A 72089-nucleotide genomic window follows, 5' to 3' on the forward strand; every position below is an offset into this window, starting at 1 on the left:
AATGAGTCCATCGACTATTGGACAGGAAACGTTGCGCACACGTCGATAACAATGATCCTTTAAAATGCTGTTTGTGAAGACATTTTACATGTCTAACTTGAAAAATTTAGTTTGCCGACGCCTGCGCTCCATGTTTTCCGGCTTTAAATTTTGTTGAAATCCGGCTGAATTCTCTTACCTTCACCTATTTTGAATGTTAAAATCAACGCTATAGAAAAAAACTTTGACAGAAACAGGTCTATTTAACTTTCTCGCATGTCTTATAGTCAACTTCAAACTTTTATCTTATTACATTGAACTTTACAATCAAGGCAAAATATGGCCCTTACCGAATTTACTCTTTTATGAACTTTTTTGTCGATTTCATGTGCTTCCTATACAAATGTTAACCTTTTTTGAAAGAATTCAATCAGTGATATTTCAGAAAATGAAAGAGAATTTTTTTTATGTTTTTTTTTGTTTTCGATTTTCAATTCTAATTCAACGTGCTCAAGTTTGACTACAGTAACTTTTTCCCCCCAATTTACACTCATTCAATATATATATCTTCATTGAAGTATATTTTCCTGTTCATGTGACGTATACAATTTTCCGTGTGTGACGTCAGACACGCGAATCAATGAATGTGTGTTTGTAGATAAATGTTTGTGTGTTCTTTGAAATTGTTCCTATTAAAATTGTTACAGGAGGATGACTGCTGTATCCATATTTTGACTATTTTATTTATTATGTCTGTTTAGTTCACGAATTATTGTAAATATAACGGAATTTGATGAGACTGTCAACAAAGTGAGTGGTATAGCGCTATAGGCACCAGGTTTAATCCACAGTTTTCTACATTTGAAAATTTCTGTACAAGTCAGGAATATGACAGTTCTTGTCCATTCGTTTTTTATGTGTTTTGTCAGTTGATTTTGCTATGTGATTATGGAATTTCCGATTAGATTTTCCTTTAAATTCAGTATTTTTGTGATTTTAATTTTTACATTTAAAAGTAAATCAATGATGTTTTTTAAAACATTACTTTTAATTAGTTGGGTGTTCCATATTATGATTCATTTTAATGAACAGTCTAGTTAGTAATACTACTAAAAGGTTTAATATAAAGTTGAAATTAAGATCGGGTGTTGTTATCTTCCGGGTCCTGTTCATCGGTATGAAGGATTTAGTGATGGCTGTTTTTTTAGTTCTTCCGAGAGTTTGCTTCAGTAATATAAGTAAGTAGATATTATTTAATCATATTAGTAAGACATCTTATATATTTATTCTTAATTTGAATGGTTTAATTGACATTACTTCACGATACAACTACATTCAAATGTCCAATGTGCTTAATTACGCGTTATAGTGATCAGAGTTTGTATGTACGCAAATATATCTGCCATCATTGAAAGTTAAATGACTGAATTAGCTCTCAAAGTTGAATAGCAAATTCTAACTCGAAGCCCTACTGAAAAATAAGTTGGCTTCGGCGTAATGACATTGTAGGTAGCCGTTAAATAAAAGAATGAAGTCATAACCATTCAAACTATCCTGGTATTACGTGGACTGGAATGACGAAGAAGAATCTAATATTTTGAAATCCCTCTGGGGCCGTTGCTAGTTTTGTTTTGAAATATATATTTTCTATCCTCATATCTTTCTCAAGTCTCCTTTATAAATAAAACTGTACAAAAATATACAATAAAACTAACGTAATTATAACAATAGAATAATAAGGAAATAAAACGTCGTCTTAGCAGTTTTCAACTTTTCCCTTCCTTTATTGCTTTATTGGTCGAGCACACAATCATAAAGACTATCTCAATGCTATAATGATAAAGCCATACAAGTGCTTCAGTAACAAATGGAATCTAAATCTAACTTGAAATAAGCATATTTCTTCAATTGCAGAATACATGTATTAATATGGAACGCGTAACATCCTTATCCAAAGAAACCACAATAACATGATAACAATGTCGCTTTCATAACGTTAACACACTATAACATGATATGAATATATCATCATTACACGAATACATCATTACACGATTGATACGGTGCTTTTTGTCCGCTATTTGCTTTTTGTCCGATAATTTTGCTTTTTTATCCAACACGTTTGGTTTTTGTCCGTTGCTTTTTGTCCGTTTCGCTTTTTGTCCGATAATTTTGCTTTTTGTACGACACTTTTGCTCTCTGTCCGTTTGTTGTCCGTTTTGCCTTTTTAGCTCACCTGGACCAGAGGGTGAAGTGAGCTTTTCTTTTCACTTGGCATCCGTCGTCGTCACTAATTTCCAGAAAATCTGAAATTCTTGGTAAAATTTAAGCAAATATGGCCACAATCATCCTTAGGGTATCTAGTTTCAAAACGTATCCGGTAACCCCGCCCAATAATCAAGATGGCCACCAGGTCTAAAAATAGAACATTGTAGTGAAATGTAGATTTTTACTTATATATCTGAAACTCAAGCATTTAGAGTTTGGAATAAAAATGTTTATCATGTCAAGATCTATCTGTCCGAGATTTTTCAGTTACACGTGTTTTGTGGTTGCTGACCCTGATATTTAAATTCTAAGATAGAGTAGCATTTTGTTAGTTTAAACTAACAAAGGCCAGAGTCTCCTGACTTGGGACAGGCGCTAAAATGCGGCGGGGTTAAACATGTTTATGAGATCTCAACCCTCCCACTATATCTCTAGCCAATGCAGAAAAGTGAATGCATAACAATACCCACATTTAATATTCAATTCAAGAGAGGTCCGAGTCTTATGTCAGAAGATGAAACCAAAGAAAATAAACAAAATGACAATAATACATAAAAAACAACAGACTACAAGCAGTTAACTGACATGGCAGCAGTTAAATAACTTGTTTTAACGACTTAACTTACTAGACAAGTTTAAACCACTTGACTAACTTGTTTACTTAAAAACTACTTATTTTACAATGTAAATACACAACTTTTATGTGATATTTGATAATAATATAATGATTTAATTTGTTAATATAAGATAAGAAAGTATGGATTTCTGTCGAAAACATTTATAATTGTCGAATTTAAAGTTTGGTCTTGGCTAACAGAAGAAATTTCATGATAAAAACTGAAAAAGCATGCGGAAAAACGCACAAGCACATAAAGATGTTCATTCAGGACAATAACTTATATAAATTTTTTTATTAGAAATATATATGAACTACTACCAATGAAGGTTGTAAAATACTATAGGTGATAGATATTTAATGATTTACGTTATCTTCTCTTTATCTTTTTTTGTCGTTAAGACTTAAATTGCACAAAAATAATGGAATTACCCTTTAACGAAAACATCTCTTGAAAAGCTATTCGTTGCATGATGGTTAAATGCTATTTATTTCTGAAATCTATTTTATTTTCGCTGTTCTGAGTATTCAAGATGTTGAATGAAGCTAAAATATTTCTAAAATAATTGAAAAAAAAATACTGGTCTGTATAAAATTTACGCAAAAGTAAACGAAAGTGAGCCGCTGGAATGCAGTCCTGGTCTCAGATAAGCACTTTTAAAAAATGACAGCTTACATGAAATGAGTTCCAATAAAAGCGCGAGTCCAACAGTTGCTTTTTCAAAAACAAAATCTTATTTCAAAATGAAAATTCGTAAAAAAGAATAATGAATATGATCATTTAAAATTCAAACAATAGATCGATATCAAACAAAAGTGTTTTGTTTTCATTTTTCGGCTACAATGGATATATGAAACATCCAATGTCGAATTATCAAAATTGAGTTCTAAATAAGAATGTTTATGTCATGTTGTGCAACTAAATCTCTACAGCACATGGTAGATGTAGTGACAACACTAGATGTTTAAAAGGATCCCGCGAAAAGTCTGTCTGTGTGACCATCGCTGACGGCTTTTGGTACACATACGATATTTTGTTGGTTAAAAGATATTTTTTACGCCGACCAGCCATTTAAACATCACCAAGGAAAGGTTGCCATGCTTTTTGTTAATTTCAATGAAACTAATATAGTCTAAGACCCAAAGAATTTACCATGAAAACCAAATGGATACTCGTGTCAATTTGAAACCCACGCGAAATCAATATCTGAGATGTTTAATACAAATAATGCATCGATCCTCCGAGGCGTTTGTTGCTTTATATGTCCCTTGACATGGCCTATCAATAAAACATCCCTTTTCAGGAATTTGAGGATTATTTGGTCTACTGTAGAGGGTAAATATACAGTCTACAAGCAATTGCATCCTTGGAAAAGCATCCTGTAAAGAGGGACGAAAGATCCCAGAGGGACTGTCAAACTCATAAATCGACATAAACTGACAACGCCAAAAAATAAAAAGGACAAACAGACAAACACTAGTTCACATAACACAACATAGAAAACTAAAGAATAAACAACATGAACCGCATAAAAAACTAGGGGTGGTCTCAGTTGCTCCAGAAGGGTATGCAGATCCTGCTCCACATTTGGCACCCGTCGTGTTTACTTATGAGATAAGAAAATCCGGTAAACAGTCAAATTCGGTAGGTCACATTTATGTAAGGGAAGAATATTGCAGTTACGATGCAAGGAACATATCCGATAGCATTTAAATTTGTAAACGGTTATTCCATAACGGTCAACTAACTCGTGATGGCGTCCGTAAAATTTACGAACAGATGATTTCAACATCACCATTTGGAGCTTTTGAGTTAATAGCTTCCTTGTGAGCAACAACCCTCTATCAAGAAATTCATGATAGGAAACGCAAACACGGGAATATTGTAGTAATTGGGAGATATATACACCGTATGCAGGTGCTGATGGAGTGTTACTACCTAGAAATGGAGCGTTCACAATTGGAAAGCTGAGATCATCTCTTTTGTCGTAAAGTTTTGTTTTCAATCGACCCTCATTGTCAATTTCTAGATGTAAGTTAAGATTTGAGGCCGACTTTACTGTATCTGTTGTATCATTTTCTCTAGTTCAATGGGATAGATGCGTTCGACATAGTCACCAAATTTTGAATATTTGGTGAAAGAACATCATACATATAGCGGAAAGTAGAGTTCAAGGATATTGCTATCACTTCTTAAATTACGTCACAAATTGTATATTTATTGTAAAATGTTCGAGCATTTTTCGCAAGCTACAGGTTGTGACAAAATGACACAATTTGAAGACCGCGATGAAGTACGTCCATTATCCATCTTCCATTATTCAAACTTCAATAATGAATAATGATATTGTTCATTATTCACTATTTCACTATTCAAAGTTGAAATACCTGTACCAAGTCAGGAATATGGCAGTTGTTATCCATTCGTTTGATGTGTCTTGACTTTTGATTTTGCCTTTTGATTTTGGACTTTCCTTTTTGAATTTTCCTCGGAGTTCAGTATTTTTGTGTTTTTACTTTTTAAGTGATGAATAATGAAATAGCTTATATTTCAGTATTCAAGTTGCAAGTGAATAATGAAATAGAATAACATTTTATTTACTGTGACACTATAATATCTCGTATTTCTGAATTCGTAATTTTGGTGTTATCAAATAAATATTCAAATTGATATCAGACAAAAAAATCAAAACAGTCTGAACTTTTTAACTTCGTTTATTTATCTAGTTTCGAAGGAAAATTTTAAACTAGAGGGTTTCCCTAACAATTTTTAACATAAATTTCTTGGTTTAATGTATGAACAACCTGAATACCATACATATATTAAAAATGAAATATTTTACATAGTCTTTTAAAATTTTCACTGAACCTTTGCTATTCCTCATTCCTTGATTATCGATTTAATATGCCAATTGTTCAGCAGTTATCGGCATTTCTGCATCCAATTTTGCTATAAATTGAATAAATATAAATTAGACCTTAGGTTTTCTTGTTTTAACCAATCCAAGAATACGAAATACATTACATTTAAAGGCCAATAACTTTAATAAGTAGTCGCCTTCATATTGTCTTTATTGTAGACTTAAGATATAAGGTAAAAAAAAACGCCCTCCCCCCAAGAAAAATGATAAAAATCATCATCAATTGTTATTATCTGTAATAAAGAGTCGATTAACGTTTTTGATCATGTTGTCTCATTTGTAGAGCTGATCTTGCTGATTACCATTTAGTTTTCTGTATCAATTATAATTTTCAAGATAGTAGGCAAAGTTTGCCATTTTAGGGCAATTAATCCATATTAAAATTGGAAATGGGTCCATGGGACACAGATAATTCCCCCGCGTGCATATAACTTTAGAAAGAGACATACCTTGATAACGACAAAAGTGACACTACCCGCAGTTGTACTTCATATAACTTCTATTGTAATAAGCATTGTGTATGAGTTTTATCAAATTTGCTTGAGGTCGTTAGTTTTCTCGTTTGAATTGTTTTACATTGTCATTCCGAGGCCTTTTATAGCTGACTATGCGGTTTTGGCTCATTGTTAAAGGTGACCTTTTGTTGTTATTTCTGTGTTATTCAGTCTCATGTGGAGAGTTGTCTCATTGGCAATCATACCACATCTTCTGTTTTATATTAAGTTAAGAAACACAAACGATAAAACCAGTATTTCCCCCCATTTATATAGGGCATAAGAGGAAAAGTGAGGCCACCAAAATTCATACTTGACCTGTGTTTTGTGGTATACTCATTGCATATAAGCTTAATACCATTTTTTAGGGCAAACTACGATTAAAGAGATATAAAAAGTTCAGCAGTTTTTCCTTTTCCAAACTCTAGAGCAGTAAAAGTGACGCCATCAAAATTCAAACTTGATCTGCAAAATATATGGTAATATAAGCATTATGCTTAATAACACTAACGGTACCATTTTTTTCTGCACCAGATGCGCATTTCGACATGTCTCTTCAGTGATGCTCGTGGCCAAAACTATTTGTAATCCAAAGCTTATATATAAATGAGGAAAAGCTATAATCCAAAATGTTCAAAAAGTATAGCAAAATCCGTGAAAGAAATCAGAGCTTTGCTTAAGGGAGATACATTCCTTAATTTAAGTTTCATAACCTTGCGTTGGGGCGAACTAAAAATAGAGAATGGAAATATCTGACAGTTTTGACAATTGGTAGAGATCAACATCCGGCTTTTTGTCAGATTTTCTCTCTTTTTAATGGTTTTCAAAATGATAGACAAAACTTTAAATTTACCCCATATATAAAAAAGAAGATGTGGTATGATTGCCAATGAGACAACTATCCACAAAAGACCAAAATGACACAAACATTAACAACTATAGGTCACCGTACGGCCTTCAACAATGAGCAAAGCCCATACCGCATAGTCAGACATAAAAGGCCCCGATAAGACAATGTAAAACAATTCAAACGAGAAAACTAACGGCCTTATTTATGTAAAAAAGGTTTTAACGAAAAACAAATATGTAACACAGAAACAAACGACAACCACTGAATTACAGGCTCCTGACTTGGGACAGGCACATACATCAATAATGTGGCGGGGTTAAACATGTTAGCGGGATCCCAACCCTCCCCTAACCTGGGACAGTGGTATAATAGTACAACATAAGAAACGAACTATAAAAATCAGTTGAAAAGGCTTAACTCATCAGATAGACAAAAAATAAAAGTGGACGTGGCCGGGTACCTTTACATCCCGACACAAAAAGAACAGATCTGAGAGTACTCGCAGTTATCTGACAGCTAGTTCAAAGCCACTAACAACTAATAAAAAAATCATGCCTCTAAGACTAAACACTCAATCCGTACACATCCAGGTGTCAGACCACCAATTAAAAATCCCTATCTGTTCAACCCAATTTTGCAATTTTCACAGTTTTCTAAATATTTTACCTTAAGTTTAACTTCAAGGAAACCTGGTATATCCTGAATTGTACATGTATCACCTTCCTACATGCCAATTTTCAACCAATGTTTAAAGTCTTGTAACAAATTTCTGATTTTGAAAAGACAGGTACTTCCAAAATAACTCCCGGTTTTCTGGAAATCTTAAATTAGTGTACTATGTAGCGCATTAATCCTGAATTTTTAATGCCAACTCATAGACAAGTGAATTTTTACTCAAAATGGTCTAAATATATTTCCCTTCCACCAAAAGTTTCATTTCTGCAAATTTTTTGGTTAGTTTAAGTTAACAATGACATCAAAAGCACTATTTTGTGTCAACGTAGGACTACTTTTACATACGTTCTAAATTGGAGGGAGTAATTGGTGGGAGTAATTGGTGGTCTGACACCTCCAACATACAATGGATTTAGTGTAAAGACGTCACAAACAGCCAGAGAAAAACATGACCTTGTGCAATGCCAAGTTACAGGATTAGGTCTCAAAGTTGAGTTTCAATTTACCGTGAAACATAATCAGGCATGACTAATTAGATACGCTGTCTTAAAATGAGGTGGTCTAAAATCGGATCTCGAAAAATCACCCAGCGTAATAGTTCTTTTGGTGTTTTTAAATATCTCCGGTCATTAACCAAACGGTATTTTAGAGGAAAATACTAACGTGGACCGAACCAGAAAATGTTGGCTGCAATAGGAGTTTATTTACCAAAAAATCCATATTTCATTTACTTTAATATAGTGACCGTTATTGGTTATAAATACATTAAAGACGTTTTGTTTTTGGCATTCGTCTACTGGGAAGTAAAAAGAGAGAAAGAGGGCATATACACTGTAGGTTAACTTAATACTTCGGGCATAGTTCGACTTTATTCTATTATGGAATACGTTTTACCTGTAGCGACCTCTCTGCCTTATTGAAAAAAGTGCCACTTTAGAATTGTAATAATTTGCGTCTCGTCGTGAATATGCATGACATATTTGCCACTGGACATAAAGGGAGAAATGAAATAATCATCTTCATTTGGTGATGTATAATCATTTATCTTCAGTTGTTTCAATCAGTTTCCAATTTGAATGTATTTTATATCAACTTACCGATTTGAATTTTTACGCTTAAAAATTAAGATTTCTTCCATCAATTTTCTCTTATTTAACATCACATCAAGGGTTACATTGTATCCTTTCCAGCAAAATTAAGAGGAGAGGGGACAATAATTCTTCATTGAGTTGCAATCACTCATATATTAAGCATAGAATAACGGCATTCTGGTTTCGCTGACAACACTAACTGTTTCAAATTTATCTATATATTATTAGAATGGTATAATAATTATCATAAAAGCAAAATTGGATAACAAATGTTGACAACTATTCATATAAGGATTAAACTTATTTCGGGCGTTTCATTTATATTTTTTACATATATATTATCTTGCTGCTCCGTTTTGTTATCAAGTTTTTCATCTGCAATTGTCATAACAAAAGTCGCCAAAATGTTCTTAAATCAACCATGTGACCTATTTGAAAATATTTAGCTGACATTTCTTGTGTTTACATATTTCACTAGAGTTATTTAAATGGTTTAGTGTATAGAAATATAGATAGCGTGAAATTCCCACAACAACAGACATCAGATATACATATCTTTTTGTTATAGGACAAAACTGCGTTTTTATGAATCTGATAAGCCAAACAGTTGTACATTTCTGGTCAAAACCGGTTCCACCTATACATTTTTGTACTAGCATTGAAGATTCAGAGAAGGAGGTGTGTGTTAAATTTTACAGACGACGGATGACAAGTGATTGAAATGAACGAAACAGAACGAAAGAGAAAAAAACAATATAGAAAAAACTGACTCCCAACTAGAACAAATTTTCAAGAAGAAAAGAATTGTATATAAACAAACAGAGACAGAAAGATTGTACTATTTTTACCGACCTGCGTCGTATATTTGACCATAAGGTTTGTGTAATCATTTCTTGTAACTGGTGTGCTGTTGATTACAACAAGGAACAAAGAGTAAAAACACAAGAAACAAGACTTAGTATGCAATCTAATATACATTTTTTTAAATTTATTGCCGGTTCACTAATACCACTCCCACATGTTCATTCGTCCAGTATTTCTCCATTCCCAGTGACGCTTTATTCAAGAGATATTCGAATTGTGCAATAGTATGTTTGGAACTTATCCCACCATCTTCGTTGAGGTATAATCTTTCTCCTTTTAGAATTTTCCTGGTTAAATCTAATTTTCCTATAATATATAATTGGTAAAATGAACTCAATAAGGCCGTTAGTTTTCTTGTTTGAATTGTTTTACATTGTCATTTCGGGGACTTTTATAGCTGACTATGCGGTATGGGCTTTACTCATTACCGCACGGTGACCTATAGTTGTTAATTTCTGTGTCATGTTGGTCTCTTGTGGAGAGTTGTCTCATTGACCATCATGCCACATCTTCTTTTTTTTGTTTATCTCAACATAAATATTTAAATGAGTGAGGGAAATTTAAGTTGCCCTTGTTCCCCAAACTGTAACATGATAGTAAAATTTAGCTTCTCTTTGAAAATATATTTTAAACAATTGTTACAAATATAAAAAAATGTATATAGTATACGGCTGTTATTAGATGAATAATTATTATTATTTCATGTTTTTAAATTCAATGAACTAGAACTATTTCAAAATATCTTCCTATTTTATAAAACATTAAAAGATTTCGCACAGGAAACAAAATTGCCTCAATATTATAGACCTATGTATCTATGTAAAAAAACTGGATCTGCAAAACTTCGCATTAACAAAACAAAATGAGCTCAATTATAAGATGTTAAAATTATTTGGCATACATTTCTTGTTGGCTTGTTAAACAATTGTTATTCAGATTCTGGAGTAAATAAAAAGAAAACAGTGTAGTCATTGGTATTGTTTGCCTTATACAGTTTCTATTAGCAACTTTTATTAACACGTTACTGTACAATTCAACTTAAAATCTTTAAATCAAGGAAAAACATCTCTCCGTTGTTGCATCGATTTGAAAATAAAAACGTATTCCCTTCAAAAGCGTGGTCTTTTTTTGAGCACAGTATATAAGATTAAAACAGGTTTGTATGAGGTTCTTGTTTTATATTTCATCATGTCTGGGTGATATTTGTTTGGACGGACGATATTGTCTCATTGGTAAGCATACCACATATCCTTCCATTGCAATCATACAAAACACAATTATCAATAACGGTAATATTCTTTTATTTACAGTTCAATATAGACACATATCCAAGCTTTCAAACAAGGACAAGAGAATGTTATGCCATGCTGAAAACGATTGAATAAAGAAACTTGTACAGCCTTGCACACACAATTGCGTCGTATTTATTTAATACAAACCTATGTTAACTTCACAATTCTCGATAGCCTCTATCCAAACATTCACATAGCTACAATTATCTGACGCTGAATTCGCCACCAATTCGTTCTTAATTTTGAACTTTGATACGTCAATATTACCATTCATTTCCTTGTTCAAACGATGAATGGAATTTAGATAAAACTTTTCGCTGTATCCTGCAGAAAAAAGTTTTATCAATTGATCGATGATACATAAAAGACAAATATTAAAGTACGTCTCAAATAAAACAATAATATAAATACAGTATGGCATTACATGATGTCATAGACAATCGTATATTCCAGTGTGTCCTTACATGATGTCATAGACAATCGTATATTCCAGTATGTCCTTACATGATGTCATAGACAATCGTATATTCCAGTATGTCCTTACATGATGTCATAGACAATCGTATATTCCAGTTTGTCCTTAAATGATGTCATAGACAATCGTATATTCCAGTGTGTCCTAACATGATGTCAAAGACAATCGTATATTCCAGTATGTCCTTACATGATGTCATAGACAACCGTATATTCCAGTGTGTCCTAACATGGTGTCATAGACAATCGTATATTCCAGTTTGTCCTTACATGATGTCATAGACAACCGTATATTCCAGTGTGTCCTAACATGATGTCATAGACAATCGTATATTCCAGTATGTCCTTATATGATGTCATTGACAATCGTATATTCCAGTTTGTCCTTACATGATGTCATAGACAATCGTATATTCCAGTTTGTCCTTACATGATGTCATAGACAACCGTATATTCCAGTGTGTCCTAACATGATGTCATAGACAATCGTATATTCCAGTTTGTCCTTACATGATGTCATAGACAACCGTATATTCCAGTGTGTCCTAACATGGTGTCATAGACAATCGTATATTCCAGTTTGTCCTTACATGATGTCATAGACAACCGTATATTCCAGTGTGTCCTAACATGATGTCATAGACAATCGTATATTCCAGTATGTCCTTATATGATGTCATTGACAATCGTATATTCCAGTTTGTCCTTACATGATGTCATAGACAATCGTATATTCCAGTTTGTCCTTACATGATGTCATAGACAATCGTATATTCCAGTTTGTCCTTACATGATGTCATAGACAACCGTATATTCCAGTGTGTCCTAACATGGTGTCATAGACAATCGTATATTCCAGTTTGTCCTTACATGATGTCATAGACAACCGTATATTCCAGTGTGTCCTAACATGGTGTCATAGACAATCGTATATTCCAGTATGTCTTTACATGATGTCATAGACAACCGTATATTCCAGTTTGTCCTTACATGATGTCATAGACAATCGTATATTCCAGTTTGTCCTTACATGATGTCATAGACAATCGTATATTCCAGTATGTCATTACATGATGTCATAGACAACCGTATATTCCAGTGTGTCCTAACATGGTGTTATTATAAACTACTAGTAGTCTAGGGAGTGATACCAGTAAAACATGAAGATATTTAACGAACTATTATGATATGAAAATGCTACTATATTTTTTTTACAAAGTTTGAACAACAAACTGTACCTTTCTCGTTTTTTTTAATTAGATTAGACAATTGGTTTTCCCGCTTGAATGGTTTTAAACTAGTAATTTTGGGACCCTTTATAGCTTGTTCGGTGTGGGCCTAGGCTCCGTGTTGAAGGCCATACATTTACCTATAATGGTTTACTTTTATAAACTGTTATTTGGATTTTCTCATTGGCACTCATACTAAATCTTCTTATATCTATCGATATGAAAAATATAACATTCAAAATGTTTTGTAGAAAATAAAACTTAGAGATTTTGACTTTTTTTTTGTATTTAATCATAATTGATTTTTTTTATTTTTATACGCCCGTCAAAATTTTGATGGGACGTATTATGGTATACAAATGTCCGTCCGTCCGTCTGTCTGTCTGTCTGTCCGTCCGTCTGTCTGTCCGGCGTAAACATTTCGCACCGTAACTTGAGAATGACTTCTCTTAATTTCATGAAACTCAATATAGTTGTTTCTTATGATGGTCAAATGATCTGTATACTTTTTGGTGAAAATTAGATTTAAACTTTTTGATTTACGGCACTTTGTAACTATAAAACAGGGGTGTGTTTTTTTCACATTTCGCACTTTATCTCAAAAACGATTCTTGATTATGGCTTAAAACTTTAAACTCTTCTTAGTTATATTAATCTTAATATCTGTATATACTTTTTGGTTATGATTCAAAATTTTATTTTAGTGATATTTAGTTTTTTGTAATAAAAAACAGGGTGGTAGGGTTTCCCGCCGTGTCTCAAAAACTATATATGTTTTATGTATGTTTCAAAAACTATATAGATGTCAAAAACTATATATGGTTATTGCTTAAAACTTTCTCAGAAACTATTTTTGATTATTGCATATAACTTCCACATAAGACGTCGGGCGTATCATGCGCTCATGGCGTAGCTGTTTATTTGTGTTTTAACGCCCCTTTTAACAACGCATTTAGGCTATTGTGTGGCGGCCAGTTTTTATTGATGGAGGTACACTAGAGTCGAGAGCACCCGCTCAAGCGGGGTTCGAACTCACAACCTCAGTGTTGACTGGCTAGTGATTACAGTAGTTACTTAATGAGATGGGTGTATAGTACCAAACGTATGAGAACTAATATTTACCATCAGGATCTAGGTACGATAACTCTATAATATCTTTACGAGATGCATCTGTCACATCAAATGTTATCACTAATTTGTCATCCACTGCAACAAGATGTCAAGTAATAATAAAAATAATGCATAACACCATGAGTAGTGCAATTGAATTAAAATAAAGAAATATGTGTGTTATAGGTAAATAATTTGATTTTGGATGTAACACGTCTTCTGATTAGTTAAAAGTGTGTTGTCTATCCGCTCATAGACATAACTATGTCATGTGATCATGACGTCAACAACGTTATTTTTTTAAATTTACTCCTTACACAAATAGAATTTAGAAAAAAATAAGAGAAATGACTGTACTATTTTTTGGCTATTCGAAATAACCTTAAAATGTGGAGCGCACTTTTAATTACCCCGTACTCGGGTTATTAAGTGTGCACCACATATTTGATATAACTATTTAAGGAATGACTGGATTTTTTTCTGTCTATTTGAAATAATATAAAAAAAAATGTGGTGGACTCTGAATAACTCGAGTAGTGGGTTATTTTAAAGTGTGCACCACATTTTTGATGTTATTTCAAATAGACAGAAAAATTATTACAATAATTTCTTATGATTTAAATATAAAATTTCAATTTTAAACCGGAGATAAGCATGGAAAACCATTGATGACGTCAAGTTCAAATGACAAAATTGTGTCTATGAGCTGATAAATATAACAATGTCAGCCAATCAGAGGACGCGTTTCATTCAAAATTAAATTATTTCCTCATAAATAAAACGAATATTACAGCCATAATAAAGAATCCTTAATATTTACATGTAGAACCAATAAGTACATATACGGGGGTTATTGTTGTGTTGTGTAGAGCGAGAAGAAACGACATCGACGTCCTATCTGGCTCTCTGTACAATAAAATTTCAGGCATCTTTGGTGTTGTTATCTTAAATTATAATTATGTGTTTAGTGTGATATTTAATATGCGTGCTGTAATTCACAAGTTTGATCCCCATCATGACTTGATGTAAGAACAAAGCCTGGCAACATATTAAATAAGTGTATTAAAACCTTCTGAAGACCAAATGTTTAGCAGGTTTTAGCCCAGTGTTCGAAAATAAAAATTCAAATCTATATCAACGTGTATATGTAATAAAATTACAGCACCGGATATATAAAGTACTTTAAAGCATGGCTTTACAAATTCAACGCTTGTTTTTAAATCAACAGCGCTAGACTTTACATATCCAGCGCTAGATTATACATATCCAGCGCTTGACTTAATAAACTAGGAATCTGTACATTTATGAGAACAACATGGCTCTGTACATTTCAGTATGAGAATCTTTGACAGACATTGTGACAGTCCATTGGTCGATGAGATGAGATGTATTGAGATGTATCAACACGCATGCGCCTGCCACTAAGTCCGATTATTCTATCATGTTATATCGTAATTTTTAATAAGTAGAGAATTGGTGTTCATAGTAAGTTATGAGTTTATTTTGATTTATGTATTCACAATGATGATGCGTTTGACAGAGTGTACGATAAATTGTCTCATGAATTATCACGTTGTGATTGGTTAAACGCCGTCACGTGGTGACCCCCTATGAGACCGTATGGGGTTAGTAAGTTTCATATGGGGTTCGTGACGCGATAATGGCGACGTCATCTATTAATGTTGTTGTGTTTCATTGTTTATTTTTCAACAAAACGCCGCAGAAAAAGTCCAGCGTCCGATAAATTCGTTATACAGTTAACTACTGACCCCCTACGGATCCATAGAGGGTGAATACAATTCATAGGGGACTCGGCCTCCGGCCTCACCCCCTATGGATTTTACTAACCCTCTATAGACCCGTATGGGGTCAGTAGCGAACCATATAACTTATAATTTGCATGTCTTTTGTTTGATTTAGTCGCTATTTTGGGGTCTCATTCAATTACAGTTTATCTCAAACGCGATTTTATTCAAAATATGTGATGTTACATGATTGTATATGCTGGACGGACAGGCGAATGGAAGTAAAGATGGGCAGAGGAAAGGAAAGACTGACGAATGGTGCAGTTCAGCAATACAATTCTTCTTCGCCTTAAGTATAATGTACCTTGCATAGTGTTTCGTATTTCCAGTAGAACATCTAACTGCTTTTCATACGATAAACTCTGCAAACTTCCAAACCATACAATTATTTTTTTATCTGTCATAGTTCTGTGAATGAAAATAATGGGGCAGAATATACTAATTACTAAATGCATTTGGAAGCTTATTTAAGCTAACGTATACATGTACAAGAATCGCAAGATGTTTTTTTGTTAAACATAAATCAGAAGTTATAACTCAATTTAAAAAATTATGATTATAAACTTTAGAATTATTTTAAGACATTTTTTTTTCATAACAAAGAGAAACAAGAAATATTTTTCAATCGATGTATTTCTTTTTTTTTATAATTTTAAAACCAAACCAAGCGATTATGAATACCTTATCATAATTGGATAAAAGTTATTTGGTCAAACCACACGAGACAGCTTGAATACATATCCATTCGTGATTCTATATTGCCTGCATTGTCTCTGTATAAGAAACAATAAATCAGAGAAATTCGGAAAGAGAGCTTTTATATGAGATCACGAGAGCCAAGCCACGGTCGCCATTTGAGAACCTATCTAATAAAAAAATCTCTTAATAGAAAAGGCCAAACGTTATTCAATAAAAACTTTGGTCGTTTTCGTTTTCGTAGATTTTCCAGTGAAACAAATAAAAAAACACGGATACAACATTTTAAGTCAATTAAAACCTTAGTCCATAGAGCATACAAAACCAAAGAATGTAAGACCGAATTTTCTTTATTATTGTCAATGCTATTCATACTAGATAATTTTATAAATATACTAACTTTACTTTTCTAAGTGCTACCATGTATTCCTCCCCGATTGGTCGAATATCTAATTTATTTCCATATATTGTTTTCACGTTTGCAGCGGTTTTGCTAAGAAAATCTATGAAATAGTGAATCATAATGTTCAATGTTTAAAAATAATCTTAGCCAGGCAAACACTACATTGCATACAAGAACATTAGAAAAAGTAGTACAGTGTGCAGTGACACAGCAAATCCTAAAAGTCGTCGTTTATACTTATTTCTGTTGCTAATACATTTGTACGTATCATGGGAAGAAATGTGATAACATTGTTTTTTATGTTATATTGTTTAATAACTATATTATATAATTATAAATCATACAAGTTTTCTTTCGAGCTGTAGACTAAACCACATTCAAAATGATTTTAATCTTTAATTGTCATACTTTGAATCTTTGGATCTCCTTACCCTTCCAGAGCACCTGAGATTACCCCAAGTTTTTGGTGGGGTTTATGTTGCTTAGTCTTTATTTTTCTATGTTGTGTTTTGAGTACTATTGTTTGTCTGTTTGTCTCTTTCTATTTTAGCCATTGCGTTATCTAGTCGCCTAAAATGCAGTATACATATGTTAATGATCAAATATTTCAACAACAAAAGGAGATAGACAAGTTCGAAAAACACATTTGGTTCGTAAGGAAGAAAAACAATGCGTTCATACCAACCTTTAGAAATATCTACTGGAACATAAGTAAGAGATTCGTGCGTCTCTAAAAATTTATCTAAGATCAACATTGTCTTGGTGGCATTTCCACTACCAAGGTCAACAACCATTCTCAAATCTTTCAAATATTCTGTTAATTCCTTTAAAATACAACTACATGAAAAAAAGAAAACAACATGCCTCAGAATTGATAATGTTTTCTTTTCTCTGACTCTTTACTAAAGAGTCTTTAGTCCTTAACATCTACCAATTGGAAAGTTTTTTTTCAATTTGAAATGGCGCAATTGTATTATATTGACTTGCCAATAAAAGAAAAGGATTTTTTTTTTTTTATTTAAAACATAATCCGTTGGATGCAAATGTTGTTCAGTCCCAAGCTTTGCATGTGAAGACGACACTGTTAGGAAAGGATGGCAATCTACAAAATTTAATTAAAACACTCTTTTGTCAATGTGCCTAGAATTGACCGAATTAAGTCCATTTTACATTTATGTTGGCCTGTAACATCATTATCCGCGGTGGTTAGAGAATGTTGGGCAGTCATCACCCTGTTAAACTCTGACGCTTTGGTTGCTGTCTGCAATTATTGTTTTTCGTTCGTTTATTGTTTTAATGGAATCAGGTTTAGGATCAAAGTTTGGTTAGTTCTAAAGTTTCTAGTTCCAAACCTTAAGAGGATAACTATATGATTTTGTGTTTGCTTACTGTTGAAGGCCGTGCAATGTCATATTTTGTTCACATCTTTGTAATTTCGTCTTTAACAACTTTTTGTCAACATAGATAATTGTCTCGTTAGAGTTATACTACATCTTTCTTTTTATAAAACACCAAACTCTTTTACTGAATAGGATAGTTTTAATAACTAAGAATGTTGATTTAGGATTCAATATCAGCTCGAGAGCTAAATCGACCGTTGAATCATACCGAGTCGTTATTCGAGGTCTAGCATTGGTCGAGAAATGTTTGCCGGACCGATAAGAAAAGGACAGGTATTTATAGATTATTACATGGCATTTTTCATATGGCCCTGGTATCAGCCCTAGACTCCCGTATCAAGCCAGAGGGCTTTAGCCCGAGGGCTTGATATGGGTCGTGGGCTGATACCAGGGACCATACGAAAAATGACATGTAATAATCTATTTATCGCATATTTTTAAGCAAGAGTAAACAAATAGCTTACACCAATTTATGTTTGATATTTCATCAAAAATCAAAAAGATATTTAACGAAAATAAAATAAAAAACGTATCACTGTGAGTTAAAAAAAAAACGTTTTGTGAAAAGTTTCAGAAATAATTAACAATAAATATATTAATTCTAAGACTTGCAAATTTTAAACGACTTTCCTACTTTTTTCTTCTACAGCAGATTCGTAACTTTCTAAATTTCTTTTCATCATGTTCATTGTGTTCAACTTGTTTACAAATAGTCTTTGATTGACAGTTTACCGGAAGTTAAACTCGAGGGCTTGATATGGATTTCGAGGGCTGATAACCAACCTTGACTTCCGGCTATTATTGGTCATGCAAAAACGTATATATCAGTACAAAATATGTGATAATATAATTTATATCATATATACTGCCTAGGTGCGAACGCATCAAGGCTGATAAGCCCATATCAGCCCGGTCACATGACGTTACACAGAGCGGATACGGGTTATTGACACTTGAATTAACGACTAAGTCTAGTCTACTTTCGCTGGTTACACATATTCAAAGACTATCATAGTAATGCTTCTGACATCGGACTCGGACTTTTCTTGAACTGAATTTTAATGTGCATATTCTTATACGTTTACTTTTCTACATTGGCTAGCGGTATAGGGTAGGGTTGAGATTTCATAAACATGTTTAACCCCGCCTAACCGCAATTTTGCGCTTTTCCAAAGTCAGGAGTCTCTGGCCTTTGTTAGTTTTGTATGATTTTTATTTTTAGTTTCTGGTGTAAAATTTGGAGTTTAGTATGACGCCTAATATCAGTGTACACATATATATATATTTTTTAAAAGGGACCAGCTGGAGGACGCGGCCTACGAGTGCGGGAGTTTCTCGCTACATTGAAGACCCATTGGTGGCCTTCGCCTGTTGCTTGCTCTATGGTCGGGTTGTCGTCGCTTTGACACGTTTCCCATTTACTTTCTAAATTTTACTTTTACTTAAAATATATGATAAGATATGATAATCTACAATACAATACAGTACGTAGTCGTTTTATCTTTATGTTATATTGCATTTATTATTCTTTTCTGTCAAAACGACAAGTTATCTTAATTTATGAGTACGTACTGTTAAAATATCACCCAGAATTTTCCTTTCAAAACGATGAAAGTAGTAATATTTGCACTGCTCCATACAAATATCATTTAATCGGGATCCCTCTTCGTCATAACGGTACCATGCTGGAATATACATTGGATTTGCTGAAAGTCCGTTAAGTAATTCTGTCTTTAAATTGTCCATGATTGAACTATAACTACTTGAACAATATTTGGAAAATTAAAAGAAGATAAAGCTTGTGTACATATAAATCATAAATCCACCAAACGTCTTTGGACGTTATAATAATAGTAAATGTCTGGGTAAGTTCGCGGTGCTCTGTGATACGGTTCACTGGACAGCGTTGTTAATATATTTGGTGTCAGCTCAACTTGTTGTTAAACTAATAATATGATTAATACCAAAGAATCGTTAAAAGTAGATATCAAGATTAGTAAATAAAAGGATTAAATCCTGTAGCAATATAGTAAAGTGGTCGGAGCCGATGAAATTGAAGGATTTGATGTGTTTAATTGTGAAAAATAAATGACAATCAGGTTCTTAGTGAGGGATTGTTCCATTTTTCAACCCTACATGTACTTACAAACCAAAACAAAAAGTTTCTTTATATGATACAGGTGCGCATTTATTAGCATGAGAAGATTAAGTTTTATTATTGAAATTGGTTACAAACTAAACACCACCCTAATACATGTACTTCTTCGGTTCTATATGTTAAAACAAGTACACGAGGGTCCGTGTAACACTTATCAATTCAAAGTTTTAAAAAGTTTTGAAATTTTAGATTTTTGGAATTTTGATCAAAGATTTAAAATATCAAAATTTCAAATTGTGTACAAGTTTTGAAATTTTGAAATTTAACCAAATTATAAAAATATTAAAATTCTAAATATCGTATTTAAATTTGATAGTTTAGGAATTTGATCAAATTTTTAAAATACTAAACCTTACGTGCAATTTTGATTATTTCACTTTTTTAAAAGTTTGATTTTTTAAATTTTTGATTAAAATATCAAAAATAGAAAAGGGGCGAAAAGAGGGGTACCTGCAAAAAGCGAAACCAAATAAAAGCGGAACGAAACGAAACAATATGAATTAAAAACATACTGATACTATAAAGTGTATGTATGAAATAAAACCACAGACAGACAGTTGTAAGCGGTGAAAAGTTGGATGACAAAATAAACATTTCTCAAAAGAAGAGAATTCATTTCAAAACCAGACGTACGGCTCTGATATCGGCCATTTTACTTGCTTGTTTTTCTAGCACCAATATTTTAGGAGAAACAGGAGTAATAGTAAAAACTGAACAACTCGCAGTAGGTCAAATAGTATGGTTAGGTTGAGCATATAAACAAGGAAAGATGTGGTATGATTGCCAATGAGACAATTATCAAAAAAAAAGACCAAAATGACACAAAACATTAACAACTATAGGTCGCCGTACGGCCTTCAACAATGAACGAAGCCCATACCGCATAGTCAGCTATAAAAGGCCCCGATAAGACAATGTGAAACAATTCAAACGAGAAAACTAACGGTGTACATGTGTATATATATTTTCTACTGAACTCTATGCAAAAAAAATGCTCAATACACGGTGATTTATCTCTTTTGATTTGTAAGTTGTTGGCCATAATTATTCAGCTTTCAGCGTTCACTAAGAAGGTCGATCCAGAAAAGCGCTTTGGTCGTAACTTTCATTTTTATCGGTTGTATGACGATCATAATTATATTGACTTGTATCAATGATTTTAGTTAATATTTTTTTTGGTACGGTAGGAATACTGAATGCATGGTGTCCCAATTAGGGTTGTGCTAGTCTACCATGTGGGAGGTTTTTGATATATATATATACATCTTATTTACGCAGAAATTAAGAGTACTTAGATCAAATATAAGTAGATTGGAGCCAAAATACTGTTACAAGGTATCTACATAAACTCATCATAGATGGATACCAGGATATAAATGTTGCCGGTTTTTGTGCCAGACGCGCGTTTCGTCTACAAAAGACTTATCGGTGACACTCGAATCAAATAAGTTTAAAAGGCAGTTGAAATCATTTATATCATATATATAAACGTATACCATAAACCATAAACATTATTTTCAGCATTCATTGTTATGTAATAGTGGCCCCTGTACTACATAAAGCGCTTATCTACCATTTGTAGGTGTCGGCATTTTAAAAATTGAAATTTCTTTTCAAAAGTTTATACCAGCGATAAATGGTAATCTTTTGGGGAATCCAATATATAGATAGTCACCTTTTTTTACTTTGATACTTCCACGAGGGGCTTCGATAATGGTACATTATAATATTCTGATTCCCAATTTGATGAAATAAAATATTCTGTGCAAGCAGAGGACAAAAGAAAAAATCTGAATCCAAAACAAACACATCCCACTTTTAAAGTTAAATGATTGCTCCATTATAGACAAAGTTTTGGCTGGTTATCATATAATATACGTAGCTCGATTATGGGTCCTAAATCAACCACTTTTTTTAATAGTAAATTAAAGGAAAGGGTTTTTTTTGTATTAAGGAATAATATTTTCCGTACTTGCATTTTGTTATTTGAGTATTTTTAAGTTATCGTACGACAATTGACTTTAAGCAAACTAAAAGAACACAGGCAGGTACATCCAGTCAGAATGGGGCGTGTAAAGAGAAGCCACACCCTCATCTGCATGATGGATTTTTCCATTTTTGGCAATACACCGATGTTGCTCTCAAAAACCAGTACAATGTAAAACTCTAAATTTTAAGTAAAGAATTCACCTACGGAATGCTGAAACTGAAATTTGAAAAATAAGAACAGAAACAATTGAAGGGGTGTTTGGTCAAAGTGAAGTTAAAACATATCAAAATCCATCTATAAGGGCTACTTTGTCATAGGGAGTTGAAACCTACGTTTTTTCGTAATTTGTATGTGAACCACCCATTTTGAATTATCAATTTTTTGTTGCCAGTGACAAATATTTCATGAATGTTCCGGAACAAATTAGCTATAGATGCAACAGGGAGAGAGTGTGCATAATGAAGACATATAAAACCTTTCAATTAGTTTAATTGAGGTCTGGAGCTGGCGTATGGCAGTAACTGTTATCCTTATATATAGTAGTCCTTTACTAAATTATTATCATTGTCATTCTGATTAGTTTCTTTTGTTTCCATTCTGACATAGGAGATGTATTTCATTTTCAAGTGTGTTTTACTGATCGTATACTGTGTGTTTTTCATTCTTTATTGGCTAGAGCTATAGGGGAGGGTTGTGATCTCACAAAACATGTTTAATCCCGCTGCATTTGTGCGCCTGTCCCAATTCAGGAGCCTCTGTCCTTTTAAGTCTTGTATGATTTTAAGTTCATTGTTATATTTCGGAGCTTAGTGTGACGTCTTAAATCGCTGAACCAGTTCACTTTTTTGTCTAGTGGCCAGCTGAAGCACGCCTAGCACAACGCTATGCATTAAGTATTCTTTCCGTATCATTTCTTGGAACTGAAATAAATCATTAAAGGCAATATATTATCGTCATGCAATCGATAAAAAAGAAAAGTTTAAAGTTGCATGCGACCGAAGTGCTTTTTCTTGATCTACCTTCACCAGGAACGGCAAAAAAGCGAATAATACTATTTGGTTTACTGATTCTTCGAAATGTTGGGCACTGGGAACACCAAATAGCTCTAAATTATTTATCTCAAATGCTACCCTTATATAAGAGATTTAAATCAACTTATTTGATTCCTGTTTAGATAGGTTTAATTATTATTATTTTGATAAATGCACAACCTTAAAATTTCAGGATAGTGTTATCCCGTGTCATGTCTTAAATGTTTCATAAAAAAAGACAGAACATGGCTTCTTCTTTTCATTATTTATTTTGTAATCAAAATTATTTGATATATTTCATACTATTTATTTATAACTAAGACTGATTATTATCAGAGCCGTGTTTACATCAATGTTTACAGGTACCTCTCTTGTCGCCCCTTTTCTATTTTTGATATTTGAATAAAAAATTTAGAAAATCAAACTTTTAAAAGTGAAATAATCAAAATTGCACGTTAGGTTTAGTATTTTAAAAGTTTGATCAAATTCCTAAACTATCAAATTCATAAACGATATTTAGAATTTTATTTATTTTAATAATTTGGTTAAAATTTCAAAATTTCAAAACTTGTACACAATTTGAATTTTTGATATTTTAAAACTTTGATCAAAATTTCAAAAATCAAAAATATCAAAACTTTTTAAAATTTTGAATTGATAAGTGTTACACGGACCCACGAGGCTTTACTAACACATATCATAATAGTTGAATTTACTGTTGCAGTAAAAATTGGTACGTTAAATTTGAATACATATAATTTCAAAAGTACTTAAAATGGAAAATGCTTTAATCCAAAAAGAATGAAAGAATGAAAATGCCCTTCTTAATATAACTTAATTTTAGAGCTTATGCTTTTACGAAATTTCAGATTACTGGCTCCGCGGTTGGTAACAATAGTATTTACATGTAGGGGGTTACGTCAACCTTTGAATTGTTTGCTTAGCGTATTACTAGTAAACAGAATTTAAATTTAAAGGCATTTTCTTTTGTCATTTTATTTTAATCAATTCCCTTACTTAACGAAACCGTATGTAATGTAAGTAATTAAAATTCAATATATTAACTTTGGACAATTTGTAATGGTATCTGAATTTATATCTATTGATACTAGTATTGAACTGTCAATAAGGTAAAGTAAACAAAAAGATACGTCTTCACTGATACATGGTTTACACCAATACTCACAGATAGGAAATGCCTATCATGTCATCGTATTTGATGTGTTACAAATGTGTTTTGGGATATCTTATGATAGCCCTGTACATTGCAAAGGACTATCTTGAACAGGACCGTATCGTGCACACGTATATCAAGTTTGATTCAATTTTGATAATTGGTTCTTGAAATAAAGATGAAAATGTTGTTCCCATATTGTTTTAATGCTCAGAAAGTAACAAGGCTAAGGGTGTTGTAATGATATAGCGATTTCGTTATTTCGACATAACATGTCGCTATGGGTATATAACGACATATAATATGATATGGAAATTACGACATCGCTATGTCGTAAGAACAACATATCATATAATATGTCGAAATTACGACATGGCGATGTCGTTATAACGACATTTTATGTCGAAATTACGACAAAGCCACGTCGTAATTACGACATAATTTCTTCTTTTTTAATCGCCTTTATCGGCTTCCGTAATATACACATTAAACTGGATTGACTTAAAGTTTATGATGTTTCTCCACGTTTCATTCCTTTAATCAAGAACAAACTTTTAAAGTCACATGAGCACTACAACGTTTGAAAACAGATTCCCCCATTTTGTCACATTCATAGGAGATGTTCAAATTCCATACATACAATAGCGTCAAGGTACGTTGGAGCTACTCTTAAATATGGATAATGTATCTCTTTGCAAATATCCATTCTTTATGTAACTTAATGAATGGATGGATAAGTTTGAAAAAAGTAAAAGTCGCTGTCGTTTGAAATTCTTTCTTGCCACTTTAATTGTTCTGTCTTGTGAAAGTATTGTGACACTATATTGTTTTAGACAGTTGTTGAATGAAATTTAAAGTATATATCGACAGGAAATCCTGATTCATTTTTTTTCTTATACAACTTTTTTTCTTAAGCTATTTTATTTCTCTAGTGACAATGTGGGGACATGGGGCATGTGAGCGCGCTCACTCAGATTCTTTAATTTTATTACTCCACAAAAATATTTACACATAATTTGGGGTTTGGCCAAAGGAGTATGTTTTTGGTCTTTTTTTTAGTAAAATGATAGCCTGGGATCCTGGCTGACTGCTCGACAGAAGAGGTAGGCGAAATACAACCTGGTTTGTCAATAGGATATTAGGATTATATTGTTACGAATTAATTGCAAATGATTTTTTATTTTATATTTGACATGCAAGTTTGAAAAAAATAGCTTTATTGATTAAAATCGTAAATCATTTCAGTTAATTAACGATTGGCAACATGTGAGATTTAGTAAGGTTGCCGGGCTATAAGGAGGTGTGGCACCAGGTGGGGTTCATATCGGGAGAACGGGGCATTCAGCAGCTGTTGAGATAAAGGGACTCGTGAATATTTTAGTCTTTTTGATTGTACATTTTTATTAGGAAATCTGGTAGCGGCAATTTTTAAGCTTCTTGACCAGAAACATTCAGAGGACATAATATTAATACATCAAATTGAGAATGGAAATGGGGAATGTGTCAAAGAGACAACAACCCGACCATAGAACCGACGGCAACAGCAGAATAGAATATATATGTCAGCCCTTTCCTGTAAAAATAAAATAGTCCGATAATAGCATTTTATGATTAATAGAAATCGTTTATTACAAGTACCTGGGTTTTCCAGTAATGATGTAGCCTTTTAAAGCCGACTATATGGTATTAGGTTTTGTCATTGATGAAGGCCGTAGGTTGTCTATAGATGCTTGCATCGACTTTAAGTTTGTTCTTCGCGTTGGTGGATAGTTGTCTCATTGGCAATCATACGGTTTATTAACACATCTCCTTATTATATATACCTGAATAATCCAGTCGTTACAGTGATATGCAGTGAAGTTTAGCATTTGATAGTTCATTAATAACATTCTGGCGTATCATAAACAAACAACTTGTAACGTCTCATTTCATTGGCCGAAAGATTTAAATACAACAGCAATGTAGTCATGATCAGTTTGCACGTGAATTGACACAGGTGACTGACGTATTGTATATTTTACAACACGGGGGAACTAGCGGTAGATTTAGATAAATAAGAAATACACAGGTTGTACTTTCAATGTTCTATTGTTGAATTAAATTATCTCAATAAAGTTACATAAATCAAAGTTACATATGGAAGTCCATAAAACAATAACAACGGCACAGTCCGCTTGAAAGTCCTTAAAAGTAGCAATACGAGTTCCGTATTCTAACGTTCGGTAATCCTCACTGACCATAATTTCTGAATGTTTCTTTTTATAACAAATGTTGAGTTACTCTAATATAGAATGACACTAATTAATACAAATTTGACAAATTTGGTCTATTCACGAGAACTTGTTAAGCTTAATCCGTTATCTCAAAATGACATTAAGTTCTATTTTACTAATTGTACTTTAAGAAGATTACGACATATGGATTTGTGAAAGTTTGTAACAACATAAAAAAGTATTAAAAATTATGAAATAAAATCACAGAAATTTACACCATGACAACTCTCCTCCGCTCCAGCTAGACTCTGACCCAGAGTCTCAAGGATATAGAACTGACACTATTTTGTAATTTCCAAAGCCTCTTCTGTTAGGACGGTTTCCTCTCGATCGATGGTTTTGACCTCTTGAGTACCTCATATTGTTCGGCGCAGTATTGTTGTTGCCATTACTTGAAGATTGTTTCAACATAGATATTTCAATTTGTGTTTCTTCTAATTTCAATTTAACGTTTTCCCACAACGAGCGATAGTGCATTATGTCTTCACTTTTCTTTTCACAGATCTTTATCCATTCCTGTACAGTTTGCTTTTCCTGTTGAAGTTCTTGATAAAGTCCGCGGTTTGCACTTTCCACTGATGTTTGAACGGAAAACAAAGTTATTTCGGCAAAACGTCTTTGTTTTTCTAATTCCTCATATTGTTCTCCTTGAGCTTTGATAAAATTCTCCAGCTGTTCACATTCTTCGTCGTGCATTTCTTCTTTGACTTCTAAGGATAAAGCCAAATCGCTAATTCTTGTATTTTTGTTGACAACCTCTTTTTCCTGCGCGACTATTTCGTTCCTGAGTTTTTGGATGTTAATCTTTAAACTGTTCATTTCCATTTTAACCGGATGATTGGTTTTAGTCACAGTTATTTGAAAATCTTCATCGTCTAAAGTTGAGAATGGAAAATCATTGTTCATTTTCTTTGCGAGAAACACACGAAGTCTGATTGAGTCCCTTTCTTTCCTTTTCGTTGACTTTGGTACCTTGCTGGGTGATGTACAGTTTACTTTAAAATGTCCAAATTGTCCACACCTAAAGCACTTGAAGTTCACATGGCGATCAAAAGTCGAATTTGTTTGAGGCCGTTGAAAGTTACTTTGGTGATAAGAGACTCCTTTAAATTCCTTTTGTCGATTCACACCGTCTTCTTGTCTTGGGTGGTTTCTGTCGTAAACGATTGGAATTCCGTAAATGTTCATATTGTATATAATACACGGGATTTTGCAACACAAACTGTTGATTGATGTTATAGAATCAGCAGAATGCCCGGGTCCTCCACCAATTGACGTATTGTATATTTTACAACACGGGGGAACTAGCGGTAGATTTAGATAAATAAGAAATACACAGGTTGTACTTTCAATGTTCTATTGTTGAATTAAATTATCTCAATAAAGTTACATAAATCAAAGTTACATATGGAAGTCCATAAAACAATAACAACGGCACAGTCCGCTTGAAAGTCCTTAAAAGTAGCAATACGAGTTCCGTATTCTAACGTTCGGTAATCCTCACTGACCATAATTTCTGAATGTTTCTTTTTATAACAAATGTTGAGTTACTCTAATATAGAATGACACTAATTAATACAAATTTGACAAATTTGGTCTATTCACGAGAACTTGTTAAGCTTAATCCGTTATCTCAAAATGACATTAAGTTCTATTTTACTAATTGTACTTTAAGAAGATTACGACATATGGATTTGTGAAAGTTTGTAACAACATAAAAAAGTATTAAAAATTATGAAATAAAATCACAGAAATTTACACCATGACATGACCGACAATGGAATTTACTATATGTTAATACGAACGTAAAAACAATGATTTGTATAGTTTACAAACCCTTTGGCCAAAAGATTTAAATAAATGTTTTGTTAACTTCAAATAGTGGGGTCGAAATAGTCTACTGATATACTAAGTTCTTTATGCATGCAGCAACTCAATTATCTTGTACCCGGCATGATGAGAAATATAAGGATAACATAAAATACATGTGCCGCTTTTATACGGATGAATAAATGAACCACTTTTAATTTCTTTCATACCTACGATAGGTTATTATCCTTACAATGTCGTAGTCACTTATAAAGTATTTCATAATACTGATCCCGCTTTACAATAATTAATGATGGGTTGCACTGACATTCCTCTTTTATTATTTTCATGCTAAAAACACACACAGTAGCTACCATAAAAGGAGGAAGTTGTCCCCCAAAGATAGAAACAAAATAACTCTAATCGTATCATTTGTGCACCTGAATGAATTCAGTGAAGATTATTTCTTTCGCATGTTTGGAACTAAATAAATATTAATACTTGTGAGAAATGTCGTAGTTTATAAGGAACAACTCCCGTTTGAATTATTTTACATTGTTATTTCGGGGCCTTTTATAGCTGACTATGCGGTATGGGCTTTGCTCATTATTGAAGGCCGTACGGTGACCTATAATAGTTGTCATTGTGGTCTCTTGTGGAGAGTTGTCTCATTGGCAATCATACCACATCTTCTTTTTTTACATATATTAAATGTACTGTTTTCGATTATGAATGGGTGAATATTTATTTTTTAAATTTATACTGTAAGAATAGAGTTGCATAACATTGTTGAACAATCCGCTAAAGTATATGTAGTATGTATTCGTATTTAAAATAAAATACAAAACGAAACGTGTATGATAAACTGATAAAAAAAATATCAAGAAATTAAGGATGACTAAATGTATGTACAAGATGAAACTCACCTTTTTTTATAAATACATTTAAATGATTTAATAAATACAGACATTGTTTGTTTCTATTTACATAGATTAGGAGGATGTGGTGTGAGTGCCAATAAGACAACTCTACATCCAAATAACAATTTATAAAATTAAACCATTATAGGTCAATGTACGGCCTTCAATGCGGAGCCTTGGCTCACACTGAACAACAAGCTGTAAAGGGCCCCAAAATTACTAGTGTAAAACCATTCAAACGGGAAAACCAACGGTTTAATATCTACAATATATATTTTACGTTCGTTTTTCAACCGGGAACAGTATAAAACCTCATGAATTATATCGTTTGTATAAACTTCATTTAATTATCCGCTGTGCCATGATTGGCCCTCTCCATTTTTTCTTAACAAAGCGTGTTACATGTTATGAATTTACTTACAATTTCGGGATTTAATTTTTTTTCTTCAAGTTAATGGAATCAGAAAAAAAATCACTATTCTATGAAGAATACCTAAAACTTGGCAAATAATATGAAAAGTGTTTGTAGTAAAGTATACAGTTTCATTTTCAAGTACAACGTTTATTCATCGAGTCCATTGAGTAAAAGACAAGGCAGGATAAGCAACTTGGGTGTGTCAATGAAAAAAAAATGTGAATTGAGTTTTTTTTTTATCCTACATCAAACTTTTGATGTCGTCCCTTGATTAAGAGGAGATATTTAAATTTAATATTTTAACTGATAAGATTTTAAAGTTTAAACTTTACTACCAATTAATTGCAGAAAATTATAAAACAAATGAATTTCACATGCACTGCACATTTATAAAGCTAGAATTGAGATTAGAATCATGTATGCGAATACGACGATAGAAGCTTTAGACGACCTTGACCAGCTACGTGAATATTAATCAGTCCATTCAACGTTAAAGTACGTGTGTTCTATTTTTGCAGGTGTGAGGTCGAAGGTTTGAATTGACCAATGAAAACGATTGTTCCTTAGAGAGTTAATCTAATAAAGTTTGTTTGTCTGATTATGTCGCACGACCCTTCGCGAAGCTTGGCCGCAGTTGGGTATATATTCCACTAACCAACGACTATTACATTAACCCCGTAATATTAGGAGAGATCAATTACGTTGAGGGACTGAACTAGTCGGGATGGGTTTTTTTTATATAGTTTCCGACAAAAGTCCACGTGGGGAAAGAAAATAAAACTGGGATCCTGTAAATTTGTGTTTTTTCTTTTTTTAGACGCATTTGCTGTAATTAATGGATTAAAATCACTTAGGTATGCATTCCACATGGAGGTACTCCGACTTACAAGAGGATTATACACCGAAGAAGAACCCGAGCGCCATCTGTCGTCATAATGATCGTTTGCATAATACAACGATGACATTTAACACTTCGACATTTCACACATCGACAATTCACGAATCAACAAGTCACATGTTACAAGTTACAAAACATCAATATATAAATCGACAATTGACAAATGAAGAATGTTGAATTTTGATACAAAGATACAAGTTACAAATTGACAATTAACGAATGAAGCAGATGAAATTGCACAGTTACAAGTAACAAACTGACAATTTACCGATTAAGAATGTTGAAACTACAAAGTTGCAAAATATGAATTGACAATTTACGAATTAAGCATTATGAATTTAACAATAACAAGTTACAAATTGACAATTCACGAATTAACAATTTAGAAATTACACAGTTACGAGTTACGAATTGACAAGTTACGAATTAAGAATTTAGACCCTATTGGCTTTCCATAGGTCATTTCCTATTTGTTACGCGTATAACAAGTGAATGGCAATATGTCGACTAAAATAAAATACCTAAAATTTCTAAATGAACTGTTACATAAGAAGTTATTGGAAATTAACATAGTTTATTTAAGTTGTCTTGTGAATATTGTGTATTGCAGTCATTTTACGATATTTGAGATCTAGAGCTAGCTTCTCAAAAACACTGTAGATATCAGGATAGCAAAAACATCGGTATCACTGTACGCAGCTGTAAAAAGGCTAGCTTTTTCACTCGCAAACAAAAGGTGTTAATAAATCTCTTGCAAATGCAAAAAAGCTATGATACCGTTTGAAAGTGAATGTCACACCAAGCCTTCATGCAAGAATGTAACTAGTGATGAAAACTAACTATGCATGACACCAATTATACTTAATTTTTACGTAGCTTTTGGATTATAAAATTAATAAATTGTCATGTAACCATCACAGTTTTTTTTTGTATTATTGAAAAGTTTATAATGTAAAGTGAAACAAAACTCCTAAATGGTCCAAATACTCATATGGTCCGGCTCATTAATAACCAAACGAGTATTATACTCATATGGTCCGACCATACGCGTACGGTCGAACAATACGCGTATGGTCGGACCATATGAGTATACGCATATGGTCATGACCATACGCGTATGGTCCAAATATGGTCCGGAACATATACACAGGATGTTAATGTCACCTGGTTGCTTTTGCACGTCTACCTAACAATATATTATTAAGTAACATTAAAACCCAAGTCAGAGTTCACCTGTTCGTGAAAGGACATTAGATTTTAAAGGTATAGAATATCTATCTATAATGATTGTTTGGCATTTTTTTTTCTTCTCTTTAGATGAAATCATTCTAAACGCAATAGATAAATACATTTCTAAAGAAAGATAAATCATAATGAACACAGGAATACACCTTTAAAAAAAGAGCGAAGCATTTTATTATAAATTTCAGTGTTGAATATTTTCTTGGACAGTATATCCTGAAAAGTACGATTTTTACGAATCTTCAGGGACGTTATTTACACATATTTAACTGTCAGAGCCAACATTTTTAGATATAATTATGTTCGAATACCAAATATTGATTTGAAAAAAATAAAAAACGAGTCAAGTTGATGAGAAAATTGAACTTTATTGAAGCACCTATGCAATCTAAAACTAAATGGGACATAAAAAAAATCAAACTGGCCGCTCGTCATACGTCAACAAAGTCACATGATCTTCTAGATCTTCTTCTTCTTCCAGGTAAGGAACCGAATTCGAATTTTGAATGTATGAGGTCCCGCGAAAACTAACGCAATGTCAAACAACACAGTTTTCTCTTGGCTATTTACAGGATAAAACGTTCTCTATATATATACAATTAAAACTATGTACAGGATGCTACTGTCTAAATTTTATCAGAACATGCCTTCAGGGCAGCTCTAAATCCATCAACTGTGTCAGCTGATGTTGCTGATGTTGGCAGTTCGTTCCAGTCTCTAATGGTCCTTGGAAAAATGATTGTCCGGAGGCGTCTGTTGTGACCCTTTCTTGGGAGAAGCGGTTTTTACCTCTGTTCCGGCTATCGTTTGGCGTTAGATATTGGTGCCTATCTATGTCTATCAGATCATGTTGTATTTTGAACAGCATGCATAGCCTATTTTGTTTCCTGCGGTCTTCAAGGCTTTCCCATTTTCAAGATGTTACCATTTTTGTTACACAGCCAGGAGTGCGGTCTGTGTAGTTGTTGTTAACAAATCTAGCTGCTCTTTTCTGTACCTGTTCGATTGTCTTACTTAGTTGGAAATTTGAAATTTGAGTCACTTACTAGCAACCATTCTTCTTTCGGCCAGTTTTCATGTCTTACTTAGTTGGATATTTGAAATGTGAGCCACTTACTAGCAACCATTCTTCTTTCGGCCAGTTTTCATGTCTTATTTAGTTGGATATTTGAAATTTGAGCCACTTACTAGCAACCATTCTTCTTTCGTCCAGTTTTCATGTCTTACTTAGTTGGATATTTGAAATTTGAGCCACTTATTAGCAACCATTCTTCTTTCGGACAGTTTTCATGTCTTATTTAGTTGGATATTTGAAATTTGAGCCACTTACTAGCAACCATTCTTCTTTCTGCCAGTTTTCATGTCTTATTTAGTTTGATATTTGAAATTTGAGCCACTTACTAGCAACCATTCTTCTTTCGGCCAGTTTTCATGTCTTATTTAGTTGGATATTTGTAAGTGAGCCACTTACTAGCAACCATTCTTCTTTCGGCCAGTTTTCATGTCTTATTTAGTTGGATATTTGAAATTTGAGCCACTTACTAGCAACCATTCTTCTTTCGGCCAGTTTTCATGTCTTACTTAGTTGGATATTTGAAATTTGAGCCACTTACTAGCAACCATTCTTCTATCGGCCAGTTTTCATGTCTTACTTAGTTGGATATTTGAAGTTTTAGCCACTTACTAGCAATCATTCTTCTATCGGCCAGTTTTCATGTCTTATTTAGTTTGATATTTGAAATTTGAGCCACTTACTAGCAACCATTCTTCTTTCTGCCAGTTTTCATGTCTTATTTAGTTTGATATTTGAAATTTGAGCCACTTACTAGCAACCATTCTTCTTTCGGCCAGTTTTCATGTCTTACTTAGTTGGATATTTGAAATTTGAGCCACTTACTAGCAACCATTCTTCTATCGGCCAGTTTTCATGTCTTACTTAGTTGGATATTTGAAGTTTTAGCCACTTACTAGCAATCATTCTTCTATCGGCCAGTTTTCATGTCTTATTTAGTTTGATATTTGAAATTTGAGCCACTTACTAGCAACCATTCTTCTTTCGGCCAGTTTTCATGTCTTAGTTTAGTTGGATATTTGTAAGTGAGCCACTTACTAGCAACCATTCTTCTTTCGGCCAGTTTTCATGTCTTATTTAGTTGGATATTTGAAATTTGAGCCACTTACTAGCAACCATTCTTCTTTCGGCCAGTTTTCATGTCTTACTTAGTTGGATATTTGATATTTCAGCCACTTACTAGCAACCATTCTTCTATCGGCCAGTTTTCATGTCTTACTTAGTTGGATATTTGAAGTTTTAGTCACTTACTAGCAATCATTCTTCTATCGGCCAGTTTTCATGTCTACCTTAGGGAGCTACCATTTGATTTTTGATGGGGGGGGATGGGGGGGTGGGTGGCTAGAATGAAATTTGAAAAAATAGGTAGGACAGGAGTTTCGAGTAAAAAAAAGGCAGGATGAGACACTTGTAAAAAAAAAGTCAGGATGACAATTTATGTAAAAAAAGTCAGGATAAATTTAAAAAAAATGCATGACCGGATAGAGTGAAAAATAAAAAGCCCCCCCCCCCCCCCCCCCCCATAAAAATCAAATGGTAGCTCCCTTAGTTGGATATTTGAAATTTGAGCCACTTACAAGCAACCATTCTTCTTTTGGCCAGTTTTCAGACATGTCTATATAACCAAATTGTTTTTATACCATACATAACGCTTTTTCATTTTTATAGATGTTACCATTTTTGTTACACAGCCAGGAGTGCGGTCTGTGTAGTTGTTGTTAACAAATCTAGCTGCTCTTTTCTGTACCTGTTCGATTGTCTTACTTAGTTGGAAATTTGAAATTTGAGTCACTTACTAGCAACCATTCTTCTTTCGGCCAGTTTTCATGTCTTACTTAGTTGGATATTTGAAATGTGAGCCACTTACTAGCAACCATTCTTCTTTCGGCCAGTTTTCATGTCTTATTTAGTTGGATATTTGAAATTTGAGCCACTTACTAGCAACCATTCTTCTTTCGTCCAGTTTTCATGTCTTACTTAGTTGGATATTTGAAATTTGAGCCACTTATTAGCAACCATTCTTCTTTCGGACAGTTTTCATGTCTTATTTAGTTGGATATTTGAAATTTGAGCCACTTACTAGCAACCATTCTTCTTTCTGCCAGTTTTCATGTCTTATTTAGTTTGATATTTGAAATTTGAGCCACTTACTAGCAACCATTCTTCTTTCGGCCAGTTTTCATGTCTTATTTAGTTGGATATTTGTAAGTGAGCCACTTACTAGCAACCATTCTTCTTTCGGCCAGTTTTCATGTCTTATTTAGTTGGATATTTGAAATTTGAGCCACTTACTAGCAACCATTCTTCTTTCGGCCAGTTTTCATGTCTTACTTAGTTGGATATTTGAAATTTGAGCCACTTACTAGCAACCATTCTTCTATCGGCCAGTTTTCATGTCTTACTTAGTTGGATATTTGAAGTTTTAGCCACTTACTAGCAATCATTCTTCTATCGGCCAAATTTTTAGGTCTTATTTAGTTTGATATTTAAAATTTGAGCCACTTACTAGCAACCATTCTTCTTTCGGCCAGTTTTCATGTCTTATTTAGTTGGATATTTGTAAGTGAGCCACTTACTAGCAACCATTCTTCTTTCGGCCAGTTTTAATGTCTTATTTAGTTGGATATTTGAAATTTGAGCCACTTACTAGCAACCATTCTTCTTTCGGCCAGTTTTCATGTCTTACTTAGTTGGATATTTGATATTTCAGCCACTTACTAGCAACCATTCTTCTATCGGCCAGTTTTCATGTCTTACTTAGTTGGATATTTGAAGTTTTAGTCACTTACTAGCAATCATTCTTCTATCGGCCAGTTTTCATGTCTACCTTAGGGAGCTACCATTTGATTTTTGATGGGGGGGATGGGGGGGGTGGCTAGAATGAAATTTGAAAAAATAGGTAGGACAGGAGTTTCGAGTAAAAAAAAAGGCAGGATGAGACACTTGTAAAAAAAAGTCAGGATGACAATTTATGTAAAAAAAGTCAGGATAAATTTAAAAAAAATGCATGACCGGATAGAGTGAAAAATAAAAAGCCCCCCCCCCCCATAAAAATCAAATGGTAGCTCCCTTAGTTGGATATTTGAAATTTGAGCCACTTACAAGCAACCATTCTTCTTTTGGCCAGTTTTCAGACATGTCTATATAACCAAATTGTTTTTATACCATACATAACGCTTTTTCATTTTTATAGATGTTACCATTTTTGTTACACAGCCAGGAGTGCGGTCTGTGTAGTTGTTGTTAACAAATCTAGCTGCTCTTTTCTGTACCTGTTCGATTGTCTTACTTAGTTGGAAATTTGAAATTTGAGTCACTTACTAGCAACCATTCTTCTTTCGGCCAGTTTTCATGTCTTACTTAGTTGGATATTTGAAATGTGAGCCACTTACTAGCAACCATTCTTCTTTCGGCCAGTTTTCATGTCTTATTTAGTTGGATATTTGAAATTTGAGCCACTTACTAGCAACCATTCTTCTTTCTGCCAGTTTTCATGTCTTATTTAGTTTGATATTTGAAATTTGAGCCACTTACTAGCAACCATTCTTCTTTCGGCCAGTTTTCATGTCTTATTTAGTTGGATATTTGTAAGTGAGCCACTTACTAGCAACCATTCTTCTTTCGGCCAGTTTTCATGTCTTATTTAGTTGGATATTTGAAATTTGAGCCACTTACTAGCAACCATTCTTCTTTCGGCCAGTTTTCATGTCTTACTTAGTTGGATATTTGATATTTCAGCCACTTACTAGCAACCATTCTTCTATCGGCCAGTTTTCATGTCTTACTTAGTTGGATATTTGAAGTTTTAGTCACTTACTAGCAATCATTCTTCTATCGGCCAGTTTTCATGTCTACCTTAGGGAGCTACCATTTGATTTTTGATGGGGGGGGGGGGGATGGGGGGGGGGGGCTAGAATGAAATTTGAAAAAATAGGTAGGACAGGAGTTTCGAGTAAAAAAAAAGGCAGGATGAGACACTTGTAAAAAAAAAGTCAGGATGACAATTTATGTAAAAAAAGTCAGGATAAATTTTAAAAAATGCATGACCGGATAGAGTGAAAAATAAAAAGCCCCCCCCCCCCCCCATAAAAATCAAATGGTAGCTCCCTTAGTTGGATATTTGAAATTTGAGCCACTTACAAGCAACCATTCTTCTTTTGGCCAGTTTTCAGACATGTCTATATAACCAAATTGTTTTTATACCATACATAACGCTTTTTCATTTTTATAGATTATCTTTGATAAACTCAACGGGATTGTTTTTCTCGCTTGAGCCGGTACGGCGCAAGTGAGAAAAGCGATCGATTTGAGATGACAAATGATAATCAGATTGTTGCTATTTTACCTATGACGACATTAGTAATTTCAATGACAACGGGCACGCACGTGCGCCCTTATTTTTTAGTGATAATTTGTATATCACTCTACTGTGCCGGGAATAGAAATTATCAGTTAGTAAGACCGAAGGAAAGTTTCATAAAATCGCGATAAACATATATACCGTCGATCGGAGGGATGCATGAAAATTGACCTTCATTTTTTTTCCTGAAAGAAGGAAGATACATGGAGTATGCCCTTTACGCTTAATCTGATTCAACTCCTGACTTTTACATTTTCATTTCTTTTTTTTTAACAAACACATATATTCCTTATTCTACAAATAAATATTGTCTGTTACAATTATACTTCACTGTCCAAGAGCCAGTTGTATCTAGCGAGTTGCTTACCAACACACTAACAACAACACAGTAAAGTATATATATTTATTTTAAAAATTATTGGGTTAGACAAAAAAACAAGTTATTAGGTCATTTGTGGTATAATCAAATATACAAATCTTTACTTCTCTTCACTGCTCTGCTTTCAGAAAAGTTTTTACATTTTTACATAGTATACAAAAAAGTCATGCACATATTAAATAACCTCGTTAAAAGGTGTTAATTACTGAGAAGACTATAAAAATAGAAGTATCCGATACAATAGGACGGTATAGCCAGTCAGGGTCGTTAAAAACTTTCACCATAAACAGACCGGTGTTATGTAACCTTGGAACTATAACTCGTTCAATAAGTTATTGTTCACCGTTGGAAAAAAAACTGGTTCAAGTTGATTGCTGAACTACACGTAAGATTTACTGTTGGTTTTTTATTCATAATTGAGCAATTTGCACCTATAACAGTATCACAAGAGAAAAAAGTATGATGTACTCAGATGAACAAAGTCGGTACTCAGATGTGATGAGAGTGTGCAACCAAATAATCATATCTTCCGCGGAGCCCATTCTCAAGTGCATAGGTATGTTGATTTTGTTTATGATGTTTAGTATAATAGTTTGACAAATTTTCCAGAATGGACGTGGCCAGGTACATGTATATCCCCCCAAAAAAGATGTCTTACACTATTACGTACTTTAATTACTAGTTTTAAAATAATTCAAGGAAAGTATATTGATGTACAGATGTAACTAAACAAATTGTTAGACGAGTTTAAAACTTTTAGTTTACCTTCTTCACGTTTTTTTTCATTTTTAGAAACGTTGTGCAATCAGTTTGAAGATGACGTAATAGTTATTGCTGATTATTGTACAGCGGATGGAGGGAATTCGGTTGAAATACTTCACAAAATGAAGGGTATGTGTTCTTACCTAAAATAAGGTCACGGTAATATTAAACAGATATCATCATAAGGAGGGGTATTTGCGAAAAATACCAGTCGAGAGAATGTTAAATTTCACGAGCCGTAAGGCTCGTCAATTATACGCGCCTTTATGACGTCATTTACCAGATAGAGGGGGTCGCCTGTATCCCTGCACTATTTACGTTCATCAAGCGTCTCAGTGATCGTCATTGTTCAGGATAAACCAGAAATAATTGTTGTTCTGTAGGTACTTAATGAAAATTCCCTAATGACAGCAATGCTGATTGTCAATTTTGAGAATTCAATTTGCCGAAAAATTCGTACAATATAGAATTATAGTTTTCCAACCACTCGCTCAACATTGGAAAGGAAGTGACGACGCCCCTAAACGCACAAATGACGTTCACTAAAACCAGAGTTTTTGACGGAAATGCATCGAACTCGAAAGTTGTCTATTACACCGAATGTTAATGTTTAAAAACGTATTTATGACCGTGACGTTACAAGCATCTGGTCGGATAGAGTATTATTTGGCAAATACCACGGCAGAGAGGGTAAAAAAGGCATATCCTTTTGTCAAATACCCCGGCGGCGTTAAAAAATGAACGATATTCATTTGATAGCACTAAACAGTAAATAGGTGAAGAATACACTGGCTATCAACCAATCAAAACCCAGGATTCTTACATAAGGTGTATTTATTATCTAAATAAATTGTGTTTATTGTAGAAATCATTGCGTTAGTTTTACCTCTATTTATTTGGCTTTGTCCTTCATTAAGGTATGTCCATGTCATACAACTGAGAAAGACAATGGGGAATGTGTCAAAGAATCAACAATCCGATCAAAGAGCAGATAACAGCCGAATGCCTTCAATACAGGAAGAATATGTTTACTGATAGTTCTGCGAATATTTGTTATAAATGTCTTATTTTTTGGTAGATGTTTCCATTCTGTTCTTGAGCTAACTTGGTGCGGGATTTTCTCGCTCTGTTGAAGATCCATTGGTGGCCTTGTACTGTTTTCTGCTCTGAGGTCTGATTGTTGTCTCTTTGACACATTCCCTATTTTTAATTTGAAATATATAAATTGCAGAAATATGCATCTGATGAAGTAAAAATGGTACTGTTGATATTGTACTATATAAGATAAGAAGATGTGGTATGATTGACAATGAGATGTTCAAACGAGGCGAGCTTCCGCATTTTAGGTCCACGTACACCTATAACAATGAACAAAATATGTACCGTACAGTCAACCATATAAGCACTTATAATTATGAAAAAATATGAAGTAAAAATTTAACGAAAAAATAGAATGCCTGACTTATAACACAAATATAAACGAAAATCGAAGACAAACAGCAACTATCGAATACCACTAGATAAAAAGTATAAAGTTTGGGACATGCAAATATACAATGTGGAGGGGTACAAAAACTTTGTGAGCGTTTAACCCTCCCATAAACTGGCACATCACACCGTACTATCAGACTGTTAAAAATTCAGTTGGGAAGGCTTGACTTATCAGATCTGAGACTACTATAACACATAGTAGTCTCAGATCAGATCGACACGAAACACAAAAGAAATAACAGAAAGACGAAAAACACAACGTAAAGATATAGGAGCACTTGCAGTTATTGAAAGCTATATAGCTCAAAGCAATTGCCAATAAAAAGTTATTTTCTGCCTGTCTAAATTATCAGTGAATACACCCAAAAGATTCAGGGCATGCGACATAGTTTTGATCCCACGGTGATTTTTTTACGAAAATGTGCATGCAAGTTATTTTTCACTAACCTTATTCAAATAAGTTATTATAAAATATACCTTCATGGGCCAATATTAAATATACTAGACTGGGTCGAAATGATTGACATTTACTGAAAATTTTGATTACTTGGTTTCTTTTCTTCAGACAGACATCCTTAACACCTTCACTGGTGATCCAATGGATGGCTTCGTCGTAGAGTTGTCACTTGTTTAGACGTTCAAAATAATATATCTTTGACTGTATCGTACGATCCTTAACGATAGATAATTTAGCTTATCTGCAATCAATTCCCTATTCGTGCGTAATATATCATGTACTGTGTCAAAATAAAAATAAAAAGAATATGTTGTATGATTGCCAATGAGACAACTCTTCACAAGAGACGAAATGACATAACAATTAACAACTATAGGTCACCGTACGGCCTTCAAAAATGAAAAAAAACCCAAAACAATATTGCATAGTCAGCTTTAAAAGGCCCATACTGCATAGTCGGCTTTAAAAGGCCAACTCTAGATTCTAATGACGAAGACAGTTTACCTAAATCACAGAGTGCTTATTTTATTTAGTTCAGTCTAGGTGGCCGAGTTGTCTAGAGCGATGAACACATTGCAAGCGGTATTGTCTGGTTAATCCGATAGCACGAGTTCAAATTCCTTAAATCAAAAATAAAAAAAAAAAACGTTTCCGTTAAATTGCAGATTTAGCATTGTTGTTATTTGAAGTATTTTTTTCAGAAAAAATAGATGAACATTCAAGACAGATGTTTGTTATATTTGAAGATCATCCGAATAATGATTTCAGTAGTCTCTTCAAAACTATAAAGTGTAAGTTGGTACATAAACTACTTAATACATTTACATTGTTATCTCATATATACAATCACACTTGCTTTGGAAGTTTAGCCAAACCGTAAAATTTTATTGCAAAATGGATATCACAAACTAATAATACGGTGATGTTATATCATATACACTTAAATTCATGAAAACTTTTAATATTGACGCATATTACATAGACGTATGCTTTTCTTTGACTTTTTATGATTAGTTGTTGGTTGCAAATAATTTATGCATATTAAGGACGAGAATAATTCAACAAATAACAATATGAATTTCTTGAAGAGAGGCGTCCGGTATCATGGTCGCAGAAATTTAGACTGCCACGGGATATGAGGGTATCAAAATTGGATAGGAACAGAATTTTAGCTAATCGTGCTACTGAGATACCATGACACCAAATCGCCTGCACTGTATCCGTCGCGCTAAACCACTCGACCACCTTGACAGTGTGTATACATGTATATATGGGTTTAATCCGTAACAGTGTGTAGTACATTTATTTGTACTAGTGGTAGTAAAACACAATATAAATATCTTCGACATGTAAAACTATTGTCTGAAATCTTCCTGTTATATCTGCTACTTATTATTAGGCAAACATTTATTCAGGGGTAAAACATAAGAGGCTTATAATGTTATAAGTGGTTTTTAAACTCTTGTGCAACATTTATAGGGACATACTTGAAAGTTGATTGATTAAACATTTAGAATAAAATGCTGCGACTTTTAAAATATGTATACCGAATATTTGTGTACATCACTCAATGGCAAGATGCAGGTGCAATCAACGAAATGCTCTTGAAGTAAATCTCATTGTTGAAGGCAGCACAGTGATCTAATGTTGTTACCTCTATTTTATTTGGTCTGAAGTAGAGGATTGTCTTATTGGCTATCATACATCATATTCTTATAATTACGTGTATATTAAATCGCCTTTAAAATAATATTCGGCGGTTTTTTTAAAAGTGACTTTATCACTGAATCGCTGATAACTTGATATCGAATTGTCAATACATTTGTGGGGTGAAATGATAAAAAGTTTAATGAGAACAATAATACAAAAGTGCCGAATGTAATATTTGTATGACCCGCCAATGAAGAAATGTGAGCTGGTGTTTAAAACTACGAATTAAATTACAGAAGGCTTAAAGCAAAGGCTATTACTTCAGATCGCTCTACTTGTTGGACAAACTCAATCAATATGTTTGCTTATTGTTGGTATTTAAACTGTTACTTATACATTTGAATCCTTGACTTAGTGACATTGGTTATACTTGTAAAGATTTCTGCTTAATTGGGTCTGTTTAGAAGTGTTTACTATATATAGTTACTAGAACCTTTAATATTTCTGTTACTGCACATTGTATACTATTTAAATGAATGCGAAGGAGATAAGAAAAACGTGTTCGGGAAGATAACTCTTGCACAGAAAAGTGATCGACGGAACATATAATGATTTTGAATAGTTACACGTTGAATTATAACGGCAGCAATCTGCATTCATTTGAAATAAAATATTGCAAAAGTAGGGGAGGGGGAGGGGGAAGGGTTGAAAATATCACAAAAGTCCCAAATATTGGTACAAACAAGAATTTCATTTATATTTATCTTTCTTACGCATTTCGATTATTTTTTGCATAGATTGAATTGAAGAGTTCGAGGGTCAAATGTTGGAAAACACTTATTTCTAGACATGGGGGCGTTACGGATGTAAAACACGGTCTGCCAAAAAGAAAAATGACTTTTAGAACATGCAAAAAACATTCTTGATGCTCGTATCAACCATCTTTGAAGGCTATATTATTCTTCGGCTGTCCCATGTCATTTGATTGTTCTTCCAGCATATAGATACATCCATGATCCTTCAGATTACTTTCTTTGTTTGCTTTTATTGCGATTTTTTACAAAAGATTTTATTCCTATTGAGAACATAACATTGTGATAGAAAACAATATTATCTGAACAAGTCTTATATTGTTTTGATGAATTTCAACAAAACATTGGCATATCATAAATCAACTCCCATTTCATTAGTTACAGAATCGCAAAAACAATTAAAACAGTACTGATGTAAATTACTTTGTAAAGTTAATAGATATTTTTTTCACTTTCCAGGCAAGCACAATCAACATAATATCTGAGACTACTATAACATGTGTTATAGTAGTCTCAGATAATATGTATCAAGCTGTGTGTTCCAAGGATATGTATAAACAATGTTTACCGTCAAATTTTATACATTTGATATTTTCAACTTTTGGATACCATTGGTTGTCAGAAAGGTACATTGTAAGCCGTATCTTATCTGTTCATTTAAACAACATCTTTAATGAGAGTAAGTTTGGTAAAGCTCTTCGAACGCATAAGGTTTATGAAGTGTCTCATTTTATCAAAATCATACTCTCTTTAGTTTAACATGGTAACATATTCCTGCTGTGACACGGTGATGAATGCTCCATCCCTATTTTGACCTATTATGTCTTGTTTGTTCATGCATCATTGTCAATATAATGGAATTGATAACACTGCCGTAGAAGTTAAAGGTTTAGCGCTATAACACCAGGGTCAGTCCACCATTTTCTTCATGAAAAAAACAAACCTGTATCAAGTCAGGAATATGACAGTTGTTGTCCATTCGTTTGATGTGCTTTATCATTTGATTTTGCATTGGGGACTTTTCGTTTTGAATTCCCTTCGGAGTTTATTATTTTGTTTCTGTTCATAAAAATTCCTTCTTATTGCTTTGCATCATGGTGGTGCGAAGACATTGGTGGTATATTCACGATATCTTGATATCATTACGAAACAAATATCCGTTCTCATTGGCTGCCTTATGATTTGGGAAAGATTATTTAAGGGCTGGAATGAGATAAAGAATAGAGAACATATCAGGACTGGAGAAGAAAATCTAGTTCGGGTATTATACTATTAGATCCGATCTGAAACCCGCTCAATGAATAATTATGCTTTCCTGGTTTACTATGCGTTATAATGTCATGTCGAATTAATGTTTATATAAAAAGCAGCGACAAAAATGAACAATTTACTGCCTGCTTATTTGACTCTATAATTATGCATACCACAACAAAACATACATATTACTGAAAATGTTCCTCGACAATTTTGTCAGAATGAAAATACATGTATTCCATGTTATAAAACCAAATGATATAGATATACAAAATAAAAATAGATACGCCACACCAAGACAATGGTACCTCCGAGTTGTACATTATAATTGTTGTTTGAATGATATGTGATGTTAAGGAGCCATCTTACTGCAATTGAATTAAATGGGTGTGTAGCAAAACACGAATGCAGGAGGATATATATATGCAAATAAATATTGAATCAAAAATAAAGATGGGCTAAAATCACCACATTAATATGTGTTTACACTGAGAATATTTTTCTCATACCAAAAAAGCCATATATTATTTACAATTGTGAATCAGAGAAGTATCTCAAATCTTTGAAGAAAACTAAAACGTGTTTTGATGGGTTTTTTTAATTCCATAGAAAAAAAAACTGAACACAAAACTAATATTTTATTTCTTCTGAACAGACCTTGCAATATAGAAAATGGAATGTTCGTACATGATGCTAACGAGAGCGAACAGAGAGAATTTGCTCAACAAGCCGAGAAGGACTGGGAAACATTCCTACTCCAACGAGGAAAAGAATTAAAACGTGGTATGTTTCATACTTTGTATTTTTAGTAACTTCGCGGCTAGGTCCTTGGGTATTAGAAATTATATCAAAATAAGGCATATATCTACCGTCCCAGTGACGAATGTTTCGTTGTTTCTTTAAAAACAAATTAGCAAAAGTTACCAGTTGAACTCCAAAAACAGTTGATTGAATATGCAAAATATACAGGTCAGGGGTTTTTTAGTGAATGTCTTGACTGAGGTAAAATAGAGCAACTTCTTTAGTACAATATTTTGCATAAAACTTTCTATATTAAAGCTGTTACCTACCATTATATCGTAACCACGTATTCGTACTGGTTCAAAAGTGTTTCTCGTTTCTCTTTTTTTTAAATAGATTTTACCTTTGGTTTTCCCGTTTAAATAGTTTTATATTAGTAATTTTTGGGGCCCTTTATAGCTTGCTGTTTGATGTGAGCTAAGGCACCGTGTTGAAGACCATACCTTGACCTAAAATGATTTACTTAAATTATGACTTGGATGGAGATTCGTCTCATTGGCACTTATACCACATATATTATACATATACTATATCTATTTAAAGTACTCTTGCTAGTTTTCAGGTGGAATAATGTATCTTCTCGGTTTGGTAAAGGATGACAAAGGAGAATATGGTTCATTAGAGTTTCACAAGCAACTGTCAGAAGTTCAAAAGAAAATGTTTCAAGATGGATTTATATCTAAGGTAATATAATCATAGAAGATTAGGCTCTTATAAAATTACCTTGTACTTTTTGGGAATAAAAAGATGTAGTGTAAGTGTCAATTAGACAACTCTCCATCCAAGTCACAATTTTTAAATTATACCATCATGTTCATACGTATTTGATGACCTTTTTATATCATTTTTTTAACGGGACAAGCAGTTTAAGATGCTGAAACTCCTATCTTTGCACATTTGCCTTTTAACTGTTTTTCAAATGGCAAGACACACTCGTACTGTGTAGCATAAAAAATAAGTTGTAAAGAATGAAAAAGTAGTGATATTATTGCCACCAACAAAACCAACTACTCATCCCATTACAAATTACATGGACAAAGTATTTACGAACTTAGCGTACGTTGTCCAGGAATAGGCAAGACCGATACGGGTTAAGCATCGATGTAAGGCCTCGACATGACAATAAAGGAAAAAGATATGCATTCATAAAAACTACGGAAACTATTTTGAAGAAAATATAAAACTTATATATATGTTGAAATAGTAAAATAGTATAATGAGCAAAACTAGTGTATATTTAAATTGAGAATGGAAATGGGGAATGTGTCAAAGAAACAACAACCCGACCATAGAGCAGACAACATCCACCAATGGGTCTTCAATGTAGAGAAAAACTCCCGCACCCGTAGGCGTCCTTCAGCTGGCCCTAAACAAATACATATACTAGTTCAGGGATAATGGAGGTTATGCTAAACTCCGAATTATACACAAGAAACTAAATTTAAAAATCACAAGATATTAAGATATTAACCTTCATTATGCATATTAAAGACGGGAGAAACATACCAAAGTGATATACCAACTCATAAATCCAAAACAAACTAATAATGACTTGGAAAAAAAACAACGAAAAGACAAGCAACAGTACACGAAACACAACAGACTCGATGAGAAAGAATAAAGACTTATTAACACAAACACCATCAAAACCTGTGGATAAAACATTCCATTTTGATTCGTTGCTTCACTCTTAACACGTGTTTAAGTTTTTGTAAGTGTTGTCCTTTCTTGAAATCTCGTTCGTTGTTAGTTTCTTCAAAATAGAGTTAAGATTTCTCAATTGTACGACAAAAATTTGCTTGAGAAAGATGAACACATAGAAAACTACTTAGATGATCACAGCATTCGTCGATATTTAAGGATGTTCCCTTCTCAGGTTTTGATTATTTGTCAGATATTCGTCATCGTCTAGTTTTATCCACGAAGTACTACATTAAGTGCCAATAAGAAAAATGCCCACTAACCCCTTCTTTATGTTCATAATTTTCTTTCATATATTTAAAAAAATCCGTTTTATCGACGTAGTCGGTATAGTTTCGGTTTGTGCCCTTTGAACTTAAGAACGCTTAACTATGGCAACAGAATACGCATGCTCGAAAATCATTTCTGTGATTGGACAAAATGCTGTCATGGTGGGTGATTTGGTTGTGTTTGAAAAAACGTCTCGTTAATTATATCGTGATGGAAAGAGATTGTAAAACTATAAATATTTGAACTAGATCTTACAAAGATTTATATTTTTATTAAAATAATTGTTTCTCCAGTAGCTCTTTGCATCCATGACAGATGTTTTTTCGGGACAATTATATACTTTTTAATGTTAACTTTGTTGTACGAACGTACATGAATTTAAGAACACACCTACGCATGTGAGATTTTCGCGGGGTTTTGGTGAATGTAAACAGAATTTTAGAAAGATACGAGGACCGAGCATATGGTTTTTTGGAAAAAAAAGTTTGTTTCCAGGTTTTGGTGAAAAAAATAATTTGTTTTGGACCCTGAGAAAAAAAAAATGTTTGTTTCACCCTCAGCTGCCACTATATGTAATGCTAAAATTGAAAGAAAAAAATTGCTTTCGGTTTGTTGCTAAAAAAATAGATTGTTCTTCGCCGAAGGCGAAAAAAAAAGTTTGCACAGAATAAAAAACCATAGCCCCCCCCCCCCGAAAATCAAATGGTTGCTGCCTTAACTAATTACCTACATACAATATTTTATTCATTGTCATAAACATGCATGAAATGTTTGCACCTGTAAGTAAAGGCAAACAACAATCAATATTGGTTTTTGTTTCAGGAGGAACATAAAAATATGCTCATTAACTCTTATCATCGCTCCGAAGCTGAAATGAGACTTCCGTTTTGCCAAGGATCAAAGGTCTCTGCATTAGGTTTAAAATTACAATCCTTCACAACGAGAAACTGGACAGCGGTAAAAAATCCCGGAAACGAAAACAGTAAGTGCATTAAATGATGAACTAAAAGTCGTTTGAGAAGAAACTTCAGGAATCACGGTACATCAATGATCTCTTTTGACACGAGATCAATGTCACGCGTGCACACACACACAAAATAACTAAAAGGCATCTAGCGGCCAACTAAGTCTTCATATTAACCATAGTTAGATAATTACATAAAAAAATATTAAGTCGTTGAATTGCGAGATATTTTTCAAGAACGACAAACTCTGAGTAATGGATTGCGATGGGTTAATGTCGTTGATATTGAGACAAATGATATATTGTTTTAAATGCCCATTATCTGTTCCTATTTTGTAATATATCGCTCTCGTACAATGATTTGATCGTGTCTGAATTGACCTATATATACTAAGTTGTTTTGATTTGATCGTGTCTGAATTGACCTATATATACTAAGTTGTTTTGATTTGATCGTGTCTGAATTGACCTATATATACTAAGTTGTTTTGATTTGATCTTGTCTGGATTGACCTATATATACTAAGTTGTTTTGATTTGATCTTGTCTGGATTTACCTATATATACTAAGTTGTTTTGATTTGATCTTGTCTGTATTTACCTATATATACTAAGTTGTTTTGATTTGATCTTGTCTGTATTTACCTATATATACTAAGTTGTTTTGATTTGATCGTGTCTGAATTGACCTATATATACTAAGTTGTTTTGATTTGATCTTGTCTGTATTTACCTATATATACTAAGTTGTTTTGATTTGATCTTGTCTGGATTAACCTATATATACTAAGTTGTTTTGATTTGATCTTGTCTGGATTTACCTATGTATACTACGTTGTTTTGATTTGATCTTGTCTGGATTTACCTATATATACTAAGTTGTTTTGATTTGATCTTGTCTGGATTTACCTATGTATACTACGTTGTTTTGATTTGATCTTGTCTGGATTTACCTATATATACTAAGTTGTTTTGATTTGATCTTGTCTGGATTTACCTATGTATACTACGTTGTTTTGATTTGATCTTGTCTGGATTTACCTATATATACTAAGTTGTTTTGATTTGATCTTGTCTGGATTTACCTATATATACTAAGTTGTTTTGATTTGATCTTGTCTGGATTAACCTATATATACTAAGTTGTTTTGATTTGATCTTGTCTGGATTAACCTATATATACTAAGTTGTTTTGATTTGATCTTGTCTGGATTAACCTATATATACTAAGTTGTTTTGATTTGATCTTGTCTGTATTTACCTATATATACTAAGTTGTTTTGATTTGATCTTGTCTGGATTAACCTATATATACTAAGTTGTTTTGATTTGATCTTGTCTGTATTTACCTATATATACTAAGTTGTTTTGATTTGATCTTGTCTGTATTTACCTATATATACTAAGTTGTTTTGATTTGATCTTGTCTGGATTAACCTATATATACTAAGTTGTTTTGATTTGATCTTGTCTGTATTTACCTATGTATACTACGTTGTTTTGATTTGATCTTGTCTGGATTGACCTATATATACTAAGTTGTTTTGATTTGATCTTGTCTGTATTTACCTATATATACTAAGTTGTTTTGATTTGATCTTGTCTGTATTTACCTATGTATACTACGTTGTTTTGATTTGATCTTGTCTGTATTTACCTATATATACTAAGTTGTTTTGATTTGATCTTGTCTGTATTTACCTATGTATACTACGTTGTTTTGATTTGATCTTGTCTGGATTTACCTATATATACTACGTTGTTTTGATTTGATCTTGTCTGGATTAACCTATATATACTAAGTTGTTTTGATTTGATCTTGTCTGTATTTACCTATATATACTAAGTTGTTTTGATTTGATCTTGTCTGTATTTACCTATATATACTAAGTTGTTTTGATTTGATCTTGTCTGGATTAACCTATATATACTAAGTTGTTTTGATTTGATCTTGTCTGTATTTACCTATATATACTAAGTTGTTTTGATTTGATCTTGTCTGGATTAACCTATATATACTAAGTTGTTTTGATTTGATCTTGTCTGTATTTACCTATATATACTAAGTTGTTTTGATTTGATCTTGTCTGTATTTACCTATATATACTAAGTTGTTTTGATTTGATCTTGTCTGTATTTACCTATATATACTAAGTTGTTTTGATTTGATCTTGTCTGGATTAACCTATATATACTAAGTTGTTTTGATTTGATCTTGTCTGTATTTACCTATATATACTAAGTTGTTTTGATTTGATCTTGTCTGGATTAACCTATATATACTACGTTGTTTTGATTTGATCTTGTCTGGATTAACCTATATATACTAAGTTGTTTTGATTTGATCTTGTCTGGATTAACCTATATATACTAAGTTGTTTTGATTTGATCAGCTCATCCATGTTTGTTTAAAGTTTTGTAATTTTAAATATTTTTGCCTCCGTCATCATCGAATAGAAATTAATTAACGAAATTTGCATATTGAGCAATAACATCGCTATAACATATGAAAATTACTTTGGTCCAGAGCAGTTAGTATACCATTCTTTGGAGAATCGCATTTATTAATAATTAACACTTTAACATAATTGCTACTTTAGTATTGAAGAATTCTTTAATTGAATTTTCGTGTGATTTCAACAAATATATAATAAATATTCTAATCACATAATTAATTGCAGATCAGGAAAAGCAAATGTGGGCCTCGTGTATGACATCTGTTGCAAGAGTTTGGAGTCATCAATCTATGATCGAAAGTTTTCAAAATCACCGCACAACGGCAGACAAAGTAAATTTGATGAACCGTTTCTATGACAATTTGAAGACACGTCTACTTGAATGTACTTTTGACTTAGACTACACAATTAATGATCTAATCATATCTAAAACTTAAGTGTGTGCTTCTACAGTGAACTCGTTTAAAACATACATTAGAGTAGCCTTTAGCAGGATTTTAAATACACTCTTTGCCTATTTGTTGATTTGTTGCCGATTTTTTGCATCACATTGATCCATTAAAATTTACGCCAGAGGAGAATATTGGGTGCTGTCGAACAAAGTTGTTATAATGATACGATTCAGGCTAGCGCCCGAAATTTCGAAAAAGTGTCGCTGAATTTGAAATAACGTTAAATCTGAGAGCCTATCAACAGGTGTGTTATTATAAACTTTAAGATACTTTGCCGGTTGGCAAATGTCTCAAGTTTAAATAGAAAACACACAACCAAGAGGTGAAAATCGACGTAAAATGAAGGAACAAAGGAAGCAAATCGACTCTAGGAGTAGACAATTATTGTCTATAAAATCAAATGAGCCCAAAACCAGACTAAGTTGTAATATGTGAAAACAGAAAGATAAAAAAACCGGTATAATCCATTTTTCCTCAATCTGATTCATTTTGGTCTTTCTTCTACAACTGTTGCAGTCAAATTTAGAGTAAACCACATCTCTTTATCTCTATACAAAAATAAATGAAGATATAAAACAGAAGATGTGGCATGATAGTTAATGATACAACTCTTCACAAGAGACAAAATGACACTGAAATTAACCACTTTAGATCACAGTACGGCCTTCAACAATGAGCAAAGTCATTACCGTATAGTCATATATACAAGGCCCCAAAATGTCAAATCTAAAACACTGAGTTACAGGCTCCTAACCTGGGACAAGACCACACACGGAGAACGGCGGGTTTAAACATGTTAGCGGGATCCCAACCTCCCCTAACCTGCAACAGTGGTGTAACAGTACAACTTAAGAACTAACTATAGAAATCAGGTAAAAAGGGCTTAACTCATCAGATGAATACAAATAGAAATACATCTTACAGAAACAAAAAGTGGACGTAGCCAGGTACCTCTTTATCCCAACAACAAAAATACACTTAAGGTGAGAGGTACGTAAATTACCTGAGAGTACTCGCAGATACAAAGAGCTAGTTCAAAGCCACTCACCATGAACCAATAAAAAAATATTCATCTAAGACTAAAAAGAGTGTGTCATGGGGCAACAGAGGCTCACGTTTTAGTTGTAAATACGCATGGTTCAATGTATCAATTATTGACATTTTCTTTTCTTTTGAAGTTGACGACAAATTTCTACATGTTGTCATTAGAAATTCCTTGCAGGTGTTGGTGTTCTCATTGTTCAGTTTCAAATAGTAAATACGGATGTTGTATTTATTTGTCTTTTTCATATTTATAAATAGAATTGTTTACGTAATCTCAAATATTTTCATTTTAGTAGTATTTCATTCCGTTGAGGTAAACTAAAATAAAAAAATAAAATTATTTCATTTATATAAATAATTAAGATTCGGCAAAAACTCCATGTATAAAGGGGCATAACTCAAGAATAGTGAAAGTGTCGGATTGTTTTTGTTTTCGAGTACTACTACTGAGCCCGGTTGGTCTCAAATCAATAAAGAGTTGTGTTTATTAAAGTCAAGCTCTGGAGATAAAAAAAAAATAGCGCTGTAGATTTTAAGTCAAGTGCTAAAAAATGTTAAGTCTAGTGATATACATGTAGATATAAAGTATAGTGCCGATGATGTAAACATCAGCTCCATAAATGTACAGAGTGTACAGTCTAGCCGTGTACCGTATAGTCTTGTAGATATATCAAAAGTCAAGCGCTGTAGTTATAATTTTCAGCGCTGGAGATGTTAAATTCAATCAGAGCGCGGTAGATATAAAGTCAAATGCTGTAGATATTAATTCCACCGCTGTCTGAGATGTTAAGTCAAGTGGAGAGGTGTTTACATGTAGACATTTTTGGTCATCAATGCTCTCCAAATTCGTACTTTATTTGTCCTTTACAACTATTTTTTATTCAATCGTCACTGATGTACGCATCATTTGCGTACACAAATTTTAGCCTGGTTTCTATGATGAGTATATAATATATATATACAACTCGTCTAAACATCAACCCAACAATGTTAGATCTGTAAATTTGCTTTTGCATATATACAACTCTTCTAAACACCAACCCAACAATGTTAGATCTGTAAATTTGCTTTCGATAATATTTTGTTCTTCCCTCGCCGGGATTCGAACCCATGCTAATATGATATCCTGACACCATATCGCCTGCACTGAAGCCTTCCCGCTAAACCACACGACCAACGGGGCTCTACAAAAATAAAGCTTTTGGTGGCCGTGTGTTACCTTTCCTCGTCAGTTTTAATCTAGCGTCGTACTACAGTACATGATATATAAGGCATGGAGATGTTATTGTTACAGATCAGCTCAATTGTCTATAGTAAAGGATCCTATAAATTAATGTAAGATACAGTCGCAGAAAATAATTATATTCATAAGTACGTCTAAGTCAGTGACAACTCTACAACAGATTTATCCATCGGATCGCCATCAATGATGATGATACATGGCTGTGTACATTATGTATATACAACTCGTCTAAACATCAACTCTACAGTGTTAGATCTGTAAATTTGCTTTCGCAAATTTTTTGATCTTCCCTCGCCGGGATTCCAACCCATGCTACTGTGATATCGTGACACCAAATCGCCGCACTGCAGCCGTCCCGCTATAAATCTGTTGTAGATCAATAGCGGAAGACACCCTTGTTCCCCTAATAGTGGAAGATATTAGCAGGCAAAATCGAGGGAATTGTGCAATTGATAATACAAGCATGAAAATTACCACAAAGCACGTGTGTTACCTTTCCTCGTCAGTTTTAATTTTAGCGTCGTACTACAGTACATGATATATAAAGCCTCGGTCACACCTTACCGGATAACTCGAACGGACGCCTAAGAGATATTTTTGTTTTCTATCCGTTCATGTCCGTTAGACGTCCGTCCATATCCTTTGCATGTCCGTTAAGCGTACATTTCATCCGTTGACGTCCATTCTGTCCGGTGGAAAATTTGAGCATTTTCTAAACTTTGAACGGACGTCCAACGGATAAAATTTCCGTTGGACGTCCATAAAGCGTCCGTTTTGTACGGTACTCGTCCGTTTCGTTTCCGTTTTGTATCCGTTATGTGTCCGTTATACATCCGTTGGAGGTCTCGCAGATAAATTCACCTACAGACTTCTAACGGACGTCTTACGGATAAAACGGATGTTGAACGAATGTAAACGGACTTCTACCGGACTTATAACGGACAAAACGGACGATGAACGGATCTGAAACGGATAAATATAAAAAAAAAAGAAGATGTGGTATTATTGCCAAGGAGACAAATCTCCACAAGAGACAAAAATGACACAGAAATTCACAATTATAGGTAACTGTACGGCATTCAACAATGACGAAAGCCCATAGCGCACAGTCAGCCATTAAAGACCCCGAAATAACAATGCAAAACAGCTCACACGAGAACACTAACGGACTTATTCATACAAAGAAAATACACGAAACACAAATATGTTACACATAAGCAAACGACAACCACTGAATTACAGGCTCCGGACTTGATACAGGCACATACATACCTAATGTGACGGGGTTAAACATGTAAACGGGATCCTAACCCTCCCCTACCCTGGGACAGTGGTATCACAACACAACATCATTAGAACAAACTATAAAAATCAGCTGAAAAAATATTAACTCATCAGATGGACAAAAATAGTGCCAATTTAAAATTTCTAGCTAGAAATGCCGATTATTGGTACTAGTATGTCAGATTTCTAAAGGTTTATCAATTCTTATTATTCATAATCGATCTTAGAATAAGGGCACATCTTCACAATCAAGCAGCTGTTATTCAGGTCAGACACTGCTCTTTAACTGCATTTTGGAGAACAAACCAAAACCAGTTACACAAATCATTTTCAATATAAATGCGATTTACATGTATTATTATTGTTGCCTTTAATTTTTTCGTATATCTTGTTTATCCGTTTTATCCGGTACGCTTTCATTAGGTGTCCGTTTTATGTGGTACTCTTCCGTTGGATGTGCGTTCGACAACCGTTCTGTCCGGTACGTCTCCGTTTCTCGTCCGTTGCATATCCGTTGCATGTCCGTTATGCATTCATTAGGCGTCCGTTTTACATCAACGGACACCAAACGGATAACAATTTTGTCAACGGAAAACTTTTATTTTCATCCGTTAGGCGTCCGTTCGTCTTATCCGGTAAGGTGTGTTCGAGGCGTAAGGCATGGCGATGTTATTGTTACAGATCAGCTCAATTATCTATAGTAAAGGATCCTACAAATTAATGTAAGATACAGTCACAGAAAATAATTATATTTATAAGTACGTCTGAGTCAGTGCCAACTCTACAACAGATTTATCCATCAGATCGCCATCAATGACGGTGATACATGATGGCTGTGTACATTATGTATATACAACTCGTCTACACATCAACCCAACAATGTAAATATTCGCAAATATTTCGTTCTTCCCTCGCCGGGATTCGAACTCATGCTACTGTGATATCGTGACACCAAATCGCCAGCACTGCAGCCGTCCCGCTAGAACACACGATCACCTTGGCTCTACAAAAATAAAGCTCACGGTGGCCGTGTGTTACCTTTCCTCGTCAGTTTTAATCTAGCGTCGTACTACAGTACATGATATATAAGGCATAGAGATGTTATTGTTACAGATCAGATAAATTATCTATAGTAAAGGATCCTACAAATTAATGTAAGATACAGTCACAGAAAATAATTATATTTATAAGTACGTCTGATAAATATATTGTAGATCAATAGCGGAAGACACCCTTGTTCCCCTAATAGTGGAAGATATTAGCAGGCAAAATCGAGGGATATTGTGCAAATGATAATACAAGCATGAAAATTACCACAAAGCATCATTATTTTATACTTTTTAAGACACAAATGCTGGCCATTAAAAATAAAAAAAATTCTGGATAGCTACGGCCTTTTTCTAAAATGGTAGTTTTTTCAGTTTGAAAATACTGATTTGTTGCTGAACATTTTTGTTTACCTTCTTTTAGTGAAAAACAGCTATCAGGTTTGGTAGCTTCCTTCCTTACATGTGAAGAATACACTAGACATGAATATTTGACATATACAGGGTTTGTGCATGTGCGAAAATGTAACAAAATTCATTAAAACACATTTAACTATTTACTATGAAATAAGTGTTTTGGGGATTTTCAATTATATTATGATTTGGTTTGATAACATTTTTCAAGGTTATGATACACATGATTTAACAAGTTTGCGCATGCACAAACTTTTTATAGACATAATGAGCGATTTGTATGCACTTTATTTATTAGCCTCTTGTGTACAATTTGGAAATTAGTATGGCGTTCATTATCACTGTACTAGTATACATTTGTTTAGGGGCCAGCTGAAGGACGCCTCCGGGTGCGGGAATTTCTCGCTACATTGAAGACCTGTTGGTGACCTTCTGCTGTTGTTTTTTTATTTGGTCGGGTTGTTGTCTCTTTGACACATTCTCCATTTCCATTCTCAATTTTACTACCAGGGCAAACTGGTATAAATCGTAGTTCATCTCATTACTCTAAAAATCAAGGCTCTTGTAGAGCTGTTCAAGTAAGTGTAAAATTTATGATGTCACTTTTTAACAACAAGCCCATTCAGTTGCAATGATCAAGTATTCGATGGATAAGGCGGTAAATGTGGTTAATACGATAGAAACATCAATAGTAACGGCAGATCAGGCACCTTTGGTAATGGCTATTCAGTGGGAATGGCCTGATTTGTACTAGAATAAGAAGAAGATAAGTTTATCGTCATGTGAGGTGGATTGCATATTGAAATGACTTGTTATAAAATTCTGATTGATATATTACCTGATAGCTGATGGACATGTGTTCTCACTGAAATAGTGCAACACCTAGAACGGCATATTCTTTGTATGCATGTTCAAATGTACCTAGGACTAGACGCGCGCATCATATAACTCTATGTGTTTTAGCTTGAATGATATATATCGGCTTAAGAAAGCTAAACACAGAAAATATGATCATGTCATGACTCAGTAACGTTCAATGATTTGATAGACTGGTGTAAGAAAATATAGTTATATCGACCACAGTTTAATTCCTGGGGTTCAATTATAAAATAAGAACTTCTTGTGAATTTGGTAGTATGCTCATTTCATGAGTCAGATTTTGTACAAACAGTCCATATAAAGCATGACACCGTATTTATCTAGGTCTTGATTGTTTAAATTATTCTCGATCGTTACCGACCTTCTCCGAAATATGGCTTCCCTTCTCTTACATCACCCACAGGTGGCAATTGATTTTGAATAAGGTAATCTCACTGCACGTAAGACCAGCAAATATTTTTCTTATAGCACAATTGATCAGGCAAAAAAAAAAAACCCAGAATAATGCAATTGTGAAGGGCGATGTTGTTGTCATTGGTTTAACCACATTTAGACGTATTGATGGTAGCTGGACCAGAAGTCAGTAGACTATCAGACGAATTTGCAAGATCTAGTGGTTTGAGGCATTCTATAACAGATGAACGACTTAATGAACACAAAAAGATTTCTTTAAAAAGATTAAAGGCAAACAATACGAAGATCGTTTGAAGCAAATGCAAAACGAAGGAGAACCTGTTTCTTAAAACCAGATCAAAAAGAAGAACTTCCTATTATGTCTGTAAAATAAAACTGTTAACGTTTTTGTCAAAAACAAAGATAGAGAACCTTAAAAGTGATTGCGATATCTTTTCTAGACTTTCATTTCTTGTTGCATTGGACAAATTGACTTGGAATATTTCTTAATCCATAAAGACAAACTGCTCCTTCTTTTTTGTTATAGGATGTCATTTTAAACAGTGATTTAAATTGGCACTGTGTCTAAACCACACCTGCAAAATTTGCTCGGACTCGATGCTATCTAACATCCGGCACAATGACGGAACACCAATAGACAAAAGAAAGGTAGGTTTCTCCTTATTGTTTTATTCTTTTTATGATATCGAAGAATATATATACATATACAACTATTTTCTATTGTGAGATGCAATATTTTCTACAACCGTTCTCTATTAACGGAGAATTAAGTCAAAATGCATGTCAAAATGACGAATTGAGTGAACCTTGCCTCGAAATTGTTTATTTCTCGTTAAATTGTTCACATTGTACGGAAAGAAAGGTACGGGAAGATAGATATTGACACGGAGATTGCAAATTAAGTTATTATGAGCATCTCAATAATTGTAACTCTGTGTATGGAACGACGAAAGAAATGGGTCATGTCAAAATCGAACTGGCCGGTTTCGTCAATGTATACAACCCGGTTTCGTCATAGATTTCAAAATGCATAACCCGGTTTGGTCAAATAAAAAAAATCATAATCGCATTACATTAGAATTGATTATTTAACTTCAGCGTCCAGAAGGAGTTTTGTGGGTCGTTCGAAAACAATTTCGCTCACCGAACAGTGGCTTATTATTTATATGAGTCTCAGATTCAAATAAATAATAAGCAAATTCATACTCTTATAGCCGACACATATATTTTAGTTTTACTTTGCATTCCGAAATTTTTTAACAGCATATTGAGATTAAAGCTCTCTAAATATGTCTTTTCTATATGAGTTATGGGAAAATATGTTGAACAATTTTAAACTTGAAATTAAAGTTTACGGTCTAAAAAATCGAAACACAATTGATATGTGATTTTCTCGCACAAAAGAATGGACACCTTTATAAGTAATCTAATCATTCCATGTATGTAATCTTTTCTACCATCGTTAAAAATAAATCTTCTTAAGGATAAACGTTGATAATAAGACAAGTGTATATGCATGCATAATCGGCATAGAAAATGAATGTAGGGTTACAACTACCATGCATTAAAATAAAATTTATTTATCACTATACTGCTATGTACAAATTAGTATAATAGTCTCAGGTCATCGATACAATTCAATAATAATTATTTTGTTAACATTATTAAAAAAAACCGAGTCTGCACTGTCGCCATTGTGTTATGATGATCGTACACTGATGTTGATCAATATATTTTGACAATATATACGGACAGACGAATTCAGTTTATTTCAAAGTGGGCGTATTTCGAACAACTTTTACATACCGCCTAGCGTAGCGAGTCGAACAATATTTTGATTATTTTTTGCTTTACAAAATCTTTAACTACAGGAATCAACAAAGTTTTGGCAACCAAAGGTGGGGTCGGGGCGTGCAACATATACGTCATCTAGATTCGCCACTTATCTTATAAAGTGTATACCGAATTAAAATATTGTAAGAAATGAGAAAACAGGGACACCTGGGAAATCGGATTATGTCAGTTGGATTATGTTTCTCATAATAAATGCCGAATATCAAGTTCTTTTTATCGATTTCTATACATTTTTTTTCAAATATATATAAAAGTTATATAGGAAAATGATAAGGCAGACACATATACAAATAAATCGACTTGGCCGATATCCTAATAAAAATTATTGACCTTTAATTACGATTTTTTTCTCCATTTCTTCGCGTTTTTACACGCCCGTCCCAATTTTAATTTTGACAGGCCGTATTATTGTATACACCCGTCTAACCGTCCGTCCTTCCATCCGTCCGTTCCTCCATCTATCAGTCATTCTGTCCGTCCGTCCGTCCGTCTGTCCACCATAAACATGTCGCACCGTAACTTCAGGACAGCTTATCTTATCTTCTTAAAATTTAACATGATCTGTAAACATTTTAGTGAAAATCAAATTAAATCTTTTTGAGTTACAGAACATGTAAGTGAAACAGGAATGTGGGTTTTTTTTAACATGTCGCGCCATATCTCAAAAACGAAGTATTATAACTGCATCAAACTTTATACACTTCTTAGTTATATAAATACTATAAACTTCTGTTTACTTTTTGGTGATGTTTAAAATTTTGGTTTAAAGGGATTGACTTTTTTTTGGTAAAACAAAAACAAAAATAGGGGGGGGGGCATTTAAACATGAAAAATTCATACAAATTCCAAGCGACAACAACCCGACCATAGAGCAGAAAACAGCCGAAGGCCACAATGGGTCTTCAATGAAGCGAGAAACTCCCGCATCCGGTGGTGTCCTTTAGCTGGCCCCTTAATAAATATGTATACTAGTTCAGTGATAGTGGATTTCATAGTAAACTGCGAATACATGTATATTTATCATATTTAATGGATAATTTGAACTATGATACAAGTTTTGGCACAAATCGCGAATTTACTATAAAGGCTCTGCCATAGGACGAGTTAAGGTTTATTCATCATTTTTTATTATTTGTACTTTTGTTGTACTGTTTGTGTCAGCGACAACACTTTGACTCAGTCCATTTCCCGAGTCACAGGCTTGTAATTCTATGGTTGTCTTTGGTTGATTTATACCATATGTGTTTTGAACATAAAATAGGCAGGTAGTTTTTTTGTTTGAATTGTTTTTCATTTATAATTTAGGGCCCTGTTATAGCTTGCTTTCATGCGGTTTGTGTGTTTTTCTCATTGTTTAAGGCATACGGTGACCTAAACTTGATTAATTTAACATCATTTTTGTGTCTAAAAGAAAGTTGTCTCATTGTCAATGTGTATGGGATAAGTGGTTACCGTCACTTCTTCTAAATAAGACCTAGATATAAATGACGGTCATGTTTTGCAAACCAACTTTTATTCACATTGAAAATACAATACTGTCAGATATTGTTTTCGAAAGTTATCTTGAAGTTTCAATTGAATTCGAACTGTAAAAAAGATGAATTTGAAATGTAAAAAAAAATCAATTTGAACTGTAAAAATAATGTGAAAAGCATGCCTATAGGAAAATAAATATGCCTACCAGAAACGGGGAGAAAGTTACAAATCTCATTGCTATGTTATGGATGCTTAAGTGTGAAAACTTGCTTTAGTGCGCAAGGAACACAGTATATATAGTACTAGAAAATCTGGCAGGACTGCATGCATGATAAACTTGTGCAGAACAGTATAGACTATAGTCGGTTTGGGACTGTTCGTCAATGATTGGATGCATAGTGTATATAATTTAGTATAGTAAATTAAAATTATGGCACAATCAAAACACATACTTTTATTTTTCATCTTTACACACTACTATTATAAACAAAGAAAATATAATTATGTTACAAAATTATTAGATACCAGTGCTATTGAGTATTTATATTCCATTTAAAATTAGTTTGAAGTTGAGTGAAATAAGGGATACGCCTTTCATTAGGAAAATGTGTATTATCATAATTAACTATGTCCAAAAGTGCCTGTTTAAAATAGATTTTGACACGCCAAGTTTACCTTACAATAATTACATTTGATGTATGTTTCATTATAATACTTTATTTTGATTGGCTAACTGCACATCACGTGTTATTCCGTAAGCAATTGCATCAGTCAATAAAACTTTTCATTCATGATAACACGTGGTCCCAAAATAAAGTGCACTGGTAAATAAAATACAAAAATTATAAAATTCGTATTTTCGTGATCATAGGGAAAAAAATGTAATTATAAGTATTGAATGCTTTTTTTTGTAACTTTATAGGGTTGTAAAAGCGTTGACCGTGCGCACATTTTTAGTATGAAGCGCTTCCGCGCATCATACAAAATGTACTTCGGTCAACGCTTTTACACCCCAATAAATTTACAAAAAGAAGCATTCAATTCTTAAATAAATATATATTTAAATTCTCGAAATACAATGTTCAGATCCGTGCAAAAGTTGCTTTTCATAAATTGTTTGTTAAAAAAACCAACCAAACCGGGTGATATATATAGACGAAACCGGGTGATTGTGTAGTAACAACATTGACGAAACCGGTTTATTTTAATTTGACATGATCCTTTTCTTTCGTTCCATACACAGAGATACAATTAATGAGATGCTCATAATAACTTAATTTGCAATCTCCGTGTCAATATCTATCTTCCCGTACCTTTCTTTCCGTACAATGTGAACAATTTAACGAGAAATTAAACAATTTCGAGGTAAGGTTCACTCAATTCGTCATTTTGACATGCATTTTGACTTATTTCTCCGTTAATAGAGAACGGTTGTAGAAAATATTGCATCTTACAATAGAAAATAGTTGTATATGTATATATATTCTTCGATTTCATAAAAAGAATAAAACAATAAGGAGAAACCTACCTTTCTTTTGTCTATTGGTGTTCCGTCATTGTGCCGGATGTTAGATAGCATCGAGTCCGAGCAAATTTTGCCGGTGTGGTTTAGACATGTGGTTTAGACACAGTGATTGGTGCCAATGGATAAACTTAAAACATTTTGCAATTTGCAGATTCAAATCTGACGCATTTATAGTTGACGGGACAGCAATGGTTAATTCTGATTCACCTTGTTGGGCAACAATATTTGATGATTTTGCAAATGTGTCATACTGCCTTACATACGATATTGTATTGAAGAGTATACATTGTGTTAGATGTTTACTAAATGAAAAATTTAAAGGCTAGATGTGACAAGACAAAAGTTGGTTCTAGTAGAACACCAAGAGATTGGAGTAGTTTTCTCTGTGGAGATGACAACGAAACGAAATTTTTCAAGTTTCTTGCCGACAGAATTGCTTCTTTAAAGATAAATAATAATACTTTCCAGCCACCCCCTTGTAAGCATGGAGAAACAGATATACGAATGTGTATCCATGTTCGGCATGATTATGAAAACTGTTTCAAGACGGTAATTTTAGGTAGCACCGACACAGATGTAGTAGTATTAAGAATTGCAGCACTACAAAAATATGGTGGAACAAACTGTGGATAGGTTTTGGCAGGAATGAAGACTTTTGATGGCTTCCTGTACGTGACATATCAAATGCGTTTGGTCCTCGTGTAGCTACTCTTCCTTTCGTTCATGCATTCAGTGGATGTGACACTTTGTCGGATTTTCGTGGGAAATGGAATAGGTCAGTTTGGATGACATGGGAATTATTTCAAGATGTATGGGAGGTTTTTTTTTTTTTTTTTTTTTTTTTTTTTTATCTTTGATGAAGTATAAAGACGATACATACATGGACATCATAGAAGCCTTTGTTTGCATGATGTATGACAGAACAACATCAACATTTGCTGTTAACGAGGCACGATGTAAATTGTTACCCAGTAAGCAGCGGAATTGTGATGTAGGTCTGCCTACAAGAGTTTTTTTTCCGGAGCACTACCAAAGAGAATCATATCAAGGAGGACAAGTTTGGGCTCAGCCTGATTTATGTATTCGACAGGAACCTGTACCAATTCATGAACACTGGGGTTGGATGAAAGAAAAAAATCGATGACAGTTGGAAACCAAACAGGACTTCTTTGAAAGCCGTTAAATTTGCATCTTCCTGTCTGGAACTTTTGAAATGCGGAGGCGAAAAAAACAGCTGTGTTGGTAACTGTAAATGCTGCCGTTCTGTCCTTCCTTGTTCGTTTTCTGTCAGATAATTATAAGATAACCAACTTGTCTTCTAACAAAACTAGGCATTTAATCTTAACAAAGAATTTGATATCACTTGTTAAGTTGATGTAAATTATAAAAAAATACATTTTCAAAAATTTTGCCGCCATTTTGGAACCGGAAGTCACTCTTTTTTGTCATTTATGTGTTGTTTTTTTCATACTTTAGGAACTTTAATTTACGTTTAATAAAAATTTACATTGGATTATACCTATAACACAGCTTTCAAGGATTTACGAAATGTAGCCAACTGGATATGATGCCATTTGCAACATGATCGAAGGCCATCTTGAAAAAATGAAAATTTTTGATGGCAGCACCTTTTTTTTTTTAGTATCATTTAGTCCACCTTTATACCAAATTTCACGATTTGCACAATTATGTCCATAATATCTCCCACTATAATGCCTAAATAATGGCAGCCATTTTGAAAATTCAAAATTCAAACAATGCATCTACACTTAGCTTGTCAGTCACCATTTTGGTAAAGTTAAATTTGGTTTGGGATATTTTTAATATTTTTTTGAAACTTTTCATGTTTCCATGGAATCGCCAAGCATCAGAAAATTCTAAAGTCATACGGCAACTGTAGATATGCCAGTTACCATTTTTATCAAAGTCGAATTAAGTTTTTAACACTTTTTTTGCTGTTTACGTTGAATCGATGGCCATCTTAAATTATTCCATACTAAGGTGAACAACAATTTGTTGAAGAAACCTCAGAAAAAAACGCCGTTGGGGGTGCCATACCAAACAAATAAAAAATGATTGTTTTTGTTCTATTTGTATCAAACGTTTATGGAGTTGTAACGATGCAGAACTAGAAACATCATATTCGATGAGTTAAGCCTTTTTTTAACTGATTTTTACATCAGAGGTCCGTCAGGGCCTGGGGTGTATTGCCATCGCCTAATTTTCCGCCTAATTTGAGGATATATACATATATAATTAGTTTTGGAATGATAACCGAGCTATACAAATTATAGATCCGCGCACATATATAGTGCAAAATAAAATTCCTTATCGCTTCTTTTAAATTCATGTTTTCAATGGATACTTATACATGTTATAACATTTATGTTTATTCAATACAAATTAAAAATATGGAAATGTTTTGCCGTTAGAAATATTAGATTATTAGTCAAACGTACTGAACAATTGTTATTGCGAATGAATACCACTAATGCGCATCCATCCGAGCTTGAAGAAACACGATTGCAAGAGACGATCAATACAGGAATTTATACACAGAAAGGTAATTTATAGATATCAATTATTTGATTTTAAGTAACTTGCTTAAAACCGTTTGTAGAATATTTGTTAATCATATTATCGTAGTAAAACCAGGAATATTTAATCTGGCACAATATGAAAATAATTTCTCTGTTTACGTTCCCTGTCGCCTTTTTTAAAATACAAGCTGATTGTGTTAACTTTGAGAAAGGAGAACATGCAAGACCTCAATCTAATTAAAATATTGATCTCTGATTACGTTATACTGCATATGAGATCTAACAACTATCAATATGTAGGTTCACTTCTGAGGATTTCACACGTGACTTTTTAAACCAATTAGAATCAACCTTAACACATCTTTGCAGTCCATTCGATACCTAAATGTATAATATGGCTTATCTATATCATGAGGATATGTCCTGAGAACATCGAAAGATAAAGCCCGACAGTTTGTTACTCGCTTCAAAAACAAAGTCGATAAATAAAGCAGTTTTGTAGAAATTGACATCGAATCAACATTACAAAATAACATTCAATTGAGATGTTTCTCTAAGTAGGAAGCTTAAACAGACATGAATAATCTTAATTTGTTCCGCTCAGTCCCCCCCCCTTTTCGATAAAACGAACCGTGGCCAACTTTCAATCGCAGGGTTTTGTTACAATTTACCGAGTTTACGAACCCCGAAAAAACAACATGGGTCCAATCTACAAATGAAAGGCAGGCATTGAGTTTGGAGGAAATTATTCCAAGGGGGTGGCGTTTTTTTCTTTCCAATTTCTTTAAGGGGTTTATATTTGTTTTTTCTCTCAAGAACTATGACATCATTTGTTTGAATCCAAAGTCACCCAGTATCAACTGTTCAGGGTTTGTTCAGTGTAGCATTTTATTACAGTATAGAATTAAGATGGGCAGTTCAATTGATGCATATGTTTTGTGGTGGAGATTGGAGTTTCTTAAGGGCAAATTATTGTCGCAGGAAAAATGGGACACCAATATCGCAGACTAGGGTGAAGATTAAGACACCATAAAGCACAAAGACTTTAGGCGTGGTGATAAGTGTGGGCCATTTTCTGCATTAACCGAGTTGTCCAATTTTAAAATCCTATTATATTAATCTGAAAGTATGAAAATTGTAAATTGAAAAACTAAGTTTACAATTGTGTTCCAATAAATATGAACAATATATTTGACTAAAATATTTGCATGCAACAGAGCTCTATTCTGTCATTAACTTGTATACCAAAATGCCGCTTTCAAGCCATACTGAATTCTATATATTTGAAAAACCTAAAGTAACTTTACTTTAATTGAAACATTTTAAACAAGGCTAAAAGAATATATAAAGTTACAAGTACATTTTGTACCTGAAGCGGTGACTTTCGTCTTCTACCTTCCTGAGTGTAATATGGACCAGTGACTATCTCGAAAAGTGCTTATAATAGTGTACATGTATATATGGTTAATTTTGACGCGCTTTGAGTTCATGCACAACTCATGCCATTTGAATATATATAAATAAAATTTAAATAATGATAAAGAATTGCTTTAATTTTCTATTGTACTAATTTAAATATTCAGTACGTAAAACCAAACATAATGTACAAAGCATTAATTGTTTCAAAATATGCAACGCAAAACTATTTGTCATCAATCGTCAAGAAACATGAATATGAATATGATATGAATGTGAAACACATAACACAGCTGATAACACAAATAACACAATATGTTCAATAATGAAACAAAATTGATACATATATCCGGTGACACACACCCCTACCTGCAAAAAGTTCCGTCTCGAAACCAATATATCAAACCTATGACACTTTTGAAATTTGGGCAACCTAGATGTGCATGCGGTAAACGCCTCTATATACATGTAGATGTACGGTCTTCAACACAGAGCCTTGGCTCACACCGACCAACAAGCTATAAAGGGCCCCAAAATTACTAGTGTAAAACCATTCAAACGGGAAAACCAACGGTCTAATCTATATATATAGCAATGACCAAAATTCTGGACACTTAATAGGATTCAAACAAATAACAACAACAAAAAATATTAAAAAGTCAAATAAAATAAACAAAAATTTCCCTCATTACTATGAATTGTTGTTGACAAACGATCAATCCAAATTCTTGCAAATCAAATGTAGGATGTACCTTATCAACTAATCTGTTGCACACATATCTAAATTTCCCACTCTTACATATAAATATATATCATTTAAATAATAATAAAGAATTAGGTCCGATCCATATATGCATACTTTTTCAAAATATGCATATGGTCTGATAGTACACTTACGGTCTGCCAGATTATAAGACGTTGGTCAAGTTTATTCGATACATATACATGTATATCATTAAAAGTATAAACATCACAGTTCAACATAACCGAAATCTTAAATTAATATAAAAAGTTCAATTGTTATTGAAATAAAAAAATAATGTTTTAACTTTTTACTATTTAAAAGTTAATCTCCTGTACAGTACATCACAGAAGAAAATGGACATAAATTATATAAAAATCAGTCCCAAAAAAAATAAAAACTATAATAAAATAGTGTTAAAAAGTAAGCAAAGAATGAAGAAGTTTTCATTTTGGTCTTTTGTGGATAGTTGTCTCATTGGCAATCATACCACATCTTTCTTTTATATTTGTTACAGTGAGAAGAGTAACTCTGGATGTAGGGTTGCTGATATTATTGGTAAGGATGTATTATTTGGCATATTGTTAGGTTATGAGTGCATGAGTGCAATAGAACTTTTGACATACAAAATTGAAAATGCAATTTGTAAAACAAAAGGAATTTCATTGCATGCTGCTGCAAAACAAGCATGGGATGCAAATGCAAAGGAACAGGCATGAACAGAACATGTAAATGTAAGACATGTAAATGTAAGAAATATGATGTTCCTTCCGTCAGCAAGTGTTACCAGGGACGAGAATGCTAAAATAAGATTGAAACAGACAATTTAATACAGAATTATTCAATTTCAATTGATGTAATGTTTTCCACTTTATTCCCTTAACTGTCTAATAGTAATAAGTAATACTCAATAATGATAAATATGTGTCTAAAATAAACCCATATGTTCCAAATACATGTACGGTCAAGCTCGTACAAGATCATATGAGTATACTCGTACTGGACCATACACGTACAATCCAAATACTTAAATGGTCTGGAATATATAAGCATAGGTACTTTTTCCTTGAAATGATGTATGAAAAAAAGTAAAAACACAAAAATACTGAACTCCGACGAAAATTCAAAAGGAAAAGCCAAAATCAAAAGTCCAAACACATTAAACGAATGGATAACAACTGTCATATTCCTGACTTGGTACAGGCATTTTCTAATGTAGAAAATGGTGGATTGACCCTGGTTTTATAGCTAGCTAAACCTCTCACTTGTATGACATGTCACATTAAATTCCATTACATTGTCAACGATGCATGAACAAAACAAACATACTCAAAGAGTAAAAAGGTAAAAAATAGGTCAATATTGTGTTATCATCTTAATATCACTATAAAAACAACAAATGTAACGAAGAAGCACAAAAAGGCATACTTCAAATTTAACATACTCATATTGCTTTTCTTATACGACTTAATTTATCTATGTAAAGTCTACCCGTAAAGGATAGAAGGATTTCAGTTCTGGTTTTAAATTGCGCGTTTGAAATTCACACAGGTAGACATAAAAATAATTTTGTTGTTCGATTGACGGCATACATAAATGCAGAGTCACGTAAAGTAGATATAACAAAAAACATACTTAACAGTAGAAGTAATAATAATAGATAAAATAATTCTGTGGTTCAAAGTATGACGGGATACATAAGTACAGTTTCACGTCAAATGTATGAAAGTATTAGAGTAATTTTTTTTCAGATCATTTCATTGGATGGACCTATTCTTCAATGTATAAAATACTCATGTACGATTGGAAATTTTGTTATGTATGGCCATGTAACATTGGGTAATTACAAATGACTTAAAAAAAATAATTACATGTTTAGGAACATTCTTTAGATATCATATGATAATATTGGAAAGTATTATATATATACCATGTATACATGGGCTTTGCTCATTGTTGAAGGTAGTACTGTGACCTTTGTCCTATAGTCATAAGTTGTTAATTTCTGTGTTATTTTGGTCTCTTGTGGAGAGTTGTCTCATTGGCAATCATACCACATCTTCTTTTTTATATAACATACTTTGATCCTATTGAAGACTAAAACAGACCATCAGCAATATAACATTTTTATTCCATTTCCATACTTCAGGACTATGACAATACAGCAACTTTCAGCAGCAGTACATGATGTAAATTAACTCATTCAAAATAATTAATTACAATTGCAAACTGTTTATTTAGAAGCAGTTTGACAACTGAATAACCATCTTGAGAATGATTTATGGTCACGTTAATTTTCCATGTTTTCAGCACATCAAACTAATAATAATTTATGACAGAATTCTGTAAAACCAAAAAAGACAGAAAATTTAATTCATTCAATCATTAATGAAATTGACAGTTGATATTGTGATACATAATTTTTGGTATATATATCAAAAATGTATTTGAAAACAAACTTAAGATATAAATGAAATAAATAGACAATAAACTAAAAGTCTATCCAGATACTTTTTTTGTCTTTATCATCATGATCATAAATTTAAAGTGTTATATCATACATTATACATACAATACATGTACCATAGGCTAAGATCTGTATGTTGAAACTCTGGAGCTTGTTCACAACCTAGATCTGTAGTGCCATTCTCAGACTCATCTTCAGATGCTTGTAGTGGCTTTTTCTGTGTCACTGTCTGTGTGTTTTAAGAGTTCCCTCCACCGTGTTATTTGTTTGGCCCAGTCACAAATTGTAAGAAACATTGTCAGAATCTAGGGTTTTTCAGACTGGAGTCCAAACTACTGTTTGATCAGACACTAACCTGAAATTAAAGAGTTTTATAATTGGTCTTCATTAATCCCTTCCCTTATAATTGTGTTACATTTATATATGTAAATTTCCAAAAATAATTTGTTGAAAAGCTGATAATCATCCCAAAATTTGTAATTTATACTGTTGACTCTGTATGACAGAACAACAATTTCTGGCCATAACAAGTTGTACAATAAGCTGTTTATGGTTTTTACCTATGATATTGTTTTCTCAAATAAATATATATGTCTGACAAAATGTCATTAGGAATCAAGGAATATATATATGTATCCTTTGCATTTAAATAGATTAAAAAGCGGTTTATAATTTCCTAGGCTTTGGAATGAATTGTGTAAGCTTTTAAACAAAGTGCTACAAATGGCGAAGTTAAAAGTCATGAGTTTTACTGATGCTATCTGACATCATCAGTAGTTTGACCGTTTTGCAATATCCTTTTCATAGATGATGACCGAAATGTTTGTTCTATCCTAACTACAACCCTGCTTTTGATGGGGTTTTTATTGCTCAGTATTTAGTTTTTCCATGTTGTGATTGTGTATTGCTGATTTTTATATTGGTGTTTTTCTTTTTTAGCCATTATGCTGGTTTTTTTCCATATAGAAGTTTGAAGGTCCATGATGCATCTTGTATCTTTCGTCCCTCTTCATAAGATAAAACTACAGTATATTAATGGGAACATGACAACTCAGCCTTTTACAAAATAAATAAAATTTGTAAGTTTACATGTACATGCATGAATAATGTACAAGTATATGTGCAATAACAAGCCATTAATGGCACACTGACACAACAGTGTTTATCATTCCCTTTGCTTATCTTCTCTGCATCCACCTTTGTTAAATTTACCAACCTTAGTCTTGCCTAGAGTTTTCAGAATGGAGTATTTATATAGTAACAATCTGACAATGTACACATATATATAGAGAGAGATTTTAACTTCTGTGTAATTTTAGCTCTTGTGGAGAGTTGTCTCATTGACAATCATATTTCTATAGCGAATCACTGAAGCATGTCTGGAGCCCTCTCCCCATAGGTAAGTCAACTGGACCTGCAGACAAACATGAATTTAGTAAATAAGCTATTGTGACTAGACGGTGAAAACAAAAAGAGACAATAGTCAAACTACAAACATGCATTGACAGAACAGGCATATTTGAAACTGCTGTTCTTCAATCCAAATCCTAAGTTCTAACCAGTCATGCCAGTATATACTAATTTAAAGCACAGAGAAGGAGATATGCGAAGAAAACTCAACAAAGAGAAAACCGGCACATTGGCATTGGAATAATTCGTGCTAACAGGCCTTGGCTTACATTGAAGACTGAGTTCATTATGATTAAGTCAATTTGTGTGTTTCTATTATTTGATTATGCTAGTTCCTGAATGAAGTCTATTGTGTCTCACACGACCTTGATTTTCTGAAGCCATGCTGAAGAATGTATAATGAGGGGGGATAGGACCTTTATCAGGACTCTTAAATAGGGTATTTTTAAGCTCGTGATTTTGGGATCTGGGGAATTCTTTCTTTTCGAAATTTAGGGATGTAGGAATTTAATTTCAAATAGATTCAGGACATCGGGATTTCCTGTTTTAAAGCAGCCTTGGATTTCAAGATCAGGACCCCTTCTACCCTCTCCCCCCTTATAATATATGATGTTTTCTAGATAAGACACGATGCTACTAATGATGACCGTGTGCTCCATGAGCTTGCAACGTATGCAGGTTGAAGATATTGGCCTGTAGTTTACGGGTTTGTATTTTTACCCCTTTTTAAAGTCTGGGGCTACATAAGCATGTTTCCACTCCTGTAATGGGTGTTTCTCAAGTTTCAAGTGTCTTTTAAAATGTTAATGCAAGAAATTATTGGTGAGATAATTTTGTTTCTTTAGTTCTTTAAAAACTCTTTCCGTTGCCCGTAGGAAGCATGACTATACAATCTCTGTGCCTCAAAATACCTGCAAACTTTGACTTTGCTCTCACAATTTAGCCCTTAAACTTTGTGCTGAGGCAAAATATCTGTTATTAATTCGTTTTCCAGATCGTCTTTCATCCTTCGTCGCCATCTTCAATTTCTTTTGAAGAACTTTTCATTAGGACGATTTTGATTGGTCAATATAAATACTTTCTCAGGTCAAAAAAAGGTCACAAAAGCGAAACCTCTATTGATAGTTGTTAGATCTCATATGCAGTATAACGTAATCAGAGATCAATATTTTAATTAGATTGGCAAGACCTTAAAAGATAAATTTACTTTTTGTGTATTCTTTATCGCTCCATTTGTATCTAGCGAGTTGCTTATCAACACACTAACAACATCAAAGTATATATATATTTATAAAAAAATTATTGGTTTAGACAAAAAATAAGTCATGCGGTCATTTGTGATATAATCAAATATACAAATCTTTAGATCGCTTCACT

The 72089-nt window shown here is 33.3% G+C and overlaps 1 protein-coding gene and 1 long non-coding RNA gene across 5 annotated transcripts; one reads left to right on the top strand and one right to left on the bottom strand.

The window, feature by feature from the left end:
- Window positions 1-9843: 9843 nt before the first annotated feature.
- LOC134685367 (histidine N-alpha-methyltransferase-like) lies at window positions 9844-26456 on the bottom strand. Of its 4 annotated transcripts, none has more exons than XM_063545068.1 (8): window positions 26344-26456; window positions 19740-19852; window positions 17453-17591; window positions 16765-16867; window positions 15973-16076; window positions 13876-13959; window positions 11198-11374; window positions 9844-10064 (listed from the first exon to the last, which is right to left on the bottom strand). In XM_063545068.1, exons 2-8 carry the CDS (start codon window positions 19803-19805, stop codon window positions 9883-9885), a joined length of 855 nt encoding a protein of 284 aa, XP_063401138.1. In that variant the 5' UTR covers window positions 19806-19852; window positions 26344-26456; the 3' UTR covers window positions 9844-9882. The 4 variants fall into 4 exon arrangements, with proteins under 4 accessions (XP_063401138.1, XP_063401139.1, XP_063401137.1 ...); XM_063545069.1 differs by lacking the exon at window positions 26344-26456 and adding an exon at window positions 26159-26258; XM_063545067.1 differs by lacking the exon at window positions 26344-26456 and having other exon boundaries at window positions 19740-20121.
- A 17127-nt stretch (window positions 26457-43583) lies between these two features.
- LOC134685370 (uncharacterized) lies at window positions 43584-48073 on the top strand. The gene is made up of 4 exons (XR_010101291.1): window positions 43584-43686; window positions 44970-45097; window positions 45671-45799; window positions 47909-48073. It is a non-coding gene; the product is annotated as an uncharacterized LOC134685370 (long non-coding RNA).
- Window positions 48074-72089: the final 24016 nt, after the last annotated feature.

The sequence above is a fragment of the Mytilus trossulus genome, chromosome 9 (genome assembly GCF_036588685.1).
Source record: "Mytilus trossulus isolate FHL-02 chromosome 9, PNRI_Mtr1.1.1.hap1, whole genome shotgun sequence".
NCBI lineage: Eukaryota > Metazoa > Mollusca > Bivalvia > Mytilida > Mytilidae > Mytilus > Mytilus trossulus.

Excerpts from the sequence above, each read along its gene's own strand:
- LOC134685367 (XM_063545067.1), bottom strand. The coding sequence starts at position 19,913 with ATGGACAATTTAAAGACAGAATTACTTAACGGACTTTCAGCAAATCCA. Across the intron at positions 16,077-16,764 it reads GTAGCACTTAGAAAAGTAAA|AACTATGACAGATAAAAAAA; the intron begins GTTAGTATATTT and ends TTTCATTCACAG. Across the intron at positions 11,375-13,875 it reads ATCGTACCTAGATCCTGATG|GATACAGCGAAAAGTTTTAT; the intron begins GTAAATATTAGT and ends TTTTTTCTGCAG.